Source organism: Pantherophis guttatus, chromosome 2 (genome assembly GCF_059756535.1).
Source record: "Pantherophis guttatus breed Tessera chromosome 2, ASM5975653v1, whole genome shotgun sequence".
NCBI classification, from domain to species: Eukaryota; Metazoa; Chordata; class Lepidosauria; order Squamata; family Colubridae; genus Pantherophis; species Pantherophis guttatus.
The window spans coordinates 134,643,219-134,712,508 of record NC_142064.1 but is presented as its reverse complement, the minus strand read 5'-3'; the positions used below and the strand labels follow the sequence as shown (position 1 = coordinate 134,712,508).

The 69,290-nt window shown below is 41.6% G+C and overlaps 2 protein-coding genes across 2 annotated transcripts; both read left to right on the top strand.

The window, feature by feature from the left end:
• The first annotated feature begins 716 nt into the window (after window positions 1-716).
• METTL1 (methyltransferase 1, tRNA methylguanosine) lies at window positions 717-18,550 on the top strand. Its single transcript, XM_034412205.3, has 6 exons — window positions 717-865; window positions 3,538-3,704; window positions 8,423-8,607; window positions 9,968-10,081; window positions 13,702-13,803; window positions 16,157-18,550. Exons 1-6 carry the CDS (start codon window positions 780-782, stop codon window positions 16,283-16,285), a joined length of 783 nt encoding a protein of 260 aa, XP_034268096.2. The 5' UTR covers window positions 717-779; the 3' UTR covers window positions 16,286-18,550.
• Window positions 18,551-34,418: 15,868 nt separating this feature from the next.
• CYP27B1 (cytochrome P450 family 27 subfamily B member 1) lies at window positions 34,419-50,303 on the top strand. The gene is made up of 9 exons (XM_034412204.3): window positions 34,419-34,655; window positions 38,565-38,755; window positions 40,970-41,166; window positions 42,180-42,380; window positions 43,072-43,235; window positions 44,391-44,557; window positions 45,858-45,939; window positions 46,834-47,031; window positions 48,990-50,303. The coding sequence occupies exons 1-9, from the start codon at window positions 34,452-34,454 to the stop codon at window positions 49,101-49,103; spliced, it is 1,518 nt and encodes a 505-aa protein (XP_034268095.2). The 5' UTR covers window positions 34,419-34,451; the 3' UTR covers window positions 49,104-50,303.
• The last annotated feature ends 18,987 nt before the right edge of the window (window positions 50,304-69,290 follow it).

Genomic DNA, 69,290 nt, shown 5'->3' with positions numbered 1-69,290 from the left:
GTTTATCCACCGACTTTGCTTGTCAAAGGTCACGAAAGGTTATCACGTGATACTGGGACACTGCAACTGTCATAAATGTGAGACAGTTGCCAACAGTCTAAATTTTGATCAGGTGACCATGGGGGGGATGCTGCAACGGTTGTTAAATATGGAAAATGGTCATAAGTTACTTTTTTCAGTGATGTTGTAACTTTGAATGGTCACTAAATGAACTGTTGTAAGTCAAAGGACTACCTGTAATGGTTTTTTATTTAAAGTTGGCTCCAAACAATCAACCAATGGAACAGAAATTGCCTTCAGAAGTTGTGGGAGTTTCATCACTTGAGTCTTTCAAGAAAAGATTGGACTGCCATTTGTCAGAAATGATATAGGGTCTCCTGCTTGAGTGAGGGATTGGACAAGATGACCTATAAGGTCCCTTCCAACTCTGTTAATCTGTTAAATACACCTTTCGATAACCATTTGCTAACTCCATAACCTGCAACTACTAGATACAGAATGAGGAAGGTAGAAAGGCAAGGATGTGGACGTTAAAAAATATCTTTTATTCGAATATGTTGGGGTTTTTGTTTTTTGTTTTTTCAGATTTTGCCAGAAATTCCCCATCCGTCGAAGGGAACCCATCAATTTTGATAGGCATACAACCAGCATTTTAAAAGAAAGGCGGGGCAAACTTCCTCCCGCGCTTGCGCTCTGCCGTGACGTTAATTATCCGCGACTTCTACTTACAGGCGAATCCACGTGTTTCGGCATTTCCGGGTCTCTGACTCTGGTTGGCTATGGAGGAGGCAACGGCGGTGCCCCAGAAGCGTTTCTACCGGCAGCGCGCTCATTCAAACCCGCTGGCGGATCACACCTTATTCTAGTGAGTGTAGACAGGGTTTGACCCTAAGCGGTTCCTTAGCTTCTCATTTTTCCCCCCGATAGTTTTCCTGCGAGTTCACAAACGTGTGTCCCCCCCCCGCCTCCCCCCGAAAAGGAACAGCGTCCAATTTCCAGCCAGTGCTTTTATTTCATGGGAATGCAAATTGCTCACGAGTCCCAGTGGTTTTGGGTTTTTTCCCGTTTTGGCTGTTCTGAATGCGCAAATGTTGATGCAGCCCTTTGGTACTGGTCGTATTGAGCTGTGGTTCAGAACATCTAGCAAGCGGGAAGTTCTTGCTGTTGACAAAGTCACCCTAATGTAAATTGAGCTATAGTCTGGAAAAAAAAAATCTAACGTGAGTCAGGCTTTATCTCTTTACCTAAGTGGTGGTGGTGGTGGGGAGCATGAAACTATCTTGTTTCATCCAAGTTATTGATTTTAAAGGACGTTCGTTCTAAAAGATAGCAAGACAACATATTTCTCACCAGCACACTATAATCATTGCTACAGAAGTGCAGATGGCAACAGGGAGATGGGAAAACTTCCAATTTCTGTGGCCACTTGCAATAATGTACAGTTTAACCAGGATTTACACTGGACGTGTATCTTATAATATTCTATAAACCAGGTTAGACTATTCTTGAGTTTAATGTACAGAAGAAAGGCTGTCTGAAGGCCGGTTGGACGTGGAACCGGCATCAAGCCTGTATTGAGAGATGGTAGAGTGTATGCATAGCCCAGTTTCTTGCACATTCTTATTTGCAAACCAGCTCAAAGAAAACCTGCGTGGCCATTGCTAAGAATTCTGGGAGCTGCAAATGCCAACCTATCTGAGAGTACCCAGGTCAGAAAAGATTGGCATATCCCTTTTTTATGAGAGCATGGCAGCGTGTGTTTATTCAGTGTCAGGAGTAAATTTTGTTTAATTCAGCCATTATTGCTTGAGTTGAATTTTGCTTAGAAATACTGTAATGTCCTTGGGACCTGATTTCAAAGTATCATTAACACTGCAGTCCTCTGCTTAATTGCTTAGAAGTAATCCTATGAATCAGAAATGGAGTGATATAGCAGTCAGTCAATTTTTGTTTTGATCGTTGACCAACATAAAATAACATTCAAAGATGGCACTTTGCAGCCATCTCAATATATTCAGTTTAGCTTGTAAGTTATGAAAAATAACACTTAGAATTACTATTACAGAAACATCACTTAAATTACTCATAGAAACTAATATAGTACAGTATATAATTATGTGAAATAAAAACTTTAGGAAATAAGGTAGATAAAACTATCTAGCTTAATCTATCTTTAGAAAACAGCTCAGATAATTTTATTCCCAAAGTGAGAATTAATTGAATTAGTGGGTTGATTGCAATCCTAAGAATCTATTGACATCATTGGAATTTATCGTGGTTAGTCTTAACATGAAAGTCCCTAAATTATTGTATTTGGGAAGTGTTTTGCTTCCAGATTAGTACCTCATTTGACTATAACACATGTCCTTGGAATGTCAGTAGAAGTATAAGTCATTTGAATATTCCTGTGTTTAAAATAGTCATCTCAGAAGCATCTTGGAAATAACCAACAGATTGTTATAACCACACAGTATCACCACAGTCCGCTAACCAACTAAATGCCTCCAAAACAATTTAAGTAAACTGAAAAAAACATGGTAGCCCAAGAAAAAACAAGAGTCATCTGCAACATGTAAGGACTGTAACAGCCACTATGTAGAACAAACAGGTAGAAAACTATCCGAGTGCATTTATGAACACCCAATTATTAGTTAGAAGACAGAATGAGAACTCCTTAATCTTACAACACATGGACAGATTCAACTATAGCTTTAACTAGAACACTGAGCATTCTACACTAAGCTAAATCCAAAAATGCTAGGGAATGCCTGGAAATTTGTCATTTAGACAATTTATATAGATATATAAAGACAAACCACATTTATGCACCATTCGAAAGATAATAAAAACTAAAAAGGAAACAAACAAAAATCCTCTCCAGCAGCCTACACCCAGATAAACATTGTTTAACAGCAAGCAAGCAGAGAACAATACCCTTATCAAGGAACTACCAGGGAGAAAACCACAGGGCAAGCTGCTATATGTAAATAGAGAACAAACCTGCATTCGTTAGCAATGCTACCTAGTCAGGTGCAAACAAGCTTGAAAAGCACCAAAAAAACTCCACATTAAATGATATTCCAGAATATAGGCTCAAAGATATTTTTTTCTAAATGTTGCCCTGTTTAAAGATGTTAGGATTCTTGTTTTCAGAATTCTCAAGAGAATGTAGAAAGTGATCTATATGTAGTTTCTAGGACTGAGTATTCGTTGAAAATGACTCAAAAGAAGGCCTTCAACTCACACAAGAGGAGTTCTGGTCATGAATGCAGCCAGACTTTTTTCAGCTTCTGCAAAAAGTGGGGGAGGGGGGAAATGATGCTTTAAAGAATCAATTTATTCAAATTAATGCAACTTTTAAAGCAGTGATCTCTTTTTTTTCAAGCCCAAAGAGCTGTATTGAATACTAGACAAGCTCTGCATTTATGTTTAGTCCGAAATAGATCTTTTGAATTTGTTTTTGAAGTGTGAATAGCCTTAAAAGTTTTCCTTCTGCAGTGTTTGTTTCATAAACCTCTGGTTTTTTCCCCCCATTAGTCCTTCCAGGCCTGAGGAAATGGACTGGTCTGCACTCTATCCAGAGTTTTTTGCTCCTTTAACCAATGATAATTGGCACGATGATCCAAAGGACATGGAAGAAAGAACCAAATCTAGATATCAAGTGGAATTTGCTGATATTGGTTGCGGTTACGGAGGATTGCTTGGTAATTTTTTTTCCCTTCCGTTGATTCATAAGAAGACTAAGCTTATTTCCAAATTTTAGTGATATGTGAATATTCATACCATTAGAAACCCTTTCTAGGTATTTTTTTTTCCTTTTGGGACAAGATCTGTGAAGGTTTTGTGATATAATAAGAAGGGAATTAGGCAGGGGTGAAATCCAGCAGGTTCTGACAGGTTCTGGAGAACCGGTAGTGGAAATTTTGAGTAGTTCGGAGAACCAGTAAATACCACCTCTGGCTGGCCCCAGAGTGGGGTGGGAATGGGGATTTTGCAATATCCTTCCCCTGGAATGGGGTGGGAATGGAGATTTTGCAGTATCCTTCTCCCAGGAATGGAGAGGGAATGGGGATTTTGCAGTATCCTTTCCCTGCCACGCCTGCCAAGCCACGCCCACAGAACTGGTAGTAAAAAAAATTAGATTTCACCGCTGGAGTAAGGTATATCTTTTTTTTTGCCATCTAAGCCTATGGTCTGATTTCCACTGAGGTGATTTTTAGTTATGATTGTGGCCACCATGTGTACAATCTGATTAAAATGACCTTGCTGTGCTAAGTATCACATAAATATAGTGAGTTTGTGCTCAGTTTTTCACGTGGTCAGTTGTTCCTGCATGAATCGATTCTATGAAGCTATTTTTCAAATCCAGGCAAGTGTGAATTCATAGGAAATAAAGTCTGGAGACTCTGCAAGGCTTCTGAGACTTAAAACTGTTTCTATCTGAAATACCACAGGTCAAAATTTAACTCCTTGCAGCATGTTCCACATTGAACATACAATTCAGTGAATTCTGTAATGGTTATAGCACATGAAAATGTGGGGTGGTGGTCTTATTGGCATGCCTCGCGCAGGTAGTCCTTGACTTAACAACCTTTCGTTTAGTGACCTTTCGAAGTTACAGTGTCACTGAAAAAAATAACTTATGACAGTTTTTCACATATATGAGCGTTGTAGCATCCCCATGGTCATGCGATCAAAATTTGGATGCTTGATAACTGGCATGTATTTATGACAGCTGCAGTGTCCCCCTGGGTCAGGTGATCACCTCTTGTGGGCTTCTGAGAAGCAGAATCAATGGGGAAGCCAGATTCAGTTAACAATCATCTGACCAACTTCAACAATTGCAGTGACTCACTTAACAACTCTGGCGAGGAAGGTCGTAAAATGGGCCAAAACTCACTCAACAGCTGTTTCACTCAGCAACAGAAATTTTGGGCTCAGTTGTGGTCGTATGTCAAGGGTTACCTGTAAATCTATCAAAGCTCCTACTCTTTGGTACAACTAAGGTTCCATGGAAGCAAACTCTATTCATTGTAGTTTGGTGTCGATAGGTGACAATATAAATATAAATATGGGTAAAGTCAAAGAAGCACATCTGTCCTGTTACTTACATATCCTATGGATAGATGTTTGTATTCAGTTCCAGGCATGCATCTTATGTTCACCTTTTGTTGACCTTGCTATCTCCTCTTCCCCACCCCCACAACTCCCCAGCCAACATGGATGATAGACACGTTTGGAGGTGATAGGAGGAAGAAGTGTATTTGTCAGTCTAGCGTGGTCTGTGCAGCCCACCAATTATATGCATCTTGCAAACAACGTTAGTTTGAGGTGGACCTTGCTCTACCATTTTGCCCTTAAGCAAGAGGATATAGTATCATATTCATAATATGTAAGCTGTTAACTATTAAGAGACTCCCAAGTCCGCATGCTTGTTTTGCAGATTTATAACATGCTGGTTGACAATGGGAATTGCAGCAAAAAAAAAAAGGCTTGTCTCTTGTCCTGGTTTTAAAGGTTTTTGGAGTAAATTGAATGATAGAGAGTTGCAGGGCTGTGTGTGCTGTGATCAGAGCTCAAGAATACAAAATATATACATGTTATAAATGTAGGATTACATAGGTTACCAATTCTGCAAAATGGCCCAGGATCCACAATGGGTATAAAACGTGACAGGTTGTTAAAAAATATTTCTGCTTCCCTCTGCTGCTTGAGGAAAGGACCAGCAGGATCCAGAAGCTTTAACCCATTGCAGGGCTGTATGTGCTGTGATCAGAGCTCAAGAATACAAAATATATACATGTTATAAACTCAGGATTATATAGGTTACCAATTCTGCAAAATGGCCCAGGATCCACAATGGGTATAAAATGTGACAGGTTGTTAAAAAATATTTCTGCTTCCCTCTGCTGCTTGAGGAAAGGACCAGCAGGATCCAGAAGCTTTAACCCATTGCAGGGCTGTATGTGCTGTGATCAGAGCTCAAGAATACAAAATATATACATGTTATAAACTCAGGATTATATAGGTTACCAATTCTGCAAAATGGCCCAGGATCCACAATGGGTATAAAATGTGACAGGTTGTTAAAAAATATTTCTGCTTCCCTCTGCTGCTTGAGGGAAGGACCAGCAGGATCCAGAAGCTTTAACCCATTGCCACCATGACCATGTTTGAGAGATTGTCGAGGCTTGTCATGCACTTCAGGGAGAACCTCTGTTGCCAGAAGCATTCGAAAATTTCTTTGAAAGAACAGCAAGAGGCAGCTCAGGCAGTTGAATATGGTGTTGAATTCCACAGTATCATAATCATGGGACATAATCTGAAGGAGTTATGGCAGCAGCCACTTTGCTGAAAGAAGGCAGGTGTAGATCAAATTAGTTCTCTGAATAAAAAGATGGTTTGGAAATCCTAAGCAAATTTAGCCTTGGCTTTTACGATACAAATGTGGAATTTAAATACAGAAAGAAATATTTTGTCTCACTCAATTTAAATCAGCTTTCCCAAGCTGTTTGCCTTTTAGGTGTGGACGCCACCCCTCCCCAAAATGCCAGCTAGGGTGACATTCAGGTTAGTAGATTAAGAATTTTGGAAATTGTAATTCTTTTATATCTGGAGGCCACCAGATTGATAGAACCTTCTACATTTGTTTGCTTGGAATATAACAAAAAAATGGATGAAAAAATTGAGACTGCAATCAAAGCTGGTGGCAATCCAGTTCATGTTAAGTGGATGTTTCCTCCTGATTTCAACAAGAGAACTATTTGTATACAGGTAGTTCTCGAGTTATGGCGGTTATGGAGCCTATCCATTACCCAGTTGTAAGTGTGATGGCCATAAAGCAGGTTATCACATGACTGATCCAAATTTTGACCTTATTTGCTTTGGTCATTAAACAAAATGTAAAGTGATTGCCTTGGTTGCTAAATGCACCAATTGTTTTACCATTAGGCTTTTTTGCAAAAAAAAAAATAAAAAAAAAAATATGGAAGTAAATGCCAGTTTTTTGTAAAAACATTGTAAGGGTGGCATATAATCGAACCAACCAACCAACCAACCAACCAACCAACCAACCAACCAATAAATAAATAAATAAATAAATAAATAAATAAATAAATAAATAATATATGTGACTGTGGGACACTGCAAACAGCCATAAATGTGGGCCATTGCTAAGCATCCAAAATGCAGGAGAGGGGCAGCTGTCAGAATTTAGGAAGTGGCTCATAAGTATCTAACTTCAAACGCTCACTAAGAGAGCAGTCATACGTTGAGGACTATCTGTAGTTACCTCTTATAATGTCACTTTAAGTAGCTTCACTTAAGTTTGATCACGTGAGCAGTTCAAGCAAAGAAGCCCATTTCTTAAATATGAAGGTCCTAACAGGGTTATAATATAAGTAGGTGACAACTGCTCCTGACCACCTTTAATCAAAAAAATGTTCCACTTATTTCAGCAGATTAAATAAGCATGAGACAAGATTGCGATTTTACAAAAAGCAATGACACCAATATGGTGGGAAAGGAGGGGGGGGAAGAGTCATATAAAAGTGTCCAAAATACATCTAACCTAAATATCCAAGGCACCTCTTTGAAATTACCTTAGGTAAAGGTAAAGGTTCCCCTCACACATATGTGCTAGTCGTTCCCAACTCTAGAGGGTGGTGCTCATCTCTGTTTCAAAGCCAAAGAGCCAGCGCTGTGCGAAGACGTCTCCGTGGTCATATGGCTGGCATGACTAAATGCCAAAGGCGCATGGAACGCTGTTACCTTCCCAACAAAGGTGGCCCCTATTTTTCTACTTGCATTTTTTTATTACATGCTTTCGAACTACTAGGTTGGCAGAAGTTGGACAAGTAACAGGCGCTCACTCCGTTATGTGGTACTAGAGGTTCGAACTGCTGAACTGCCGAAATTTCTGATCGACAAGCTCAGCATCTTAGCCACTGAGCCACCGTGTCCCTTTATGAAATTACCTTACCGCCCCTATAATTTTGTCTTCCAGTAGGTGCGATAGGCAGCCTTTCTGGGTTGGTTAGGAATGAATTTGTAAAGTGGGTCACAGATGCTCCCTTCTACCTACAGGGTTACTATAGGATTTTCCTGAATAGGAAAACTTCTGTGAGGATGAACCTGCCATTCATTTAGATTCCTCTTCATCAGCAGGCAAAGTGGGACAGTTGTTTCCCATCCTTGTCCCACTTTGGTGCCGGGGTGCGTTTTGCCACCCCAACTTAAAAAGAGAGGCGAGAGGTTGGCGTTTTGCCACACGTCAACTACTCCCTGCTCTTGAAATTAAAAGAAGGAAAGAAATATTCAGGTGGAGGGAGAAGATTTGGAGACTTCACTTAACCTGTAGGGCTTCGTGCAGGTGGAATATGGAAATGGGCTTAAAATTGCTGATTGCTGTTTTCTTTTGTAGTGGCCCTGTCCCCCTTGTTCCCAAATACACTAATGCTGGGCCTGGAGCTCCGTGTGAAAGTCTCCGATTATGTTTGTGACCGAATCCAGGCACTCAGAGCTTCTCAACCTGGGCAGTTCCAGAATATTTCCTGCGTTCGCAGCAACGCTATGAAGCACCTGCCTAACTTCTTCTGCAAGGGACAGGTGAGTCCCTTGAAAAGCATCGCTGGGGATCCTGCAGGAAGCAGAGCCGTCTCGGAGCCCTGAAAGAGAGTCTTCTCCCACCCTGTTTGGCTCTGGGAGAGTTTTGATTTTAGGGATCTTTGAGATGGCTCACGAGAAGGGATTATTATATTATTAAAAAAGACATTTTATGTACATCCTGCACTGACTTCCCAAAGCATCAAGTAGATGCTTCGGATACCTCTTGTTGCCTGAAGAATGTTTTAATCTAAAAAGCTAAGATTGACTCTAGAGCCCTGATGGCGAACCTATGGCCAGTTCTACCACGCATGTGCGTGTGCCTCCCACCGGCCAGCTGGTCATCTTGTCTCTGCCGCGCATGCACGAGGGATGGAGCACATGCAGAGGATGCATGTGCGGGGGTGGGGCGCATGTGCAGGTTGCCTGCACCAACCTGGATACCATGCGAGGCCCCCCTGCGCCCCAGTTTTGGCCTGGAAAGCCACCTCCACCAACCTGGAGGCCAAAATGGGGTGCAGGGGGCAGGGCGCATGCGTGGGGGGGGGCGCTTGCATTGCATTTGGGGGATTCAGGCACACACGCGTGCATTCACGCACGAGCGTGCTTTGAGCACACGGCACCAAAAAGGTTAACCATCACTATTCTAGAACGGGGGTGTTAAACTCGCATCATCACGTCAACACATGACTTATCGGGACTTTTCCCCCTTAAAACCGGGCGTGGGCGTGGCTGACGTGTGACGCATCCGGCCCACGGGCCACAAGTTTAACACTCCTGCTGTAGGGGAAGCTACTGTACATGATCCATATGTCCTGCCTGCTGAGGGGCAGCCTTCATTCAAAAGGGAGAGATGATTATAGGTAGTCCTCGACTTAGAACAGTTCATTTAGCGACTGTTCGAAGTTATAGCGGCACTGAAAAAACAGTGACTTACAACCATTTTTCCACACTTATGATCATCGCAGCCTCCCCATGGTCACGGGATTTACATTTGGGTTCTCGGCAACAGGTTGATATTTATGGTGGTTACAATGTCCCGGGGTCATACGGTGATCCCCTTTTGGGACCTTCCGACAAGTAAAGTCCATGGGTTCACTTAACCACCGTGTTACTAATTTAACAACTGCAGTGATCCGCTTAACCAATGTGGCAAGAAAAGTCGAAAAAATGGGGCAAAACTCATTTAACAAATTTCTCACTTAGCAATGCAAATGCTGGGCTCAATTGTGATCCTAAATCGAGGACTGCCTGTAATGCTCTTTAGCGACTGAATGTGGTCTGATTGTTGAGTAGGAGAGCTGGGTTGCTGAAAGGCCAGGCCAACCTCCTCCGTGCCTTTTATCTTTTCTTACCTCTCTAGCTCCTCAAAATGTTCTTCCTCTTCCCTGATCCTCATTTCAAGAAGACAAAACACAAATGGCGGATTATCAGCTCCACTTTGCTGGCAGAATATGCCTATATCTTGCGCGAACAGGTGAGCAGGGGATATTCTTGGTTAGCTAAGCAGCCTATGTTTATAATCCAATAAAATTACTCAGCAAAGATTTTAATTTAGTTCTTCCCCTGCTTGCCCATATTTCAGCTGCTCTTTTGATTTTGGCATAAAAGAAAAAATAAGTACAATATTAGGAAGATTCCTTATGGGAGAGCATCTTTCCCACCAAAGTAAGTTCAAGAGACTCGTCAGCAGGCAGATACCTTCAGATTACTGCTTTGCCTATTCCAGCAACAGTGCAAGCTACTTTTAAGTTGAAAAGTTGAAGTCGTTCTTCACAGTTTTGGGCACAAGATTTTCCCAATATTGATCTGAGATATTTAAATATGTCCCAACAATTGGAGTCTTTTCTAAATGCCAAATAGACATGTACAGTGGTGGGTTTCAAAAATTTTTACTACCGGTTCTGTGGGTGTGGCTTGGTGGGCGTGGCAGGGGAAGGATACTGTAAAATCTCCATTCCTACCCCCACTCCAGGGGAAGGATACTGCAAAATCCCCATTTCCTCCCGATCAGCTGGGACTTGGGAGGCAGAGAATAGATGGGGGCGGGGCCAGTCAGAATTTTTACTACCGGTTCTCCAAATTACTCAAAATTTCCGCTACCGGTTCTCTGGAACTGGTCAGAACCTGCTGAAACCCACCTCTGGACATGTATCATTGTGTTAGCCAGTTGCCATAAAAACTGCTGTGGACAATGGGTCCTTCTAGTGAAATACTATTTATTTTTGAGCAATTGCATCTGTTCAAGATACTGGGAAGTAGTGCTAGCTAGCTAGAATGGAAGGGATTGACTGTGAAGTTAATTTTGCATATGATTGTATATCATCATGGATTTGGGCATAAATATAGCCCCGTGATGGTGAACCTATGGCACGCATGCCCGAAGTGGCATGCGAAGCCATGTTGCCTGGCATGTGCGGTGTCGCCCGTTCCTCTTCCAGGTTTCTGGTGCGCATGCATGCATGACAATCAGCTGGCCTTTTTGCATGCAGCAGTGCCGGAAACTAGAAGAGCTGGTCTTCCATTTTCCTGTATGAGTATGGGTGCCGGCCAGCTGATTGTCATGTGTGCATGTGTGCCAGAAACATGGAAGAGTAGCTGGCTGAAACCGGAAGTTCAGTAGCTGAAACTGGAAGTTCATTTTTGGGGGGGCGCATTCGCCCTGGGCAGCTCCTCTTCCGGGTTGCGGCCCACTTGGTGCCGAAAAGATTCGCCATCACCGGTACAGCCAATAAATCGATCTAGATCAAGTGGCCAATTGTGACACATAGGGTAGTGTGGAGAAACCATGCCTCAGAGAAAGAGCATACATTTTTCTTTAGAGGATCCAAACAGTATTTTGTTATTGACAAAGAAGTGGGGTATATTTTTCAGATTCCACTGCACTTTTCATTCATTCATTCATTTTCATCATTTGGGAGAATTGGAGGACACGTGCTAGTGGGGATGTAAAAGTCAGTGGAATAGAAGGACTAGACTTTGGGGTTCTTTTTAAAACTTTTTGTTCGAGGCGATGTGACAAAATAGGTTTGTTTAAGCTTACCACTTTAAATCATCCAGACAGAAAAATTGCATTGCCCAAAATAGCCATTGTATATCCAGATGGTCAGCAGTGGAGTCCTAGAAGATTCTTGGACAGGCTTCCAACAACTCTTGACAAATTGAGGGAAGGAATTCCAGCTAAGTCCTTGGAGAGTCAGCCAACTCCCAAGCAGAGTTAAACAAAGGATGAGCAAATGATAGATCACAGGATGATTTGTCATTAAGTCAGTAAAAGTCCTGGATTCTCAATTATCTAATAAAAGTCCCTATTGAGATTTTTCCTGTTAAATCGGGTGACTGGAAAAAGGTAGGAGGAATATGACCATACATTTGTATTGACCATTCCTAAGTGTTTACAGTAATTGGAGATAGCCCTTAGCCAGTAACAGCCCAACCACACCACATTTTTGGCTTCACTAAATAAGTGAAGCGAGAGCCAGTTTGGTGTGGTTAAGGCATGGGGCCAAAGCAGAAGACGGTAGTATATATCCAACATTAGTCTAGAGCTGGGGTGGGGAACGATGGCCCCTTTATGACTGTGGACTTCAACTCCCAGAATTCTTGAGACAGCCATGCTGGGAGTTGAAGTCCACAGGTCATAAAGGGGCCATCGTTCCCCACCTCTGGTCTAGACAGTTTTATCTCTCCTTTGTGCTCTAAGAAAGGGTATGAATGGAAGATGCGTCTTCCCTTCGAGGATCAATTAATTCATGAGGGCAGATTTTAATTGGTGGCCTCCAGAGTGGACTTTGCCTTTAAATCACAAGGGCAATTCATTTCTTTATTGAAATCTGTCAACGTGTGCTGTCGTGTCAGCGTATCCCAAACCCTAAAGGCCCTGCTTACATTTGGGAATTTCTGATCTCTGAGTAGGGAAGAGTTCCAGTTGCTTGCCGGAGGAAAAGGATCAACTTTCCCCTACATCTCATAGGGAGCTGGTGCTGGCGGGAAACCTTGGAAGTCCTGATTTCTAGCTGCTTCCTGCAGGGCATTCTGGCTGACTCCACTTTCACCTGCCAGAGGAAAAAAGTAGGAAGTGCCTGTGTGCCATCCTTTTTTGGAGTTGAAACCAACAAAATCTTGTCTTTGGGATGAATGGCATCCGGCCTCACCCAGTTGGGATGAATCATATTCTCCCTTCGGCTTTTCCATGACTTCCCCAAAGTTAGCGCTCCCGAGGAAGAGGTTGGGGAAAGCCCAACTGAAGCGCTTCCTATAGGGATGACGGAACTAATGGTGGCCGCGGTACCCTCCCAACAACCCCAAGATTGCAAACATTTTGCCTCAGGTGGGGAGGGAGTCAGAGGTAGCTGAGAATTACTCACGAGTCTGACATTGGTCTTTCTACTGCACAGGGTAGTTTTTGCTCTTGAGATTTTCCTAGTGAACCTGAAATTTGCAGATGCGAATGTCTTTAAACTACTTTTTCCCTTGGTTAGCAGTCTGGTTATATGAGGGTCTGTCTCGCCCAGTGATGAAATGTAAAATTTGTTACTACCGGTTCTGTGGGCGTGGCTTGGGGGAGGGGTGTAATGTGACTGGGTGGGCGTGGCCATTTTTTTTTTTAACTTTTAAAACCATTTTTTCTACAACCTCTTCGGCGAAGAGATTGTAAAAAAAATGCTTTCAAAAGACTCTGACGATCCCAGCTGAGTTGCCTGATCGGCAGAGACTTTTTTTCTTTTAAATGCCTCTGACAATCAGGCAACTCAGCTTGGATCGTCAGAGGCATTTAAAAGAAAAAAAAGGTTTTTTTCTTTTAAAAGCCTTTGATGATACCAGCTGAGCTGCGCAATCATCAGAGGCTTTTTTTTTTTTACTTTTAAAAGCATTTTTTCGGCTGAAGAGGTTGTAGAAAAAATGCTTTTAAAAGTAAAAAAAAAGCTTCTGATGAGTGTGCTGCTTAGCTGGGGTTGGGGGGGGCAGGGATTTTTGCTACCGGTTCTCCAAACCACCCGCTTCCATCACTACCGGATCGGGCGATCCGGTTGAACCGAGAGCATTTCACCCCTGGTCTCGCTCCCTGTTTATATAACATAGCTTTCATTTGCCCAGGGCCTAGTATATACCATCACAGATGTGGAAGAGGTACACACATGGATGGTGAAGCATTTTCGAGAACACCCCCTTTTCGAGGAAGTGCCATTAAAAGAATTGGTAAGAGTGTGTGTGTGTGTGTGTGTGTGTGTGTGTGTGTGTATGTAGCTGGGCAGTTTCTGTCGTAACAGATTTTGCAATTTCAGCCATGATTGTGCATGGGTCTATGTGTCCCGGGGGTGGGGGGAGGGGATGGGGACTAACAAGTATGTTACTCCTTGCACGTTGCATTAAAGTTCCTGATTCCGGTTGCAGCTCATGGGACTTTCTCCGGGCGACCAAAATAGCAAACCCATGGAGCAATATAAAAAGAATAAAAGCAGTCTTTAACTCCAGGATCACAATTGAGCCCAAAATTTCCGTTGCTAAGCAAGTGATTTGTGCCTCCTTTTGCGACTTTTTTTTCTTTCTTTTTTTTGGGGTCCCAGCTGTTAAGCGAATCACTGCAGTTATTAAGTGAATCATGCGGTTGTTAAGTGAATCTGGCTTCCTCCATTGACTTTGCTTGTAAAAAAGCCACTGGGAAGGTTACAGATGGTAATCCCATAACCCTGGGACAGTGCAACTGTCATAAATGCAAGCCAGTTGCCAAGCCCCCCCCCCCCCCCATTTTGATCCTGTGACCGGGGGGATGCTGCAACAGTTATAAGTGTGAAAACTGGCCATAAGTCACTTTTTTCAATGCCGTTGTTGCTTTGGTCACTAAATGAATGGATGTAAGTCAAAAATTATGTGTATTCAGAACTTTTCTGTCTCACAAGCTTAGAAGCTTGTTAGTGAGAGCTTGAGGTGGTTCCGTTACCGTGGTTAATATCTATTCTCTCTTGTGCCTTGTGATTTTTAAAAAAACTTTTTAATTTTTTAAAATGACTGTTTTTATATTTTTATTGTTTTTTCAATTGTTCTATATCCCCCAGGATTACATTTGTGAGATGGATAGCCATAGAAATTTTGTCTGTCTGTCTGTCTATCTTATCTATCATCTATCTATCTATTTATCTATCTATCTATCTATCTATCTATCTATCTATCTATCTATCTATCATCTATCTATCTATCATCTATCTATCTATCTATCTATCTATCTATCTATCTATCTCTATCTACAGTATATAAATGAAAGAAAGAAGATAGGGTTGCAACTGCTTGAAAACCACAGGAAGTACTTCCACACTTCTCTAAAAGAGATTTCTATTCCTCTCCACCCACACCATCTTTCTTTATGTGACATATTGGGAGTTCACTGATAATCCAATAGTGTAACAGACATTTTAAATGGCTGTGTTTAGTAACTAATGAAAGCAAGGGATTTCAGTGAAGAAGAAGGTGCGTATGCCAGAATAGATTCATTTGGGGCAAATCCTGCTGTTCCACAAGACATCAAGAGGCTAAATTTAGATGCATTATGCATCCCTTACATCCTAGAGTTGAGGGGGGGAAAAGACTATTGGGGTCACTGAGGAATACAAATTAGGATAACCATGGCTTCAGTACCCATGATGTCTGGGTGTGGGAATTGTAGATCTCACCAGGTTGGGAAAGTTTGTTCTACAACACGAGTGTCCAACTCGCCACATCACATTACTGTCACGTGACATTTCATGACGTTTCCCCCATTCCTGGAGCAAGGGTGTGTGTGGCCTGTGCGTGACGCATCTGGCCTGCGGGCCGCCTGTTTGCCACCCCTGTTCCACAACCTTGGCATTAAGATCATAAAGTTGACTCCCTATTAAGAGTACCTAGGATTGAAAACCTAAGATTCAGAGCTGCAAGTAAAAGTTAATGAACAGATTTATTCACAAAAGCAGCTTGCTAACTTTTAGTCCATTTGGCAATGCCTAGAAATAGAATTAGAACAACTATGGCAAAAGGCAGCGAAGATAGTACCAATAGTAATGGGCACCTTGAGTGCAATCCCAAAGCAACTGGAGCAACACTTAAACACCATCAGCATTGTCAAAATCATCATTAGTCAATTGAAAAGGCAGTCTTATTTGGAACAGTTTAGATAATGTGATTATACCTTTAACACTATCTAACAACAACTCTGTGTTCCAGATCCTTGGGAACACCTCGATTGGTGAATAAAAATGCCAAATCCAGTCTAAACATGTGGATGATTGTCCGATGGACCATAATAATAATCATCATGATGATGATGATGATGATGATGATGATGATGATGATGATGATGGAGGGAGGGAGGGACAAAACTCTCCGAATGCTCACCTTTGGTATTTGCACTTTGCAGAAGTTGCAGGTGGTTGGACCGATTGTGTTTCCATCTTGGGATCACCATTTCGGCAAAAACTGTTTGAGGAGCTATATGATGCGACACGTCCTCATTGGATGTATTTGCTGATCTGGATGTTGTGACCATCCAGTAAACTAATACCGTTGTTTCTTTAAACAGGCCGCTGACCCCATTGTAAACCTCCTAGGGACCTCAACTGAAGAAGGGAAGAAGGTTCAGAGGAATGGAGGCAAAGTCTTCCCGGCTGTCTTCCGTCGGATCAGGGAACAAGAAATAGCAAGAACATGACTGGGAGTTTCCTAAATCCTTGTAGGCATTCATATCTGCAGCAAGAAGACTGGCGAAAGTGTAGGATTGGACGCTTCTGGCTGCACTGGAGTTGACCTTTCATAAATAGGGGTGGATAATCCTTTCTGGTGAAACATTTTCACTATTGCATAAGGATTTTCTTGGTTCACATGTTTGCTTTTTAATTTTGCCCCTAGAAGGAATGCATCCAACTGGCTTTCCTGATGATCACATAAAGGTCAGAAGTACACAGCAGGATCAAGAGTTAAGGATGGAGGCGAGGCTCTTTTAAGATAGTTTCATTTGTCACTTTATTTTGTTTATAATAAACTTGGACGGTTTCGTTAAAATAAGTGAATTGTGGGGGATCCAGCTTTCCTTGGTTTGAGAGCATGAATAGGACCCCTTTGGGACTTGGTTCATTCTGGTATTTCTTGTCATCCTCTTTTATCTCCCCCCCAAAGCTCACCTTCAGACCCATATCTTGCACCTCCAATAACTGGTATATGTTACAGGGCAAGTGCCATCCCCTCTTCCTCCAGATCTTTGCCAGTTCTAAAATCCTTTGGGGAATTACCGCAGCGACAAGTTGCCAGCCTGCTCCCCTCATAATGTCGTATGGAAAAAATAGCAATAGCACTTAGCACTTATATGCCGCTTCACAGTGCTTTACAGCCCTCTAAGCAGTTTATAGAGTCAGCATATTACCCCTCAACAATCTGGGTCCTCATTTTTACCAACTTCGGAAGGATGGAAGGCTGAGTCAACCTTGAGCCGGTCAGGATCGAACTGCTGGCAGTCGGCAGAATTAGCCTGCAATATTGCATTCTAACCACTGCGCCACCATGGCTCCTCTGCAGTGGGCCAGTGCAATTTGCACAGAAGCTGAGGTGCAGATGGGTGAAACGCCTTCTGCCCAAAGCCATCTGTTAGGATACTTTGATCTTTCGTGATTCATCCCTTCACTAGCTTCAGTTGCAGGAGAAACTATCCGTTGCTCACCCCCTTTTCTGTATGAAAGCCAGGCTCTTTGCTTAGTCGTTAAACGTTTCTCTGTCTAAAACGCACAGGAGGTAGAAGAAACTCCTGTCCTTCGAAAGCAGCAGACACATAACAGTTGTCATTTCCATGTCGACTGTAGAGCAGGTCCTTTGCTGAGGCGGCTTCCTTTGAGGTTGAAAAATGCTTGTTCTGGACAATGATGATCTATTGCAGCCGTGACAAATGACCTAGCGGATGACCCAATCCGTTGACTCACTTCTTTGTCCTGCCTACACCTTTCAGCCAGTCTTTCCACACCAAAGTTTTAGTCCTTTGCAGTGAGTGGGTGTCATTTTCTCTTCCCTTTTTGCCTTTTCGATATTTCACTTCCCCTCCAGGATGGAAATAAAAGTAAAACGGTGCAATCATAATCATGCTACTACAAATAGGCTGGGAGAGCTTACATAGCAATAAGCAACAGCACTTAAGACTTATATACTGCTTCACAGTGCTTTATGGCCTTCTCTAAGCAGTTAACAGAGTCGAAATATTGTCCCCAGTAATCTGGGTCCTCATTTTACTGACCTTGGAAGGATGGAAGTCTGAATCAATCTTGAGCCAGTCAGGATCGAACTGGCAGTGGGCAGATTTAGGCTGCAATACTGCATTCTAACCACTATGCCACCAAATTGATCTCTTCCATTTCTGACTGCAAGTGGGTAACCTGAAATGACCCAATAGGCACATTAGGCTCCATTTTTTAGACGGCCTCTTTTGGACTTTGCCTCCATTAAGAATATTTGTCGGGGGGGGAGGTAGTTCTACCCACAATATGAATGGGGGTAGTTTGTTTTATTTTGCATTATTTCTATTCTGCTTCGACTTACAGTTCTGAGTGGTTTAGAACAATTAAAAGACATGAAATCGTAGAACAAAATTGCAAAGGAGAGCTACAATTTAAGAACAGAAACCTTCCAATAGACCAAGATCTAAAAGGCCACGGAAAAGTATTATTAAATGTCAAGACTTAGAAATAACTCACTTGGATGGAAATAGTTCAGCCCCAAACAAAACTCGGGTCAGTTGATAGCCAAATCTAAACCTACCTGGATTAATTAGCTAGTTAAATTAACTTAAATTTGAGGAATTTGCATGACATGTTTATCATCCTTCCCACCCCTGTGCACACGATGTATATTTTAGCATAGGTACAAGATTATGCATGTAAAATACTACAAATATCCAAATTATTATTTGAATAATCATAAATTTTAATTACACAAAGATATGTACGCATTTTCTGTAATTTCCTTCGCCGCTACTAACCTCAAGGAAGAGCTGGGAGCATTGAAAATTCCCATAAATGTCTGTGCCGCCCCCAGCAAGAGCTTGAGAACTTGTTTTTAAAGGAAATTTAAAACGGTATTTCTTACACCACTTCAGCCTTTTCATTGCATCTGTTAAGGGTTAGAAATGTATTTTAAAACACTTAAAATGGAGGGGGGGAGGGGAATTAAAGATACTCTCTCTAGTAACTTCTGCTACCGTACTACCAGTGCCATCTTCTCAATTTGTGCAGAATTGGAATACACAGAATTGGCAATGTGTCATAAAAGCTCATCACTCATAGTGTTATCTTTCTTTGGAGACTTAATATGTTCTCATTCAGGATGAGTCACTGTCAAAGGGGAATGCAAGGTGATTGTTGTGCGCACAAACCTTGTAAACACTCCCCAAGTTATGAGTCACTTCTCAGTTGGGTTAGAAATGCTTGTTACGTTTATTGGGTTGTCGTTTCTAACCCTACCCCCACTCTGCAGCTTCCCCGCTGCTCCAGGCGGCCTCGTTACTTTCTGGTTGGCAGCCTGAACCCTGATGTGCATCAATGTTGAATTCTTGAGTAACAAGTACTCAGTGTAGCAAGCTGGGTAATTCCTAGGAAGCAAAGCTCAGGATGAGAATCTGGCTCAGGGTGAAGGCATGTCTCCCCCACAGTCCAGACACGAGAATTTGTAGACCTCAGAATGATTAAGACCACAGGTTGGGTTCCCTTTTTAAGGAAAATCTTAACTCCTCCCAAAGCTGGATCAGGCTAGATTTTTATGACTTTTGTTCCTTTGTATTGGATGGTCCTGCAAGTTATCAGTATTTGTATACTGGGGCCAAGAACCTACAACGAAAGTCCTGCCACTCTGCTCCTTTTCTCCAACCTGTAAAAAATGGTAGGGCACACATATATGGTGGTCCTGTCCTGAGGCTCGAAAATATTGGCTAAAAATTAAAGATTGGCTACAGGAAATTACTAATGAACAATTAGACTTAGAACTGGAACTCTTCCTATTGGGGATCTTCAAAAAAAAAAAAAAAAGTGAAGGGCACAAAATATCTAGTACTACACATATTAACCGCTGCCAGGATTGCCTACGCTCAATGTTGGAAACGGCCATGTACACCCGCAGAGAAACTGGTCATACAAAAGATCATGAACTGCGCAGAAATGGACAAATTAATGCTGAGTTTAAAAGATAAAGAGACATCGATATTTTACAATGTGTGGGAACAGTGGTATAACTGGATAGAACGGAGATAGATTGAAGATAGATAGTTATTAAGTACAAGTAATTGATAAAATAATGTAAATGCGCACAATTTAATTTTTGTAAATAATGCACGAATTATTGTCACAAGAAAAACACAATTAGCTGTTGTTGAGTGAAATAATTTTTTATGTTTTTAATGTAATGAAAGCTTAATAAAGTGTTTATTTAAAAAAATGGTAGGACACTGCCTAATTTGGATGCCCTACCATACGTGGCAGATCAATTCCAGATGGGTCTGTTTTTATATCATGAAAAAGCTTTTGTAATAATCAGCTATTTCCCCCCCCCCCACCCCCGAACCTTCTGTGACAGCCCAAAGATGAATATACATAAATTATGGAAGGTGCCTTCAGTTTGAAAGAGGATGCTTTAAAAATACCTGTTGAGCAGAAGGCAAAAACCTTTGTCTGAAAGAAGCCATCTAAGCAGTTTAGGGCTAAAAAGCACCCACCCTTTGGGTGCATATTTCATTTCAAAGCCAGTTGTGTTTTGATCTTTATGATTACTCAATCACTTGGTACATACATTCCAACCAGAGTGTTCAGCAATTTTAAAGGCAGATCCCACAGAGCCAGGATCCTTAATATGCCCCCCTCCCGACTGTTTTTAATTTTTAAAAAATGGATGGGAAGCTACTCACTAGTAAGTTGCAAAGCAAAACTATGTCCCCCCAGCAGAGTCTGGTTTAAATTCTTTTGTGGTTGTCTAAACCAAAATCCTCTTGGTCTAAGAGGAGAAATATATAATGGCGGCTGATTTCTTTTTGCAGTTTGGTTTGCCTTCTGGACATACGATGCTTGGTCTCGGCCACCAAGACAGCTATTTCATGTGTGAATGCTCATATCAGTGCACTCAGAATTCCAAAGGGATCTTCCAAAAAAACAAAAATTTTAAATTGAGGATTCTACTCCAGAGCCATTTCTTGGGTTTAGGAAAGAAGTGGTAAAGTGCAGGTGGGAAGGTCATCAAATTTCTACCTTGCATTTTCTGATGAGCTGCCATCTGTTTTTCAACCACAACAATATACTAGCACACAATAGATACAAACTTAAAGTGAACCGCTCCAAACTCGAAAATATGACTTGAACAACAGAGTGGTCAATGCCTGGAATGCACTACCTAACTGTGGTTTCATCCCAAAACCCCCCAAAATTTTAACCTAAGACTGACTACTGTTTATTTATTTATTTATTTTTCAAAATTTATATGCCACCCTTCTCCCGTAGGACTCGGGGCGGCTCACAAGATAAAAACAATACAACAATGCAATACTAAAATTAATCCATTTAAAAATCCCCAAACGATTAAAAGTCTCGCAACAGATCAGGGAATTTGCTGAAAAAGCCATATCTTCAGCTCGGTGCGGAAAGTGTGGAGGTCAGGGGCCATCCGGAGCCCGGTGGGTAACACATTCCAGAGGGTCAGTGCGGCCACAGAACGCCCTCATCTTGGGGATCGCCAGCCGACATTGTCTGGCTGATGGCAGCCAGAGGAGTACTGTTGAATACTGTTGACCTCACCCCATTCCTAAGAGGTCTGTAAGGGGCGTGCATAAGAGCACCAGCGTGCCTACCATCCCTGTCCTAATGTTTCCTCTATTTGTATCTATTTTATGTATTCAATTCATCCTTATACTTATATATATTACCTAATACGTTCTTGACAAATAAAATAAAAATAAATAAATCTGTCACTTGGGGTTGAATGTTTTTTCATGGAAAAAAAGTGCAAAGATCAAATTCCTCCCATCATATTTATCCTGCTCTTTGATAGGGCCACTGTATTTGGACTACAAAACTCCAGTCGTCTGGATTTTTCCTGCCAAGATTTTGTTTGCTTACCTTTGATTAAAATAAGTCAACAAACTACTGAATAGAAGAGAGTAAGAATAAGAATAGAGTAGAATAGAATTAGAATAGAGAATAGAAATAGAAATAGAAATAGAATAGAATAGAATAGAATAGAATAGAATAGAATAGAATAGAATAGAATAGAATAGAATAGAATAGAATAGAATAGAATAACAGAGTTGGAAGGGACCTTGGAGATCTTCTAGTCCAACCCCCTGCTTAGGCAAGAAGCCCTACACCACTTCAGACAAATGGTTATCCAACATCTTAAAAACTTCCAGAGTTGGAGCATTCACAACTTCTGGAGGCAAGCTGTTCCAGTGATTAATTGTTTTAACTGTTAGGAAGTTTCTCCTTAGTTCTACGTTGCTTGTCTCCTTGATTAGTTTCCACCCATTGCTTCTTGTCCTACCCTCAGGTGCTTTGGAGAATAGTTTGACTCCCTCTTCTTTATGGCAGCCCCTGAGATATAGGAACACTGCTATCATGTCTCCCCTACTTGAAGTGTACTTTGTTTATGCACCATACACAAAGCCAGTCTGCATCCTGGAAGGTTCCCAGAGTGGTTTACAGACCAGATGTTTTCTTTCTCTGTCCAAACTGTATATGTGTAGTTGGTGCATTCTGAGTAACTTTCTTGTAAATAAGCAGAAATTGCAACTTAAGCCAATTATTCAGCAACGAAATAGGAGAGACAAGGAATAACAAGTCACATCGACAGCGTCTATCCAAGCATACAGTATAGGTAGTCCTTAACTTACAGCTATTAATTTATTGACCATTCAAAGTTACAACAGTGACTTACAACCGATACTCCCACTTAACAACTGTTACAGCCTCGCCACAGTCATAAGATCAAAATTTGGGTGCTTGGCAATTTGCATGTATTGATGACAGTGTCCCAGGGTCATGTGATTGCCATTTGGGACCTTCTCAGCCGGCTTCCGACAAGGAAAGTCAGTGGGGAAAGCCAGATTTGCTTAATAATCATGTTATTAATGACTGCAAGTGATTCACTTAACAGCCATGGCAGAAAGGTCATAAAATTAGATGTGACTCACTTAAGAACTGCCTTACTTAACAGTGGAGATTCTGGTCTCAGTTGTGGTCATAAGTCGAGGACCACCTGTATTTGCGCAGGAAATCCATTCTTCCCAAATGAGTCGTGGAACTTACAAATAAGCAAACAAAAAAAAACAAAAAAACAAAAACAAAAACCATGTGTTGCAACTCAGTGGCTGGAAATAAGACAATAAATTACAGCTTTACCTAAAATGCCCCAAAGTAGGAAAAAGGATTGAATTTGAATCTCTTCAGAGTTGCAACACTCTCAATGTGGTCCCTGCTGAAAAGCCCCAGTGGCCAATTACAATCCACCAAAGCAGAAGAACACAGAACTATGGAAGAAGGAGCTATCTGATGTATCCTGAGCCCAAACAGTTCAAGCAAAGGACCACAGGTCATTCTTACAGTTGTCTTACAAGCGGAAAAAGATGTTAAGAGAGGAGTTCTTGATTTTACAGTTTTAATTTTCTTATTTAAATGCCGTTTAAGATTAAAAAAAACATGTAGGCAGACCTGAAGGAGGTACATCAAAGTGGCCCACTTCCAAATAACATCTGAACAGCAGATGGAGGAGATATTTGGGTTACCTGGTCATCCTTTTTTATTGTGCAGATGATGATAATGATGATAGCAATAGTACTTAGACTTATATACCGCTTCACAGTGCTTTATAGCCCTCTCTAAGTAATTTACAGAATCAGCATGTTGCCCCCAACAATCTGGGTCCTCATTTTATCCACCTCGGAAGGATGGAAGGCTGAGTCAACCTTGAGCCTGGTGAGAATCGAACTGCCAAACTGCAGTCAGCCAGCCGTCAGCAGAAGTAGCTGCAGTACTGTGCCACCACGGCTCTTGTGATGATGATGGTGATGACTATGACCCATTCAGTCTTGTCCAACTCTTGGCAATTCTATGGGCCAAGATCTCCACATCTTCCAATCTTGCACTACTTCACTGAGCTGTTCCATCCTCTGATTTGGATGGTGGTGCAGATTACATGTCATCTTTTTTCACTGAAATCACATCCATTATTTCCACATTTCCATTTCTGCTTCAAACTGACACATGCCAATTTTGGAAAGCCAGGCTCCTTTGCCTCTTTTTTGGGGGGACAGCCCACAAGGGGTTGCTTAATCTTATCTGCAAACGGTCCTGCATTTTATTCCTTAGCACCCTTAGTTCAAATCATCCCAGGAAGTTGGTGGTAGAAAAGACTTCCCTTTTCTGGAGAGCTCGATTGTAATCAGGAAGACTAGATGGATAAGCAGGTAAGGCAGCTGTCTCCAAGTCTTCTATTTACAAAATGAAACGTAAACACTGTGAACATTGTAGAAATGGGCAGGACCAATATGTAATTCCCCGGTTTTGGGAAATGACTAGAATCGTGATACCGAGAGAGCACTAAAAACTACAGAATGGTACCACGTACAATATATTTGCCGAACATACAGTATTAGACATTCATATTTTAAGCAACATTGTATTTTTACCCGTTATAATTGCAAAGGTCTGCAGTTTACAAGCCGTGGATCCAAAATATTATCCAAGATAAACGGTTAAGGTGACCGATTTAATTAAAATTCTAACAATTTCATCTTACTTTATTGGTAATGCATGTATGCAACTAATGATTTAGAAGCAACTCATCCATCATTTAAATAAAGACAGTGACCTCAGTGCATTATTGATCAAATGATACAACCCTTTGCTGCAATGTTTTTTTTTTTAAATGTGAAGCTTATAGGATTTTTTTTAAGAAGTTATATTACTAATGGATTTTAGTCATGCATTTTTTTTTACTTCCAATACCAAAGGGGACTTCTTTGATTATAAAACTAGATAAAAATTGCTCAGATGAATAAACTTTCCTATTTCCACATTTCAGTAACCTAATCTGAAGTCAAAATGGTACCTTCAGGTCACAAATGCCTTAAGAAAAAAAAGAAGGAAAGAAAAGATTCGGCTAATGATGCCAGAACTGCATGATAGCATGCAACCAGTATCTCCTGGTGTTTTATTTATTTGGAGAAATAACTCATGGCAATTAAAATAAACTGTGAGATCAATTGTACAATTTCACTTACCCACAACCGTTGTTAACCTAAACCCAGAATTTTTAAGATTTGACCTTTATGTTGTTGAGTGATAATTCAATAAACACAGCTGGTGGTTAAGGCAACAACTGTCTTCTGTCTGCAGCAAGGTTTTTGAATGGAATATTTCACGCACACACAAACACACACTTTTTTTTAAGGAAAGTTCAAAAGTTCCCTCTTACTAGTATTACTCCAGTGCTCAATGGAAAATAAGTGAGCTGGGCTATCATATGGCCTTTCCCTATTATTAGCCCACAGGATTTTTCCCCCTCCATCCAGCTCCATGTTGCTGAGATCCTACGTTAAAAGAAGTTTGTAGCGTTACGATTGGAGGAATTATATTCACACACTGCTGCCTTTCTTTCATTCGGTGACCAATCCCTTGCTGTTGTAGATTTGGCACACATGAGAGGAGGATCCAGTTGGAGAGGATCTATATGGAGTGTAAGTAGAGATCCTCTCTGCCAAAATTCCAAAATTCTCCATCGTAAATAGGATCTCTTCGTATGTATATCGAGACTCATGTTAAGTCCCCTGGCTGAATGTGGAGCTGGAAGGATACAGTTTCTTCCCCCATCTGCACACGGGGACATACCTAGGAATCCACACCACCATCCAGAGAAAGAAAAGAGGCGCACAGATATTGTGGCTCCTTCTTTTTGTCCTCCATCTTGCTTGCTCAGAGATCCCAACCACTGATGAGGGGATGATAAAGGGGACACAAGCAAGCAATAGCAACAGCAATACCTACTTAGACTTATATACCGCTTCATAGTGCTTTACAGCCTTCTCTAAGCGGTTTACAGAGTCAGCATATTGCATATTGCCCCCAACAATCTGGCTCCTCATTTTGCCAACCTTGGAAAGATGGAAAGCTGAATCAACCTTGAGCCGGTCAGGATTGAACTGCTGGCTGTGGGCAGAATTAGCCTCCAATACTGCATTCTAACCACTGCGCCACTACTTATTTTATTTATTTATTTTGTCAAGCACGTATAAGATAACAGATATAAGTATAAACATGATTATGAATACATTAAATGGATACGAATAAATGGGGACATTAGGATAGGGATGGTAGGCACGTTGGTGCGCTTATGCATGTCCCTTACAGACCTCTTAGGAATGGAGTGAGGTCAACAGTAGACAGTCTAAGGTTAAAGTTGTGGGGGTCTGGGGAAGAAACCACAGAGTCAGGTAGTGCATTCTAGGCATTGACCACTCTGTTGTTGAAGTCGTATTTTCTGCAATTGAGTTTGGAGCAGTTTACTTAAGTTTGTATCTATTGTGCAGTTGTATATTGTTGTGGTTGAAGCTGAAGTAGTCATTGACAGGTAGGACATTGTAGCAGATGATTTTATGTACTACACTTAGGTCAGACCAAAGGCAGTGTAGTTCTAAGTTGTCTAAGCCCAAAATTTCTACTACTACTATTACTACGCCCTCTTACTGATGGCACTGCTTTTTTCTAACTAGATGAATGAACATCTTAAAATAATGTGAACACCTATACTGATATAATTGCTTTTTTTTATATACAAAAAGCATTGGGACAAAGGAATGACCTAAAAGTCTGTAGCATAAAATTAATGAGAACTAGCTGAGAAAGATTTGAAAGGGTCATCAAGAGCAGAGATGGGTTTCAGCAGGTTCTGACCAGTTCTGGAGAACCGGTAGTGGAAATTTTAAGTAGTTCGGAGAACCGGTAGTAAAAATTCTGACTGGCCCCGCCTCCATCTATTCTCTGCCTTCCAAGTCCCAGCTGATCGGGAGGAAATGGGGATTTTGCAGTATCCTTCCCCTGGAGTGGGGTGGGAATGGAGATTTTACACTATCCTTCCCCTGCCATGCCCACCAAGCCATGCCCACCAAGCCATGCCCACAAATCCGGTAGTAAAAAAAATTGGATTTCACCACTGATCAAGAGATGCCAGGGATGAGATTGACAGCTGGACACACGATTGCTGATGGAATGACACTTGCTGTTTCAGAGCTCAAGGCACCACACACAGCTCTTCCTCTTCTTATCCCCTTCTCCTCCACAAGCAATCCTGTAAGGTAGATTGGCTTCTGGGGTTGAGAATGGATGAAAACATGGATGCCAGTCTAATGCCTTAACCACTATATCAGACTAGGACCTACATTGAAAGAAAGTGACTGGCCCATGGTTATCTAGGGAGCTTCTAGAGCTGAAGGTAGATTAGAACCTATGTCTTCTATTTCTACTCCAACACCTTAACCAGTGCCTTAAATAGACAGCCAGTATAGGTAGTCCTCGACTTATGACCACAATTGAGCCCCAAAATTTCTGTTGCTAGGTGAGACTTTTGTTAAGTGAGTTTTGCCCCATTCTACGATCTTTCTTGCCACAGTGGTCAAGTGAATCACTGCAGTTGATAAGTCAGTAACCCAGTTGTTATGTGAATCTGGCTTCCCCATTGACTTTGCTTGTCGGAAGGTCGCCAAAGGGGATCACATGACCTCAGGACACTGCAACCGTCATAAATATGAACCAGTTGCCAAGCAGCTCAATTCTGATCATATGATCATGGGGATGCTACAAAGGTCGTAACTGTGAAAAATGGCCATAAGTCACTTTTTCCAGTACCGTTGTAACTTTGAACGGTCACTAAATGAACTGTTGTAAGTCGAGGACTACCTGTAATGGTTGATATAAAATTTGGGCAAAACTAATGGCGGAATCCCACTTAAGCCCTTCAGGTCTGCTTACTAATGACATGTGTGCAATTCGTTGGAAATGGCTCCCTCCTCTCACAATGTGTGTACTAGCTCTGAGTTCCCAATGATTAAAGGTTGGGGTTAGGGAATTTTAGAGATCTTACATGCTGTGCCAATTCTCCTGGACATTTGCCCGCAAGTGCTGTCCTGACAATACCAGTGCTCCTCATAGTTTGGCAGACTGTACTCTGTTTACTTTTGGAAGGGAACTAAAACCAACTAACTTTCATCATGGTACCAGTCAAATGCCTTAACCACTAAAGCAATCTCAGAAGATACAGTTAAACAATTTACTCCTTAATTATTTGAATATAATTCCCGAAGACAGGGGGAAAAAAAACCTCTTAAATTTCAAATGCTGGATATTGAGAAGTAATGCAAGGGAAAAGACAGGATGTCCACAGAGGTTTAAAAAAATATAAAAGTGAGACAGAGAAGTAATAAACCTTTTCTAGCCAAATGCCACCTGCTTTGCAGATTACCCCTTCTGCAATCAAGTCACTTGCTAGTCCCAAGTAAAAAAAAAATCAATACTGAAATTACAGAAAAAATTGCTACATATTCCCTAGGATCAGGGAAAGATCCTAGGAAAAACTCTACAAAGCAGTGTTTTGGCAGTTAGATGCATTGATTTTCTTGAGAAAAATCTGGAGGAGAAAATAATTTTCCGTACATTCTGGGAACATGCTTCTCAGGATACCCTTATGTGGGTATGTACCACTAACCCAGCCTTCCCAGAAGTGCAAAATTGATGGTTTGCATAAATCTTGTTGGAAGAAAAAAATCAAGGAGATTTTGATGTGTAACAGGCTTCACAAACCACACATACATACAAACAAACAAACAAACAAATAAACCTGTTCAACAGAAATACATATTATTTCCCTATAATCCTTGTTGGTCACCAAAATACAGTAACCCAGATTGTGTAAGGACTAAGCAGATACAGATGCCCAAGATGTTCGGCTTGGAATAATATCCTTGTGGCTCAACTGTGGGTATGAATTCAATTATTTTGCCTGGTTCATGGTTCAATTTACTGAAAATTCCAGAGCTGGGTTAATTTGGTAACTGGATTAAAGGTATGTGAATGAAGCCACTAAGGGGCACAGTTTCTCTTGTACTTTTTCTTTTAGTCAGAGAATCATAAGATATAAAAGGGCTGCACAGAACATCTGATAACTGTTACAGCTGCCCATTTATTTTCTTCTTAGCAATTTGTACCAGATATGGTACCCCGAACCAGTTGTGGATAATTTCAGCCAGGAAAAAAGACCAACTTCATCCAACTTTGATTTGCTGGCCCTCTTCCCATTTGCTGCCTTAGAAGTTTTTTGCTGCTTCCACTGGACATTTTCAGAGTTTCATCTGGCTGTATTTTTACTATTTTTGAGGATGCACAACCAAAAGTCTCCCTTGTTGGTCCTCCCAGTCCAAAGACCTGGCACCTGCATCCTGCAACTGCACTTCCATTGTCTGTAGAGATTTTCAGTCATCCAGGTCATGGTTGTCCCAAAGGTGCTTTTTCAGGAGGCAACTGGACTTTCTTGTTTTTGCTTTTGAAGACGTTTCGCTTCTCATCCAAGAAGCTTCTTCAGCTTTGACAGGATAGTGGGGAATGGAAGGCTTTATATTCCTTGCAGACAGCTGATCATTTGCATCCTTTTAGAGCAGAGGTCTTCAAACTTGGCAGCTTTAAGACTTGTGGACTTCAACTCCCAGAATTCTCTGGGAGAATTCTCTGGCTGGAGAATTCTGGGAGTTGAAGTCCACAAGTCTTAAAGCTGCCAAGTTTGAAGACCTCTGTTTTAGAGGGTCGTTGAAGCACTTGGAGGTTTAACTGTGTCCTCAGGTTCACCTGAGTAATGCTCCTGGTTCCTGTAGTCTGCAATTTTTCTTCTGGAAATACAGACTTTTTCCTTTGGAAATACAGTCTACAGGAACCAGAAGCACTACTCAGATGACCCCAAGGATACAGATAAGCCTCCAAGTGCTTCAACGACCCTCTAAAAGGATGAAAATAACCAGCTGTCTCCAAGGAATATAAATCCTTCCATTCCCCACTATCCTGTCAGAGCTGAAGAAGCTTCTTGGATGAGAAGCGAAAAGTCTTCAGAGAAAAACCAAGGAAGCCCAGTTGCCTCCTGAAAAAGCACTTTTGGTGCACTTTCATTGGATTTTAGAACAATGACCCATATGACTGTCAATGGAGGGCAGTGGTAGCATGGGGTTTATTGATTCTGGTTTTGGCTGTTCCAGGGGCCAGGATTCTTAGACCAATCTCAATTAGCTCTGGGACAGATCTTTCTGCTCTTCTTGGTCATCTGGTTAGGATTGGATACTTTGCCACTCGTGTTAGTATAATCAGTGCTTACAATCCTTGAAAAGAATAGACTTGTAGAGTTAGTCTCTCACATAACTCCTCCTATGCCTTCCAGACAGATTATTTTTGAACGTGGGTTTAGCGGTTTTGCAGAGATTGCAAGAAGCATCTGAAGATGTCCCTCCCTCTTCATCCTTCCGTCATCCCACTCCTGCCAGCATGTTTTGCCGTCTTTGCCAAACCCACCGCTCTCTGCAAGTGTCTAAATATGCCCCCACCCACATCGAGGAGAGCATTTATGGTTGCTTGTCCCATCCCTCAGCATATGCTCAGTGCACCTAGAAATGGAGAAGGTACCATAGAGTTTCCCCCCTCCCCAGCTATCCTGCCCTTAAACTTTTCACTGCCCCACTCAGCTTTAATCAACCTGTTTGCAATTCTCCTTATCTGCTGTGTTCACCTTTAATTTGGCACCCACAAAGACACGGAGAGGTGGTTGCAAACTTTACTGGGAAGTTCGCAAAGTGAATAAACAAGCGGCAAAGGAAATGTGAGTGCAAATCAGGGGTGAAATCCAGCAGGTTCTGGAGAACCGGTAGCGGAAATTTTGAGCAGTTCGGAGAACCGGCAAATACCACCTCTGGCTGGCCTCAGAGTGGGGTGGGAATGGAGGTTTTGCAATATCCTTTCCCCCAGGAGTGGGGAGGGACTATGGATTTTGCAGTATCCTTCCCCTGGAGTGGGGTGGGAATGGAGGTTTTGCAATATCCTTTCCCCCAGGAGTGGGGAGGGACTATGGATTTTGCAGTATCCTTCCCCTGGAGTGGGGTGGGAATGGGGATTTTGCAGTATCCTTCCCCTGCCACGCCCACCAAGCCACACCATGTCCGCCAAGCCACGCCCAGCCCAGAACCGGTAGTAAAAAACATTTGGATTTCACCACTGGTGCAAATGCGCGCGTGCGCACACACAGGAGAAACCAAGTCCCTCAAAGTCCTGCAAATTTGCCTCCAGAGAGTGCCAAATCCAAAACAGAAGGAACAAGCGTGGTCAAGCGAGGTTCCAAGTGTCTAACAACGTTGTAGCAGAGCTATCCAGAGTCACGGTCAACGAGGCTTTAAGCCGGGACACTTAAAGGCACACGGAGTCTGGATAAACGGACGGTTGCTGCTAACGGTGGGACTGACTTGAGCTCGCTGCTTTTCTTAAACGGAAGCGGCTCTGATGTCGCCCGTCTGGAAGTGCGAGATTCCCTTCTTGCGAGGAGTCCTCCTCAGGCAGAGGTTCGTCGGAACAGAACTGTTTGCAGATTGTCGAATTTCTCATCCAGAGTCCAAACTGGCCGTGACTCACAGCTTTCCGGGTCTGGCTAGCATTTAACTCATCAGTTGGCTCATATAAAGGATCCTTAAGCTTTTTCTTTAGTATTTCTTTTACTGCTATTTCTTTGTATCTATATATTTTATTTTGTGCCTGTTCACCGCCCTGAGTCCTTCGGGAGTAGGGCGGTGTATAAATTTAATAAAAAAAGAAGAAGAAAAAAGACTTATTTATTATTATTTTTTAGTGCTAGTTTTTTTTTAAATTCGCACCAAGGAGCCTTGGTGGCGCAGCAGACTAAAGTGCTATTAAGTAGCACCAGCTGCCTGCAATTACTACAAGTTCAAATCTCACCAGGCTCAAGATTGACTCAGCCTTCCATCCTTCCGAGGGAGGTAAAATGAGGACCCGGATTGTGGGGGCAATAAGCTGACTTTGTATAAAAAAGAACACCGCTTGGGGGGGCCCCGAAAGCCCTACTAAGCAGGTATATACAAAAGTATGAAGGCATATTGCTTAACGCATTGTAAGCCCCCCTGAGTCTCCGGAGAAGAGCGGCATATAAATCAAACCAATAAATAAATAAATTTAATATAGATGTGGGGTCTGGCCTGGGGAGGGGGAAATCTGAATTTTTCATCTCTTATTTCACCTTCAGCACTTACTGAGTCTTCATGTCTTGTCAACTAAGCAATGGAAGGGCATTGCCTGGGCTTTGCTTAGGCATCAGTTGGCCTTAATTTGACCCTGAGTATATGATGCTTAAGAGACAGTTTGGTGTAGTGGTTAAAGACTCTGGACTAGAAACCAAGATACTTTGAGTTCTTGTCCTGCCTTGGATACAAAGTCGTCTGGGTGACCTTGGGCCGGTCACTCTCTCTCAGCCCCAGAGAGAAGGCAAGGGCAAACCACTTCCAGAAAAATCTTGCCTTGCAGTGACTTACCTAGCCATTTGCCAGAAGTCAGCTTTGACTCATAGGTGCACATGTGTGTGCGCACACACAGGCAGGCAGGCAGATAAAGACAGTGCTTGGTGGGAGGAAAAGGAAGCTGGGAATTCCACTGATCCCTTTTGGTAACTTGGCCCACAAGAAATAAACCCAGATAGACTTCTTTACCAGCCTTACTGTGGCAGAATACAAATTGGCAATGAGCACATTGCAACTTCCACATCAAGGACTGGAGGGCAGCACTTTGACCTGACCATCTGTAAAAGCCATGAGATAGTGTTTCCATTTTATGGATAAATATTTTTGGGGAAAGCTAGTCTTCATTCCAGATTTTTTTTTTTTTTTTTAAATGAAAGCATTCTGGACTCAGAGCACACTTTGTTTTGCAACTTCATAATTCTTTTACATAACTCTACAACTAATTAACTCAAGCTTTCTGAATTTCAGCATTATAATGTGGGAGACAGTAATGTTATCATTAGTATTTAAAACAATGAAATTTGAAAATTTGCCAATTTCTGAGTCACGCAGTGATCTATTACAGACTCATAATTGCCTTCTTAATTCCATCCCTAATTTATGTGCAACACTTAGCATGTTTCTGCTTTTTTTTGTCCTAAATGTACTCAGCAGTTTAGTTTTTCCTCATATGAAGTGCTTTTTTTTTATGATTGGTTTTGTTGCCCTCCTCTGGATACATTTCCCAGACATACACAACTCCATTCATTCCAATGCTATGATGTTGTCAACTTCAGTCATTGAATGAAAATACCAAGAAGATTTTTTAAAAAGGACTTCATTATGATTATATAACAAGTATAACTCATTGCTATCATTGATGCGATATTTTTTCTCTACTAAGTACTTAAGACTTTAAATTTTCATAAGATTTAAAGATTTTGGAGAAAAAGGGAGGAGAAGGGGAAGTGAGAAGGGGGTGAAGGAAGAAGGGAGAAAGAAGGGGAAAAGGAGAAAGGGAGGGAGAAGAAGGGGGAAAGAGAGGGAGAAATGAGAAAGGGAGAAATGGAGAATTGAGAAAGGGAGAAGGGAGAATTGAGAAAGGGAGAAAGGGAGAATTGAGAAAGGGAGAAAGGGAGAATTGAGAAAAGGAGAAAGGAGAAAGGGAAAAGGAGAAAGGGAAGGGGAAGAAGGGAGAATGGAGAAAGGGAGAAAGGGAGAATTGAGAAAGAGAGAAAGGGAGAATTGAGAAAGGGAGAATTGAGAAAGGGAGAAAGGGAGAAGGAAAAAGGGAAGGAAGGAAAAAGGGGAAGAAGGGAGAAAGAGAAAGGGAGAAGGGAGAGAAGAGAAAGAGAGAAGGGAGAATTCAGAAATGGAGAATTAAGAAAGGGAGAATTTAGAAAGGGAGAAAGAAAGGAGAAAGGGAAAAGGAGAAAGGGAAGGGGAAGAAGGGAGAACGGGAGAATGGAGAAAGGGAGAAATGGAGAATTGAGAAAGGGAGAAGGGAGAAAGGGAAGAAGGGAGAAAGGGAGAATTGAGAAAGGGAGAAAGGGAGAAGGAAAAAGGGAAGGAAGGAAAAAGGGGAAGAAGGGAGAAAGAGAAAGGGAGAAGGGAGAGAAGAGAAAGAGAGAAGGGAGAATTCAGAAAGGGAGAATTAAGAAAGGGAGAATTTAGAAAGGGAGAAAGAGAGAAAGGAGAAAGGGAAAAGGAGAAAGGGAAGGGGAAGAAGGGAGAACGGGAGAATGGAGAAAGGGAGAAATGGAGAATTGAGAAAGGGAGAAGGGAGAAAGGGAAGAAGGGAGAAAGGGAGAATTGAGAAAGGGAGAAAGGGAGAAGGAAAAAGGGAGGGAGAAGGAAAAAGGGAAGGGGAAGAAGGGAGAAAGAGAGAAAGGGAGAATTGAGAAAGGGAGAAGGAAAAAGGGAGGGAGAAGGAAAAAGGGAAGGGGAAGAAGGGAGAAAGGAGAAAGGGAGAATTGAGAAAGGGAGAAAGGGAGAAGGAAAAAGGGAAAGGGAGGAGGAAGACGAGACGAGACGAGACGAGTGGAGAGGAGAGGAGAGGAGAGATACTATGATTGAAGCTTCGAAGAAAGACTTGGCTGCCTCCCAACGCGCACGAGACGGTGGATGCCCTTCTCTGATTGGACGGGTGACGCATCGCGGTGGGGCGGGGCCCTGCCTGACAGCTTATTCAACCGAGCTCTTGAGATAAATACAGGTGGTCCAAGATGCTGCGGCGGCACAGCTTTCCGACGCTCTCGCCGGCTTCAGACTTCTCCGCGCAAAGATGTCTCAGACGCTCAAGCTGGCCACCAAGGCATCCTTGCTCGCGAAGCTCTTTCCTGAGCTGTGGGTGGAATCTGTCCTCGGGGCGCGATCGAAAGTTATCAAAAGCCATAAAACTCTGGAGGAGATGCCGGGACCCAGCGCTCTCAGCTTCTTCAACGACCTTTTCTGCAAAAGAGGGCTCTCGCGATTGCACGAACTCCAGGTAAGAGTCGCCTTGAGATGATAGATGACAGACAGACAGACAGACAGACAGACAGACCAATATCATCCCTACACCCTCATCACCACCATGATAATATCTCTCTCTCTGCCTCTCTCTGTCTGTCTTGTCTCTGTCTGTCTCTGTCTCTCTCTTCCCCCTCTCTCCCTCCCCTTTAAGGCTTGAAACTAGTGAGTCTTTTCCTTAATTCCCCATCAAAAAAAGGGATTACGCAGTGTTTTTAATCTCAAAACCCTTTTTGTCTTGCGAGGGCTTATGTAAAACCAATCTAGTCTAAAAAAAAAAAAAAAACCCTGATCCTATGGACACTTCCCCACTTTTCTATCCATCCAAGATACTTGATAAGCAAAAAACTTTCTGGGATTACCAATCAAAAGATGTGCGGCATTCTAGGCTTTCCTTTTGCAAGGTGTGGTATGTCTATGTGCGTAAGGAATTGGTGTGTGTGTGTGTGTGTGTGTGTGTCTTTTTAAAGAAAGGATCACAGATGGGAGATAACCAAGGCTGACTCCCCTGTAAAATATCTGTGAATGAAGCAAGGTAGTTGCACCATCCAAACTTCATCTAAGAGTTCTTTTTCTTAATTACAGTTCCTTCCTTTTTTGGAAGGGGACAGTGGACAGCAGGCATAGAGCACCTTTTGGGAACAGAAGTCATATACAATACAATGAATTTTGCTCCCTCCTCCCCAGTTGTTTATCCAGGGGTGTCCCCAAGGGTCTCTTACTGGGTAAAAAAAAAAAAAAAAGGATGCTTGGAAAAGGGGGAGCTCCAGAAAAGAAAAAATGGCAACAGCCAATGGATGAGCAAACTTCTTCTGAATGGATGGCTCTTGACCCATGATTTCTCAAATTGCCCTTTGAATCTTTCATTCGTGGGTTTTTGGGGTTTTTTACTTCATGGATGGTGCCTTGGCTATTTCTTTTTTAAGCTTCTGCCCACAATTCCAATTATCCAAATGAATTATCCCCTTGTAACAATGTGGGGAAGAGATTGGCATCCTTGGCATCCTTAAAGCAGTGTGGAAATGAACCCTCCAAGTTAAGGACATGGCATAAAATACACCCTCATAAGCAATATTTGAGCTATTCTCCAAAGCTTTGCTTAAAAATCTCTGTTGCTCCCCAGGAATCAATGGGAGAGGAATCACAGACATTTAATGACAATTCAGTACAGTTAAGGCAAGACATCCCTGAGCCCAACCACCCCTGGTTTATGATGGCATATTTATAAAAACAGGAGCAGGTATCCTACAAAGGTGCAAACGTGTTGTCAAGATCCTCACTTGCATTTATGGAAACCTTGCAGTGCGCACTTCTTGTTGCCAGCCAAGAGGCTATTTCAGGGATGCCAGTTCAGCGCATTCTTTCCTACCTTGCTTGTCTACTGTGCTGTGTTAGATGGGCAGCAGCTTTCATTGAAAAACCTAAGCCACTGAGCTGAGCAAAACCATTTTGACCTTGTGGCCATCTATGGCATTAAACTGTACTTGCGTGTGTGTATGAGACACATTGTGCAATTTTTAAATCACTGATGGCTCTGTGAGGTGTGTACGGATGGGAGTGCCCTAGCCCATTCTTGTTTTAACATAACATGTTCCATGAGTATGTTCAATAGTTGTCTCAATAAAACAGTGTTTTACTATAATTGTGGAGGTTATCTCCTTCTGCATGCTCTAAAAAAGAGAATATTTTATTTTACTTCCAAAGTCTCTTTGCCATTCATCAATTCTTGTGTTTCCTCTAGCTTTAGCACAGTGGACATGATTTTTTTTAAAAATTGAAGTGTCCTTGGTGCTGTCAGAGCTTGGTTGTTTTCCTGCTGACTTTTTAAATTGCCTTTATTTAAATTTGCAATGATCCTATTATATAGAATATTTTTCTATTGCAATCCAATTCTTCCTTCCAAAGGTATCTGGAATATATTTTGATATTTCCTAAGGGCAAAAAATATACTGAGTTACATTAATGAAACAGAGTAGTGCAAGCTGCTACCCTATATTGTCAAAATAGGTTTGTAGGATTAGCAGTACATCATTAGATAGGCAGAGAAAAATATTCACAATACTTATCTTGTAAAATGCCCTTGCTGGCATCTCAGGGTGGATTTGATTTAAATTGAGTTGATTTAAATCACAATTTAAATCATGATTTAAATCACTAGTAAAAAGGCTTGATTTAAATCAACTCAATTTAAATCATAATTTTTAAAGAGCAACTGTCATCTCTGCTATTCCTTTGACCCACTGTTGACTCACCGATAGTCCCAGTGTTGCAGAATATACAGCCTCATGCTACATAACTAAGCTCCATTTCATGCTGAATAAACTAAATTATTTATGTATCTTAAATAAAAAACTATCTTACGATAGATTTTTACCCCAAAAGTTTTTTATTAAAATAAATTCGATAAAAATCAAAAAAATCTGATTTAAATCAAAAAAATCCGATTTAAATTTAAAAAATCTGATTTTTTTTTTGATTTTTTAAAAAAAATTCATTGATTTTTATCCACCCTGTCTGTAATATCATTATCCTGATTATCTCTGGAAAGAATCTGAGGGGTGAAGAGCAGGCAGTTTTGGAATATCATATCAGTGTTAAATTTGTTGAATGTTATACTGGTAATCTAATGTCAATTATATTCATAAAGGTAAAAAGACCCCCACAAAGGTTTTAGGGTGGGCGAGGCTGTTTGATTTATGCATCACTACTATCTTTGGATAGTGTGGGAAGTATTGAGATTAAACATATATCCTCTCTTTGCATGCGTAACCTCTAAGAACAATTGTATATATCAGGGGTGTCAAACTCACGGACCACGGGCCAGATGCGTCACATACTGGACACACCCACCCCCATTGTAGCAAAGGGGGGAAAGTCACGATATGTCATGTGATGACAATGTGACGATGCGCGTTTGACACCCCTGCTATATATGCATTGTCGTGATCCTCTTTTGCTATTTTATTATTGTTGATATACTATAGTATTCCCCAAAGAGGGAAAAGCAAATGTACCATTGAAAAATGCTGACACTTAAGTTAAGAACTCAATTTGGTTTTACTTAGAGTTCTTTCACTTTTCTACTTTATCAAAGAGACACAGAACCATGAGGAGTCAGCAACTTAACAGAAAATGAGACTAAATAATGAAAGCTACTCAAGAGTCTGAAGAACGCTCTAGTCTAGTCTAACCAAATGAATGAAAAGCACAATCCTACACATATTTCGAGAGCCAACAACCCTTTTGTCCCACTTTTAAGAGTCTACATCACAGAGAATCAATCCAAAGAAGGCAAAACCTATTTTTCAGTCCTAGTGATTGCAGTAGAAAAAGCCACCGACTTAATTTTGTCGTGTAAGCTTCAGGACTAAAACTGCCCTTTCTTGTCCAATAAGCCACTGTCCTTGCACTGGCAATTTCTAAGCGCTTCTTTAGATACTCAATCCGAGTTAATCCCTTTTCACATATGTGAAGATGCTTGCATTATAGAGGTTCTAGGATGTACCGCCAACGTATTTAGGTATTCATTTTGGACAATGGATGCTTATCCTTTTTGACCTGGAGGTTACCAGTAAGGGAGAAAAATTCTGCAATCGTTTTTCCCCGCAGCAAGAAAATGTAACTATTGAGAAACTTGACACATGAAGCGTTTCTTCCATGGGTTCAGTATATTTCTACCTGGAGTGGACTGGATTTGAGATTAACAGCCTTTCTAGATACTTTCTTATTTAGCAATCATTTCAGTGATTATGCAGAATTTGGGGTTAATCGAACAAAAGAGATGGGGGGGGGGGAGTGGATATGATTGTGTTTCCTGACTGGATCTTCTTCCCTGAGTGGATCGTTATGGGATGTTTCACCAGCTTCTCTCCTGCTCTCCTCCTAGATCGAAGGCAAGGCGAAATATGGTCCGGTTTGGAAGGCGAGTTTTGGGCCCATCCTCACAGTCCATGTGGCTGATCCCAGTCTGATTGAACAGGTGCTAAGACAGGAAGGCAAGCATCCCATTCGCTCTGACCTCTCCTCCTGGAAGGATTATCGAGTGTGCCGAGGCCATGCATATGGGCTGCTGACAGCGTAAGTATTCGCTGCCTTTTGTTTTCCAGGCAGGTCGGCAGGAGTTCATATTGCAGTAGAGTTCCCCTGAAGGCTGTCCTTGCAGAGGTTATTCCATTCTCATTATTTCCCACCCTGCAAATCATTTCATACATTGATTAGCTATGGAGTAGCTCCCTCTAGTGATTTCCCGGAGGCTTTCAAGAAGGTTTTATGCATCTGAAGATGTGGCTCTGATGGTCATTTAGGCAGCAATTTTAAAAGCCTGTTGCCATTCGTCCCTCAGTTTTATATAAGGAGTTTCTGCTCTTGTGGCAGCTAACTATCAGAACTAGAAAATAAAGAATCAAAGCCCAATATAATACAGTTAAAACTTTGATCGACGCAACTTATAAATCCCAACTGAAAGGAGGAAGAATTACATGCCTCTCCAGGAAGCAAAAAGTTGGGGAAATTGTTGACTCTCTAAAGTTGGCAAGTTGAGAGGGCTGCAGGAACTTAGAAGGACCGAGATAGGACAGGACAAGCCTCACAGTTAGATCAAGGGAATCAGTATCAGTTACTTCGGGCAGCCAAAGCAGGTGAGGTGGGTGGGGGACACAGAGAGCTAAAGGACAGAGTTGTGTGTAGTTGCCCTGAACCATGTCAACTATCTGCTGCCCTCAATTCCAGTGATGTTTCAATCAGTGCCCAAATAAGATCTGACTGCCAGTTCACTTGGGTTTTGGGTGGGGAATGGGGAGAGCTGCTGCCATCTTGCCTCTCACATGAGGCAACATATTATCCTGAAAAAATCCTGTTCCCGAACAATGTGGAGATCAACAGTATCATCTGTTCCCATGACACAAAAAAACATCTTAAGACACCAGAGACTGTAGACAATTGTGTAATTTACCACTACTACCTACACATACTCACAAAACATATGTGTAGGTGGTAGTGGTGAGTTACACAATTGACTACAGTCTCCGATGTCTTAAAATATGTTTTCATGTCATGGGATAAGATGTTTCCTGCCCTCTATATTTCTCATGCAAAATCAGCAGAATTAGGTAGTAATGGAAACTTTAGTGCAAAGACCTCAGATAGTCCTACATGAAGTTCCTACTGTGAACTATTTCACAGTTGGGTTATGTAGTGGGAGGGACACACCTTATTTATCGATTTTTATGTATTACTGGGGTTTATATGCCACTCTAACCCATGGACCCTCCAAAACTACAGCACACAACATCTCCCATCATCGGCCAGACTGGCTGAAGCTGTTGGCCACCATATTTTATTCACAGCTTGCCTATTTCAAATGCTAAGCTGATATACTTCTCTTTTCTTCTGGCACCTCACCTTTGTGGCTCTGGAAAGGAAGCTGAAATCCTTAAGTAACAGGCCAAGCTTTCTCCCTTACTCTGAGAGCATGAATGGAGACAGTTTGAAACCATAATTACTGGCCCTTTCCTGCCTCAAGGTGTTTTAGCACATCCTCTCTCTGAAGCACCTGCTTCATTTTGTGTTTCTTCCTTTGGAGGACTGCTCACTAGAGCTGATCTGTGGAAGACAAGAGGAAAGAAGTCCCTCATGTTTTCTGGGAATGCGTTACATGAGAACAGCAGAATCTTGCTGAGGCTTCTGCAAGCCTACAGGCCGGGAAGTGAGAAATCACTGAGGGCCACACGAAGCCGTAGATGACTCAGGCTCCCTTACTAGGGGTTCTCCCATCTGCTTGGCTGGTGGCTTCCACAGCCTGGACCAAGGCAGGATATGAGTAACAAGAAAAGGAAATGTAACCAAGAGATAAGCACTCAGCTCCATTTGGAGGGGCTTTGGGTGGTTTGTTCCCAGATTATTAGTGGACTATCTATCCCAGTGTGGTGTAATGGTTAAGGCATCAGGGCTAGAAACCAGGAAACTGTGTTCTAATCTTGCCTGGAGCACAAAGCCAGCTGGGTGACCTTGGCCCAGTCACTTTCTCTCAGCCCTAGGAATGTTGCAATGGTAAACCAGTATTGAAAAACCTTGTCAGGAAAACCTGTAGGGACTTGTCCAATCAGAATCAGACATAATTGAGTGGGGGGGGGAGTCTCTTTTACGAGGTTGGAGGTGTAGGTCCACCAAGCTAATATTTACCCCTCTTTGGAAAAGGGAGAACGTTCTTACTTGTTTCTAGTTTTGTCTCTGTAGAGCTTTGGGCTTCCCTTCTGTCCAGCAGACTAACGGAGGCTGTTTTCTACCATGCAGGGAAGGTGAGGAGTGGCAGCAAATTCGCAGTATCCTAGGAAAACACATGCTGAAGCCCAAGGAGGTGGAATCTTACACTGGCACCCTGAACGAGGTGGTCAGTGATCTGATCGGCCGGCTGCAGCACCAGAGAAATAGCCACGAGCGACACGTGGTCAAGAATGTGGCCGATGAATTCTACAAGTTTGGATTAGAAGGTACCTTACAGCTTTATGCCCGTTTTATAAAATTGCCCCACAACATTTCATCTGTATCCAAGTTAACACTTCAACATTCACAAGTAGAGAAATTTTCGGATAACGGTATAATATAGTGTAATGGATATAATGGAGCCAGGCTGAGTTTATCTGAGATAAACTACAATTAGTCCTCAACTTAAAACCATTTGTTTAGCGACAGTTTGAAGTTGTGATAGCACTGAAAAAAAGCGACTTACAACTGGTCCTCACACTTAACAACTGTTGCAGCATCCCACAGTCATGTGAGCTAAATTTTGATGCTTGCCAACCAGCACGTATTTACAAAGGTTGCAGTGTCCCAGGTCACATGATTGCCAGAGTCATTTCGATACGAGATGGGCAGCAAATAAATAAATTTTATTTTAAATAAATAATTTTTTTAAAAAAAATTACAAATCTTTCCACCCAGCTTCTCACAAGCAAAGTCAATGGGAGAAGCCAGAATTGCTTAATGACCTCATGATTCACTTAATAACTGCAGTGACAAGTGTGGCAAAAAAAAAGGTCATAAAATTGGGCATGACTCAACCACCCTGCTTAGCAAAGGAAATTCTGGTCCCAATTGTGGTCGTAAGCACTATTTTTATAGCGTTAATAATACAAGCACATGAGAATATCTAATTTATACTTTTCTCCCCATAAGTCTTTCTTTACTACTTCAGCACAATTATACCATCCCTTAATGAGTCCTCAATAATTTTCATGTTCCAGGTTTCTTGTAAACCAGAGTTTTAGGCATTTAAAAAATGGCAACTTATGTTGAATTCTACAAAGTGAAAACCTCTAACTTCAATATTTAAATTTAATTGTTCAATTACAATTTTAATGGTTGCAGAGAAGGATTTGAAAGTGTGTTGCCAGTGCTTGTTAAAAAAAACAAAACAAAACTCAGATACTAAGGAATGAGGTTTGATGGAGAAAGTTTCTGTTGTAATGATTGAAGTGACCATTCATTTAATTCCCTTCCCTAGGTATTTCTTCGGTCCTCTTTGAATCCCGCATTGGCTGCCTGGAACCCAAAGTTCCAGAAGAAACAGAGAAGTTCATTAGCTCCATCAACACCATGTTCGTCATGACTCTGCTCACAATGGCCATGCCCAAATTTTTGCACCAAATCTTTCCTAAACCCTGGCAGAAGTTCTGTGAATCTTGGGACTATATGTTTGAGTTTGGTGAGTGTTTGTGCCACTAAAGTTACCTACTTTAAGTAATTTTTAAACTAATCTTCAATTGGGAGCTGCCCAGAATTGGTGAAAGATGGGTGGCTATATAAATGTTAGAAAGAGATGATGATAGATAGATAGATAGATAGATAGATAGATAGATAGATAGATGATAGATAGATAAGTAGATAGATAAATGATAGATAGATGGATAGGTTAGAGATAGATTAGAGATTAGAGATAGAGAGATATAGATTCCTGCTTTGATGTGATTATCAATATTGCCTTTGTTATTATTTATTATAAAGAATGGTTTTGTAAGGACCAGAAATGTGCTATTTCTCATTTCATTTGCTGTTACAATTTTCTTTTTCTCCTTTCTTCTAAGGGATAGATTATTCAGGAATTTCCCCAAATGCTAAGTCTAGATAGCAGTACTTTGAGGATTTGATTGAAGGATAGTGTGTAAATACCTAAAACAGATAGATACCTATTGCTGACATGTTACAGAGAGCCAGGGCTGGCCTATTTAAAAGGTGATATTCTCCTGTTTGCTTAAAGTCATATTAAAACATATTGAAGCTTGGTTTGAAAGAAGAAACTTTCAGACCTGACTGATATGTCGCAAAGATTGTTAAATATTTATTGGATGGCTCCAACAGGGAGACAAAGAATAATTTTTTGCCCATTTCTTTTCCAGCCAAAGGACACATTGATAAGCGGATGGCTGAAGTTTCAGAAAAAATCACCCAGGGGGAGAAAGTCGAAGGAAAATACCTCACTTATTATTTGGCACAAGAAAAACTGTCCATGAAATCCATCTATGGAAATGTGACCGAGCTTTTGCTGGCTGGTGTGGATACGGTAAGCACTTGGGGATGCTGTAAAATTGAATATTTTCTGTACTCGCAAGCATTATTTCTCTCTACCTTTGGAAGCCACGTTCAATCCAACTTCAGCTGAAACTAGTTCATACAATGGGGGGGGGGGATTGATAGATGTTGGGGACAATAGGTTAGATGGATGATGTCATCTTCTTAAAGTGGAGTCAACTGTTCTGCAGGCCACAATAACCTTTTATTGAATAAATAGTCAAAAGGACCATATTCCCTTCTGTAGCTGTTCTTTAGAGGAGGACAAGGATGTAGGTGTAATGGGATTTGGCTTGAACCTGAAATTTATTTCCTTGCTTAAAGCAAGGACATTTTTCCCCAATCAGAAACTTTCCAGTTGTATTAGATTACATTTCCCATCATTTCCAGTTAGAATAGAATAGAATAGAATTTTTTATTGGCCAAATGTGATTGGACACACAAGGAATTTGTCTTGGTGCATACACTCTCAGTGTGCATAAAATAAAAGGTAAGTTCATCAAGAATCATAAGGTACAACATTTAATGATAGTCATAGGGTACAAATAAGCAATCAGGAAACAATATCAATATAAATCGTAAGGATACAAGCAACAAAGTTACAGTCCTACAGTCATAAGTGGAAGGAGATGGGTGGTGGGAACGATGAGAAGATTAATACTAGTGCAGGCTTAGTAAATAGTTTGACAGTGTTGAGGCAATTATTTGTTTAGGAGAGTGATGGCGTTCAGGAAAAAACTGTTCTTGTGTCTAGTTGTTCTGGTGTGCAGTGCAGTTAAGGATGGACGTAGTCCAGCATATACACAAGGCATTTAAAATATGTAAAGTTGATGACTCTTAGCTTTTTTTTTTTTTTTTAATGCTTTAAATAATTTTCTGCACTGTGGACTCTTCAGCTCTGTTTAGAATGCAGTTCGCAATATTATCTGATCCACTCTTGATCTGACATAATCTGACGAAAGGACGTGGATTCCATCCACGATTCTTAGCTTTTGTTCTTTGGCTGTACGAAAGAAGAATGCCCTAGACAGCTAGCACAAAAACAGCACCTACTACTTAGCAACGATGCTTCCAACCTTGTAGGGGGATTATTCTCTGCACTGCTTAGGCTAGTTCTGAATCCATCTCTCTTTCTCTATCCCTGCAGATCTCAAGCACTTTGTCCTGGAGTTTGTATGAGCTGTCTCGTCACTCTCAGATACAAGCGGCCCTCCATGAGGAAATTACCACTGTGATGCAGGACGGCCTCATTCCAACTGCTGCCGATGTAGCTCAGATGCCTCTGTTGAAAGCAGTGGTGAAGGAGGTCCTGAGGTGAGTCTTATTTCAGGAGCAGATGGGAAGCCGGTATGTGGAAGGTAGAAATACAGAAATGTCCTATGCTGATCTTGCGAGGGGAAGCTTAAAAGATGGTCAGGTTTCTTCTTGCCTGAAAGCCTGTTAGCTTTGCTGTCTGGGGAATTCTGGGAGTTGAAGTCCACCAGGCTTAAAGTTGCCAAGGTTGGAGACCCCTTTGCTAGGGGGCTTTTCAGGGCAGAAGCTGAATGGTAGCAGTTCAAGATCACCTGTTTCCCCCCCCCCCCCCCACTGCACTGATCATAAGATCAGTCTTAAGATCAGCTTTTTATTCTTGTCTGCCTTTGGCATTCAGAGATGCTAATTTTTATCATCCACGACTTATTTGTCCACGTAAAAATCCATTTGAGTACAGGTAGTCCTTGACTTACACTGTTTGCTTGGTGACCACTCAAAGTTACGATGGACCCATCACAAGTTACTTATGACCCTATTTTGAAGTTACAGTATAATAGCCATAACACACATATCCCCTCATGGTCATGATATCACATTTTGGACACTTTGCAAAAGGTTCTCCTTTATGGCTGTTTGCAGAGTCCTTTGTTCACATGATAACAATTTTTGATGGTTTGGGGGATTTATTTCCAGTTTGAGTCAAAAAAAAAAAATGCCCATTGGGTAAAATGGATCATCTTAATGACCATGGTGATTCCCTTAAACAACCGCCACAAAAATGTCATAAAATTGGGTCCAATCACATAGTGAGCTGCTTAATGACTGCAATGACTTACAACTGTAATTCCTGGTTCAATAACAGCCTTAAGAAGAGGACTACCTGAACCAATGTGGATTTTAAAATCTACTAAAGCTCTTTGCTTTGCTTTTGCATGGCTCAGTAGCAATAGCACGTAGACTTATATACCGCTTCACAGTGCTTTATAGCCCTCTCTAAGCGGTTTACAGAGTCAGCATATTGCCCCCAACAATCTGGGTCCTCATTTTACTGGCTTCGGAAGGATGGAAGGCTGAGTCAACCTTGAGCTGGTCAGAATCGAACTGCTGGCAGTCGGCAGAATTAGGCTGCAATATTGCATTCTAATCACTGCGCCATCAGGGCTCTTAGTAGGTGCTTGGCTTTCCTGCTTAGTTTTTTGCTGTGGAGCATCCATTTGGAGGTGAATTTAGCTTCCTAGCTAGTTAACTTTATTTCTATCAATGTGCTTTGCACTGAGTATCTATAGATCTGGACAGCTGGGCAAGCAGTGAAATCTGTGATTCCTTTAAAATAACTTTTGCTTTTGTTTGCTCTTTACAGATTGTACCCAGTGATTCCTGGTAATGCGCGTGTCATCTCAGACAGGGACATCCACGTGGGAGACTATATCATCCCTAAGAAGGTGAGCAAGAGCAGAGATGATGCAAATGGAAATGGAAAGAAAGCACAGTAACCGTTAGTCTGCAGTATATTGCCACAAACCATTCATGTGTCATTTGGATGCAACGATTAGAAGCAACTGCTGAGTTAAACTACGGACCTACACAAGACAAGGCTGATAATCTAGACACAATGTGATCTCAACCACATGTGTTCATCTAGGATTGCAGTTACCAGCTGCCCATGATGTGCTACTGACACTCTCCTTAGTTGTATCTAATGTGCAACTGATTTTTAACATCAACAAAGTTATAAGTTGTGAAGGAATAAATTAACAACATATAACAGGGGGTGGGTGGGTTCAAATTCAATTTCATTGAGGGGCGCATCAGGGTTGTGTTTGACCTCGGGGAGCGGGCAGGTGGGCATGGCCCGCTTGACGTCACTCGTATCGGAGGCGCCTGTGGTGGCCCGAGGGCTCTGCCAGAGAAAACGGAGGTTGGGAGGGTCCCTCCATTTTCACTGGCAGAGGCACTGCAGGCCAATCCTTTGCTGTTTCCAGGGTGGCCCCGTGAGTCAGATCTAAGCACCCTGCAAGCTGAATCCAGCCCACGGGCCTTGGATTTGACACTCCTGACATATAATAAATGGGAAGAAAGAGTAAAATCAATACAACTATTCACCATAGGACACCAGGGAGATCCAAAACATGCCTGTTACTCTTTGTCCCCAAGTCTCTGGAAATGTATAAATAGTTTAGGATAAGCATACAGGAATTCTTATTAGATTGGAACTCAAGGAAAGGATTCCTTAATGGAAATACTGTCTTAAGGGCCAAATGAAGACAGGGGACCAATGAAGGTTTGGATCTTGAAATGGGAACTAAGATTTTTTTTTCTCTTCCTCTTTTCTTTAGACCCTGATAACCCTTTGCCATTATGCTACCTCTCGAGATGAGAAGTACTTCTCCGACCCTAACTCATTCCAGCCTGAGCGATGGCTGCAGAAGAATGCTTCACACCACCCCTATGCCTCCATTCCCTTCGGCTTTGGCAAACGCAGTTGCATTGGCCGACGTATTGCGGAGCTTGAAGTATATCTGGCGCTGGCTAGGGTACGGTATACTGATGGTTTATGGTTTATGGTTTATTTGATTTGTATACCGCCCTACTCCCGAAGGACTCAGGGCGGTGAACAGCCAAGCAATAAAATACATAAATACAAAAAATTAAAAAAACCAGTTAAAATCAAATTAAATCATTTTGGCCCAGACAAATTAAAACACCCCAATAATTTAAGAACAGATTAAAATTTACATATTAAAAGAGGGAGGAGATTAGGCCAAGCCTGCTTGATGGAATAAAAGAGTCTTCACAGCGCGGCGGAAGGTGCGCAGATCCGGGATCCTCCGTATCTCTGGGGGGAGCTCATTCCAGACGGTAGGTGCCCCCACAGAGAAGGGTCTCCCCCTAGGGGTCGCCAGCCGACATTGTTTGGCTGACGGCACCCGGAGGAGTCCCTCTCTATGAGAGCGTACTGGCCGGTGGGAGGCTATTGGTGGTAGTAGGCGGTCCCGTAGATAACCAGGTCCTAAGCCATGGAGCGCTTTAAAGGTGGTAACCAAACCTTGAAGCGCACCCGGAAGACCACCGGGAGCCAGTGCAGCTCGCACAGGAGAGGTGTCACATGGGAGCGCCATGACGCTCCCATTACCACCCGCGCGGCCGCACTCTGCGCCAGTTGGAGCCTCCGGGTGCTCCTCAAGGGGAGCCCCATGTAGAGAGCATTACAATAGTCCAGGCGGGAGGTGACGAGGGCATGAGTGACCGTGCGTAACGAGTCCTGATCCAGAAAGGGACGCAACTGGCGAATCAGGCGAACCTGATAAAAAATCCTCCCGGTCACGGCCGTCAAGTGCTCTTCTAAAGACAGCCGTGAATCCAGGAGGATGCCCAAGTTGCGAGCCCTCTCCGTGGGGGCCAGTGATTCGCCCCCAATAGTCAGAGATGGCGTCAACTGACTATATCGGGACGTCGGAAACCACAGCCACTCGGTCTTGGATGGGTTGAGCCTGAGCCTGTTCCTCCCCATCCAGATCCGTACGGCCTCCAGGCACCGGGACATCACTTCAAGGGCATCGTTGGGGTGATCCGGTTCTGATGATGATATCTTCCAGATAAGCTCTTGCTCTACAACTGGCATGCTTGAAAACTTGGAATTCTGTTTGTTTGCGGGGGAAGGCACAGTAACAAAACATTGTCATCTGTCTTCCTTCCTTCCTTCCTTCCTTCCTTCCTTCCTTCCTTCCTTCCTTCCTTCCTTCCTCCCTCCCTCCCTCCCTCCCTCCCTCCCTCCCTCTTTCTTTCTTTCTTTCTTTCTTTCTTTCTTTCTTTCTTTCGCTCTCTCTCTCTTCTTCTTTTCTCTCTCTCTCTTTCTCCTTCCTTCCTTCTTTCCTCCCTCCCTCCCTCCCTCCCTCCCCCCTCCCCCTTTATTTCTTTCTTTCTTTCTTTCTCTCTCTTCTTCTTTTCTCTCTCTTTCTCCTTCCTTCCTTCTTTCCTTCCTCCCTCCCTTCCTCCCTCCCTCCCCCTCCCCCTTTCTTTCTTTCTTTCTTTCTTTCTTTCTTTCTTTCTTTCTTTCTTTCTTTCTTTCTTTCTCTCTCTTCTTCTTTTCTCTCTCTTTCTCCTTCCTTCCCTTCCTTCCTTCCTTCCTTCCTTCCTTCCTTCCTTCCTTTATTAGATTTATATGCCACCCATCTCACCATTGAAGCAACTCTGAGTGGTTATCTTCCATTTTTAAATCTCCCATGTTTCCCATCAATTATTCCACTTTTTTCCCTTTTTTCTGCAAAAATATCATTAAGAGGAAGAGATGGAATAGTTACATGAGGATTTTGGATCGGTCAAGTTATTACTGCCCTTTCTGAATGCACCCCCACCCCCCCCGCAATAGTTAAACTTTGTACTATAATTTGAGAGGACAACATTAAGATTGAGAATTGTCTTACTGAGTTAAAATTAGCCTGGTCTCAAATAATGCTAAGAGGTTTCTTTCTCTCCTTTTAAAAACAAATAGATCCTGATGCATTTTGAAGTGAAACCTGAAGAGGAGGGACAAATCGTAAGCCCCATGACAAGGACCTTGCTTGTGCCAGAGAAGGACATCAATTTGCAGTTTCTGAGTCGTTAAAACTGGACAAAACAAGGAAAAACCATTGACTTAGGCTTCCTGTTGATGGGCAACCGGCACTTAAGAGCCTTACTGTATAGAATCCAGTAGCTGCAAGTGAAGCTACCTGTCTGAATTCTTGATCTCAGTTTGAAAGGAAAAAAGAGGGAGAAGGCCCATGTTGCTGAGCAAGTTAGCTCCAGAGAAATCCCCTTTGCAGTTCTGGGACATGGACACTTCAAAATGACTCCTCCACCAAGAATGTTTCCCGTCTCCATCTAGGCTATGAAAATGACCACAGAAACAATCCAAACCCCATTTCAAATCTCAGCCACAACGATAACACAAATTGCTAAAAGGCAATAGAGAGTATGGTTTCCTTAACTCAGGGTTTTGAATGAAAAGACTTTTCTGGGATTTGTAGCTGCAATCAGAACTCCTCTAAAACTCCCTTTTACAACCCTGTAATCCCTTAATTTGGGGTAGAGTCGGGGAGACTGGTTGGAGCTGAGCATTTGCTGGCTGGATGCCCTTCCTGATGCCATGTGGAGTTCGCAGCTTTTTCTTTGCGTCCTAGGAAAGAAACATCTGCTGCTACCTAGGATTGAACTCTCAACCTTCTGAGTGGGAGGCATTAGGCTATCACGCCGTAATCAGAATTTCTCTATTGCTGTGAAACACAGTGGATGTATCAGTAGTGGATTTCAAATCCCGGCGCTACCGGTTCGCTATTGGTAGCGTGCGGGCGCGCTCACTCGCTTCATGAGTGTGCAGTGCTTCTGCGCATATGCAGAGCGTTTTTGATGACATCTGGGAGAGTGGGCGGAGCCTCCCGCCACTGCCACTACCGGTTCGCCCAAACTAGGGTGAACCGGGAGCAATCCACCACTTGGATGTATCATATTTAGAACTTTGGGAATGGAACAATTATGTATCTAGGTGCCTTATTGTTGTTGTTATTATTGCCATGCTAATTTTTAATATTTAATGCATTTCTCAACATATTTATATTTTTCTAGCTTTTAATTTATAAATAGAAAAATATTGGTATCAGAAGCTGTCAGAAAGAAAGAACCTTTATCTTTAAAAATGAAGTATTGTTTTCTGTATTTTGAAATGGTTGTACTGAAGCCTTTTCTGTAATCAAAATGGATCGAGTCCATTTGGTGCTATATTTATTTTTATCTTTGAATTAAATAATGAACTATGTTTTTTAAAATACGATACTGACTCTGCCTGTGCTTTAAGGTCAAAATAAATCTAAATTGGGTTGAGGGACAAATCGGTGATTATCTACTCCAGTGCTACATATTTAAAGTTGCAACTAACGGAGTTGTGTGATTCTGACTCTTCGAAGATTATAAAACGTTATATACACTCAGGATCATCAAAAGAAAGCACTTGCCACTACTCAAGTTGTAACTCCCACTATTCTGGAGAGAAGCGAAGCTACATACACTGATTATAAATCAGATAAAGGCTTGAAATGATAAGCATCCCTTTTAAAACATTTAAATTAGGGTGCCCAACCTTGGCAATTTTAAAACTCGTGGACTTCATTTTCCAGAATCCCCCAGCCAGCTATGCTATAACACCACCTGAAGGGTTGATGGAGAATATCCAAGGGATGAGTAGACAACCTGAGTTACTGTCTTCGGATGGAAGTCACTAGAAAGCCAGGTTGTTCCAACGTCATTGGGACAGGGCAGAAAATGATCCACTGCCTTTGAAAATTGTAGGATTTTGGCTTTCTCTTTCTCTCTTCTGCCTGCTGGCAATTCCTTTCAATCTTTCGACTGAACCTCAATGGGAGAACAGCCAACTGTGTCTCTACAGTAAACTTTAATCAACTGTCACAAGCTATCTATGCGGTCTTACCTCTTTTTCATCCCTGGGGCCAGACGGAGAGAGAGAGAGAAACAGACAGACAGAGAGCTGCCTCCTATTCCAAGCCTCCTTTCTTGAACGGTGAGCTTCTCATTGGGGACCACAAGTACCGAAGCTGTGTCTATGTTTGAAGCTGCTCCAATGCTAAAGGCCCCAAGGAGATAGATAGAAGCCGGCAGCATTTTTACAGGGAGTTCTATGCCCTTTCACACCATTGTAGTTTCGACACAAAGAAGATGCAAAGAACGTTTCTTTGCTCACAGTTTTCAGCCCATAATTTTTGAACCCCGGAAAGGTAATTTGAGCAGTGACTCACCACTTCTGAACATTGAGAGTCTATCAGGTTATGAAAGATAAGCTGCTGCTTTTGGAAGCTAATGCACAGCAACACACACTTGTGCACATCTTCTCATCTTCAACTACCTAGCACAGAGGTAGTTTCTTCCCAGATCTTTTCATAGGATTTTGGTTGCGAAGGCTTTCAAAAGCTATAAAGAATAATTGCAAACGTCGTGTCAGAAGGATTCCTTCAGCTGGGTCCCATCCCAGCAGCCTATTAGGAAGGAAATATCCTGCCGTTCCTGACAAGAAAGCAGGGAAAGGATTGTAGGACTTTCCAACTGAAAGAGAAGCCATAATAGCAACTCTGCATATTGATTCTATGCAATGAAATCTGAGGTAAAATAGGTCACATAAGCGTTGGCACATAAATCAAGGCAGGAGAAAAGCCCAATTAAAATGGCTTACGATTATAAAAATGGCCCTACCTGTTAATGTGGCGGAATATAATTTCATAATATTTAAATAGAATTGAATTTAGCATATGTTTTTAAATAATTTGCCTGTTCTTCTGTATAGGTTTGATGAAGAGAACAAATTAGAGTTGTATGTATGGTGCAATTCTGTGCATAAGGACCAACTGCAATAGATTGATTGACTTCTAGGTCTGTGTAAACCAAGCCATGCAAAATGAAAGAAAAGTGATATATACCGTGTTTCCCCAAAAACCAGACCTATCCTGAAAATAAGACCTATTTTGATTTTTACATGTGCCCAATATAAGCCCTACCCCCCCCCAAAATAAGCCCTAGTTAAGACCCCACTCATACTGTTGCACCTGGTTGCATGACGTGGGGCGAGGCGCACAGGTAAATATCAACCTTCCCAGCACCCACTTACCTTAGGACAGTTGCAGCCAGGCCTCCCACACCCTGACACCTGCCTCGCCTTGCCAGCCCACTTCTTCTGCAACTGCTTGCTGCTGCTTGCACGTGTTACCCCCGGCCTCCATTTCACAGTCAGAAGCCTTCAGGAAAGGTCTCTGTGGAGAAGATAAAATAGCTCCGGATTGACATGCTCAGCGCCCCCCCCCCCACCTCCTACCCGGCCTCTGTTTCACTGTCAGAGGCCTTTCTGGAGCTCGTTTCTTGGCTGCAGAGGCCTTTCCTGAAGGCCTCTGATGGCAAAACGGAGGCCGGGTGGTGCCATGCGCAAACAGTGGCAAGCAACTGCAGAAGAAGTGGGCCGGCAGCGGCCACACAGGTTCCTGCTGGGCAGGGCTGTCAGTGCCTCCTCCACGAAGTGAGACAGTGGAAGGCATCCCCCCCACCAAATAAAACCTAATGCCTCTTTTGGCGGTAAAATAAAATAAGACTGGGTCTTATTTGCAGGGAAAGACAGTAGATAACCCTTCAGTTAAGAATTGGGCAACTCTAAGGACTCATGTATTCAGCTGGCATTTTGAGAGCATCTTTTGGACACTCTCACAAAGTGACTGTTGCGATATTTTAGGATCAGACTCAATAATATTATTAAGAGTTGAAGGTTTAAACATATAACCTTTTATTTACAATAGGCATTCTATATTCACTGAATATTCACAGATAGAAGCAGGGAAAAAGGGGAAGGTGGCTCCTTATATATACAATGGGTGGAGCTATAAGTGGGAGTGGTGAATCATGAATACATTAAGGATTAAAGAATAAGTTAACCCCTGATATCCCATTTACATACTATTTACACATTAGAGAATAAGGCATTTACATCTAACAAATCCCCCTCTAAATGCCGATTAGTTATACAACACCAATTACATTCAGATTCGGGACAATACAATACATGTAGTTTGGAAGTTAAATATTTGTGCTGTTTAGAAGGTAAAGGTTTTGTCAATATGTCAGCTACTTGTTCCGAAGTATCACAATGCACTGCTTTAATAAACCCATCCTGAGACAATTGTCTCACATGTTTAAACTTTATATCTATGTGCCTGGACCTTTGTCCAATAGCATCGGATCTAGATATTTCAATAGCTGCTTTGTTGTCCTCATTCATAACAAAAGGTAAAGCAGGTTTTTTCCACACATCTGAAATTAAATCATTAAACCATACAAGGTTTTTTGCAGCTTTGGATAAACAAACGTATTCCGCTTCTGTCGTAGAAGTGGCTACTAGTTCTTGTTTACCGGTATACCAGTAAACTGGACAGTCATTTAGGAAAAAAATATAACCTGATGTACTTTTTCTGCAAGATGTGTCTCCGGCCCAATCCGCATCTGCGTAACATATAAGTCTTGGTTCCTTATTATCACTAGGTTCTAATATTAGACAGAAATCTAATGTGCTTTTTAGATATCTTAAAATTCTTTTGACAGCTTCCCAGTGATATATTGTTGGTTTGCTGACGTATCTGGATAGTAAATTAAGTGGTAATGCTATATCTGGTCTAGTCCAATTAGATATATAAAGAAGTGAACCTATGATTGATCTGTAAAATGTGTTATCCTTAAATTCAGGAGAAGATTCATCAGTATTTCTGAGAAAATCAGTTTGCATAGGAGTATCACAGGGTTTAGCATTGATTAAATTACATTTGTTCAAAAGCTCTATAATCTTATCTTTTTGAGTAAGTTTGAATCCTTTTCTAGTCTTATTAATTTGTACACCAAGATATTTGTTTACTTTACCTAGTGATTTCAGTGAGAAGTGTTCATTTAACTTGTTTACAAAGATTTCTCTTCTTTCTTTGTGTTTTCTAATATATAAAATGTCATCTACATAAATTAATACAAATTCAATATGATCATTACTCTTTTTGACAAAAAAACAGTTATCAGCAGAGGTAGCATTGAAATCCATGGTCTTAAGTACTTTTACTAGACAATCATACCATCTTTTACCGGATTGTTTTAATCCATATAAGCTTTTGTTCAACAACCAAATTTCATTTTTGTTGGTGTATTGACTGTGAGGAGCCCTTACATATATTTCCTTGTCTAGCTTTGCGTGTAAGTACGCAGTCTGTATGTCATATTGGAATACATCAAGATTGAGTGCTGATGCTACCACTAGAGCTGTTTTGACACTCTCTGTCCTTACAGTGGGGGAATATGTGTCAGTATAGTCCTCTGGATATTTTTGTGCATAACCTTGAGCAACTAATCTAGCTTTGTATAGGGTATTACCTTCTTCTAAGTTCTTAATTTTATATATCCACCTGGTACCAATAATTGTTTTATCCTTAGGTGCAGTTGCAGGTGTAAATACATTTAATCCTTGCAAACTTTCCATTTCTTTTTTCATGGCTAGTTCCCATTTTTCCTTTTCTTCACGAGGAAGTTTTAATACTTCTTCGTATGTATTAGGTGTTATTGGTTCACCATCCATATGCATTACGTAATCTCTATATTTATTTGGCATTTTATTCCTGTTGTTTCTAATAATTCTCTCAGGTTTGCTATTGTTATCATGCATATATCTTGCCTCCTTTTTTGTTAGTGTGTCAGTCTTTATTTTGTGTTGGCTATTTGTCCAGGTTTTGTTTTTGTTTTTGTGTTTGTTGATATTTTGTTTATCTACAGTCCCTTCCTCATGAGATTTTGTTTCTTTGTGTTTATTTGGAAATATTTCATTAAGATGTAATTTGGATCAGTTGGCCTGTTCATGGAACACGGCAGTTCTGGAAACTATAAATTTATTGTTGCTATCAATGAATCTATATCCTTTAGTACCAGTTTCATATCCCATGAATCTGAGTCTTCTGGATACATTTTCTCCCTTTCTTCTCAACTGTTTAGGTATGTGTACGTCTGCAGTGACTCCAAAAATGTGCATATGTGCCAATTTTGGTTTTCTATTATACATAACTTCGTATGGTGTCTTATTTATAACACTGGACCAGGTCCTATTTTGTGTGTAATTTGAATAATGTAAGGCTTCTGACCAAAATTGTTTGCTTAAGCCGGCATCCTCTAATGTGCATCTAATCATGGTTTGTAACGTGGAATTCTTTCTCTCTGCAATTCCGTTTTGGAACGCAGAAAATGGACTGGACGTGTAATGTAGCATTCCCCTATCTTTTAACCATTGGGAGAATTCTTTGGACATGAATTCACATCCCCTATCTGTCATAATTTGTTTTATTCTGATATTATGTTGCGTTTCTATGCGTTTATAAAATTCCTTAAATTTTTGAAAAGTTTCATCTTTATGTTTCAATGTGTAAACAAACCCATAACGACTATAATCATCTACTATTGTCAGAAAATAACGTTTCCTATAATTGATTGATGGAGTTAGTGGGCCTACTAAGTCCATGTGTACTAAATCAAAAATTTTGTTAGTTGATCTGGTAGATTTTTTTGGCCTGGGACTAGTTTTCAGTTTTGTAGATTTACATACTGAGCATTCCAAATAGTTCTCACAATTTTTTATTTTGACACCTTCTGCGTGTTCAGTCATTTTTTGTACTACAGGAAAGCTGGCATGTCCTAACTTCCTATGTAAGATGTGAGCACACTCATCATGGATTGGCTTACCTATTTTTGGTTTTTCTATATTGTGTGCATCAGTATGATCATGAGATATTTTACATTCATCATTGTCACTGTTGCTAACATTTTCATCATCTACTTCTATACAGTCTTCTGCATTTGAATCAATGTTATGCAACCATTCTTCCTTTGTTATTAGGTAAGGTAGGCCTCCTTTAATCATTACAGTACCTATATTACTTTTATTTTTCTCCAAAGTCGCTTTTCCTTTTGAGAAAATTATGTTAATGTCAGAGTCTCTACTTAGTTTTATGGCACTTAATATGTTATGAGGTATTTCAGGTATTAACAATACCCCCTCTATTTTTCCTAGACCAGGCAAAGTTACATTCCCTCTGCCTAATACTTGAACTTTTTCTTGGTTAGCTACCTTTATTACAAAATTATCTTCTGCAAAAGAAGACAGTATATTTTTGTTATTAGTGGTGTGATTTGTTGCTCCAGAATCAATAAGCCAATTATTGTACTCATTTTGTTGTAATTTTGTGTTGTCTTGTTTATTTAGTCCATTCAGTGAACCAGATTTTCTATCTCTTGAATTTTCTCTGCCCCCTCTATTTTCTCTATAATTTGGTGGGCTTCTATATCTATGTCTATCTATGGAAGACTGTCTATAATTGTGTTTGTTCATGTATTCTGATCTATGTTTTTCTCTTGAGAATTTGGGGCAATCTCTTCTATTGTGTTCCTTGGATCCACAATTATGACATTTATATGTTTCATTATATTTTTCTTGGAAAGCTACTTTCCTAAAAGGTTTGTGTTCTGTGTGGTTGCTAGAACGATTTTTTCTTGAATTGTCTTCTGCTATCAATTTGTTGGATAGACTTTCTATGGATAAATATCCTAGATTAATAGTGTCTAAATGTGACATAAAATTGTCCCATGATGAATCAAGTGAGTTGATAATAACACTTTTCATTGTTTGGTCTGAAATCACTTCCCCCCTCAAATGCAGTTCAGCTCTTATTTTGTTTAAAGATATTAAATGCTCACTTATAGAAACCCCTGGTTTTACTCTAGATGAAAAGAAATCCTTAGACATTCTTGTGGTGGTAGCTACACTGTCGCTGTGAAACAAATTAAACATGCATTGAATAATTTCTGAAACAGTCAGATTTGGTTTGATGCTATAATACATTGCAGGAGACATACTAGCTATTATTAAGAAAAAAGCTCTATGATGTAAACAATCTATTTTTAAAGTCCAAGGTCTTCTTGGGGGACTAGTGATAAAGAATAGTAAGTTTTCTTTCATAAAGATAACCTGGAGCTGCTGGTACCATTCTTGCAAATTAATGCCATCAACCCTTAGCTTTGGGAAGTCACTGGGTAAGTTTCCCACATTATTTTGTCCGTTACTTACAACCTGAGGCAGTCCGTGATCTCGCAAGTGTAGGAAATTGCAAAACGGCATGGGGATGTTCGCAACGAGTCTGCGCGGTTCTCTCATTAGTTCAGATCTTCCCGGATCGTCTGCGTAGCTTCGCGCATGCACGTTGTCCATTTCTTCTTTGGCGTCGTCGTGGAAGGTTCTCTCCATCGCGGCTCGCTCGTTCTGCTCCTCTTCAGACGAGTCGGTCTCTGGCTCGGTTTGCTCGCTTGCTTCTTTGGTGACTCTTTGGTAATTTTTAGTTTTGGCCCAAATGCAGCAAAAAGTGTTTTCATCGCTGATTTTATTTGAGACTTTGTTGAGTCATCTTCACTTTCTGATTCTGACCCTTCCGAGGATTTTGAATCTTCCTTTTCATTTTCGTTGTCTGATAACGTATTTCGCGCCAGAAATTTTGAACTGAGCATTTTGATTGGCTCTGCTTCGCTCACCTTGGAGGCCTGTTGAAACCAAGATGGCTGCCATTCAAAATTTCGCGCGGGATCACATTTTTTCTTCTTTTTAACGACTTTTTCTGTAGTCATATTACTCACTATTTTTGGTTCTTTAGACTTCTCATTAGTGATGTTTTTTTCTCTCGCTGCTCCGCTGTTCTTCAGCATTTCTTGGAGGTTCGCGATGAGGTTTTCATCATTCTTTTGGCTTTTTAATAGTTTTAATATTTCTGACCTGAGTTCGTTATTCTCTATTTCGATTTCCTCCTGGTCATCATTTTCATCTATTATTTCTTCATCTTCAGTGGTGTATTCTTCGGATTCTCTTGAGATTGCGTTTGTCGATTCGTTGATTATTTCTTGTTCTGTTTCCATTTCTTTGCTGTAGGCCCTGGTGTTGGGTCTATCCTTCTTGGACATTTTTAAGTTTTTTCTTTTATTGAGTCAATTAACCATCCTCTGCTACCAGATTGTTGCGATATTTTAGGATCAGACTCAATAATATTATTAAGAGTTGAAGGTTTAAACATATAACCTTTTATTTACAATAGGCATTCTATATTCACTGAATATTCACAGATAGAAGCAGGGAAAAAGGGGAAGGTGGCTCCTTATATATACAATGGGTGGAGCTATAAGTGGGAGTGGTGAATCATGAATACATTAAGGATTAAAGAATAAGTTAACCCCTGATATCCCATTTACATACTATTTACACATTAGAGAATAAGGCATTTACATCTAACAGTGACTAACCTTGTAGAAGCCAGATCCATCAGATAGCAAGCACCAATTTCTCTCTTCGGAACCCACAGTCTACCCTTTTCTATTCTTTTGTGTGTGGGGAAAATACTGGGACAGAACCATTACCATACAAGAATATCTTTGTGGTTTGAAGAATGGATCTAAGGGATCAATTTGGTGTCATGGAGCCAGTTTGGTTTAGTGGTTCAGGTGCTGGGCTAGAAACCAGGGGATGGTGGGTAAAAGTCCCACCTTAGGTATGGAACCTGGCTGGGTAGCTTTGGGCCAGCCCAACAACTGGGGAAAAGAGGGGGCAAGATTATTAGGTATGTTTGCCACCATGAGTTGACTGGAATATATAAAAAGACAGGATAAAAAAAATTAACAAGGGAAATAATTAGGGTCCAGGGACATTCATAAAACAATTTTGATTCACCCTTTCTTGATTTCTGGAAAGTAAAAACAAGGGAGGGGAGAAGTGCTTTCAGGCTTGTACAATTCTTTTGTTATACAGTAACTTTACCGTAAAAGTTGTTTTCATGGAATTGTTAATTGTTTCCTGTGTGGACTACTAAGATGGGCTGTGTCACGGCCCAGACTCAGGATTCAAATTCCAAGTCTAATTCCTGACACTGAAGAAATTGTTCCAGCTCTGACTCTGGAATGTCAGCCTCAGGAAGGACAAAGCCAGATATTAGCTAAAGCTGATTAATTATAGACACCACTGAAAAATCAGAATGAGGATGATGTAAGGCCTTGAGGAAAGGGATGAAGCAAGTTCCCGCACCAGACAAGCAGAAAAGACAGCAGAACAGCAAACTTCTATTAGGCTCCTCGCCAGGCAAACTTCAAATTATTGACAGCTGGCTGCAGCCTTATTTAAGAAGCAGTTCTGAATCAAGCTCTCTTTGCTAGAAACATCTGATTGTCTGATTTCTGGCTTGCGTGTGAGACATGCATGGATTCTACTCTTGAATCTCTGACTTTGGATTGGCTGACAAACCTTGACCTGGCTCTAAAACTTGGACTGACTTTAAACAAGTCTTCTCTGTGCTCCTATTTCAAAACAAACTTTGCAGCCTTTGTTTTCATTTCTTTGCTTCATTGTTAGCTCTTCAGCCTTGAAGTAAAACTGATAATCTCCTGAGAAACTGTGAGTGTATGTGTGTGGCTGAAACCTGGAGCAGGACAGGCTGACATCAATGCTTTTACTAGGGAGGGTCTCTTCTGACTTCCTTTCTCCATCCCTATTTCTTCTGTAGCTGAGATTTCTTTTGTCTGACCATTGCCCTGGCTGTGGCTCTTCCTCCTGTCTCCCTTGGGGGTCTACGATAGCTCACCATGGCCAACTCGCCGCAGCCAATTTGCTGCAGGACAACTCATCGTGGGACAACAGTTACACTAATATTGAAGACATAGTGGTATAGAATCATTAAAGAAAAGTTGCCAAAGGAGGGACATAATGAAATGTGAATGTCAAACATTAAAATAAAATTTAAATTATTTTAAATAACTGAATTGTTGAATTGTCCTGCAGCGAGTTGACTGTGGCAAGTTGTCCCATTCCACTTCCAGGGATACTTTCTCAGCCCAATGCAGAAGAGTCCTTATGATGGGACCTCCGTGTGCGAGTCCCTTTCCTGTGGGATAGCCTGGAGGACCATCCACCCCCATGGGCCTCCAGAAGTTGGAAAAACCCAGTTCTTCTAGAAGGCATTTGAATATCAACCTGAGGTTTGATGCCAGTATTAGTTTTAATGATTTGAAGCAACTTTTGTACTTACCATGATTTTGTATTATTTACTATGTTTGTCTTATTTAGTACTAGTATCTGCAAACTGCCTATGGTCCATTAAAGATTGAGGCGAGAGCAATCTCATGAATAAAATAATACATAAATCATCAGAAAAAAAGCAAAGACAGTAATGTCAGCAATTCAAACCCAGATTTCATTGGGGTGGGGGGTGGAAGCTAAAATGTAAAAATAGGTCTCCACTTCTCGAGGAACTGAAACAAATAGATTGAGGCAGGGAATTCCAAAGTGCTGGAAATGAAGATAACATAATCATGAAAGAAAGGGGGGGAGGGGGGAAGATGGAGGTAAAGACAGAGGCCTTCTAGAAGCCAGAATCAAGAAGCCACAAATAAGGACCAAATAACAAAACAAGAGAAACACAGTGAAGCTCAAAAAGAACTTGAATCTGTGAAGTTCAATAGAACATTCTTTAGAAAAGTGAAATGGATACTAAAGTCCATCCAGAACCTGGACTACTTGACTGAGAAAAGGCTGATTTAGTGAACAGGCCAATCACAATCACAGTGAATAGAAGTACTATTAAAGGTAAACATTCATATTGGAACAACTTGCCTCCAGAAGTTATGAATGCTCCAACACTGGAAGTTTTTAAGAAGAGATTGGACAACCATTTATCTGAAATGGTATAGGGTTTCTTGCCTAAGCAGGGGGTTGGACTAGAAGACCTCTAAGGTCACTTCCAACTCTGTTATTCTATTCTGCCCATCACCCTGATTTTGAATTTCTCTTGATTGTCTCTGTCGTTCTCACAAACAAGTGGGATCCAGGCAGCAAATGTCCAAGAGGCAATGCAGCAGAGGCCTCCTGGGAGAAAAAAAAAGAGTCCAGACCACAACTACTGTATGTGATTGAACATCTTTTTATGTGATTCTTCTCAATCCAATTTACCTCACAGAGTGGTTTTTGTAGGTAAAAATAGGTCTTGTGCTGTGCTTAGTATATTTAAGCACGACCTGAATGTTAAAAAAAAAAAAACGATATAAAACTTGTCGATCAAAAGGTGGGCAGTTCAGTGGTTTGAATCCCTAGTGCCGCATAATGGCGTGAGCTCCAGTTACTTGTCCTAGCTTCTGCCAACCTAGCAGTTCGAAAGCATGTAAAAAATGCAAGTAGAAAAATAGGAACCACCTTTGGTGGGAAGGTAACAGCGTTCTGTGCACCTTTGGCGTTTAGTCATGCCGGCCACATGACCACGGAGACATCTTTGGACAGCGCTGGGTCTTCGGCTTTGAAATGGAGATGAGCACCGCCCCCTAGAGTCAGGAATGACTAGCACATATGTGCAAGGGGAACCTTTCCCTTTACCTATATAAAATCACTGTTTACGATGGAATGAGAGGTGGGTTTCACATATTTTTACCACCCGTTCGCTGTGCATGCACATGCTTACTTCATACGTGCAACTTCCACACATGTGCCCGGCCTTCTGCACATGCGTTTTGCTCGTGCCTGTGCCTTCCGTGCATGCGCCCGGCCTAGAAAATGTGGCTAAATAGGATGGCATAGCACAGGGCGGGTGGGCAGGCTCACCCATGATCTCCGCTACCGGTTTGCCCGAACTGGTCCGAACTAGCTGAATACCACCACTGGGTAGAATCCCCTTGATGGTGGCAAAACTAGAAGGGAGCCATTATCTGTTACTAGCTTGTAAAGGTTAAGGAGCACTAGATAAACCAGCATGCCTGTATTTGCCCACATTACATCAAACGTCACATTTTTCAGCTGAGGCAGTTTGCACATGCAGCCATCCGTCACCAAATTGTGAGTAATCGAACAGCAACTTAATTAGTGATGCATCATGCATGTGAGGCAGCCCATCAGTGCCAAAGAAGAAATTTCTTCCCAAACTTCCTGAGGTAAATCCTAGAGACACAAAACCAGACATACACATATCAGTTAATTAAAACCTGGCTTGACATGTACTTTTCTAAATTTCTTCATATGGAAATACAGAACCTCCTTGGAAAGAACGTAAGAACAATTTCCCTGAATGGAGGCTTTGTTCTCGTCTCTTGAAGGTTTCTCCAAAGGTTGCCATATAGAGGAGTCCTGCTTTAAAGAGTCTTCTGAGGTCAAACTGAATACAGGTAGTCCTTGACAATTGAGCCCAAAATTTCTGTTGCTAAGTGAGACAATTGTTAAATGAATTTTGCCTCATTTTACAACCTTTCTTGCCACAGTGGTTGTGAATTACTGAAGTTGTTAAGTTAGAAACATGGTTGTTAGGTGAATTTGACTTCCTTATTGATTTTGCTTGATTGCATATTTATGACATAAATATGTATCAGTTACCAAGCATCTGAATTTTGATCACATGAGTATGGGGATGCTGCAATGATCCTACGTGTAAAATGGTCATAAGTTACTTTTTTTTAGTACTGTTGTAACTTCAAACTGTCACTAAATGAAATATTGTAAGTCGAGGCTACCAGTGTGCAGGAGGTCTCTGTTTGGGATCTTCCATAATTTAGTGGGGGGGGGGCAGAGTTCCTTGATGAAAATGATTTCTTCCTTCCAGAAATTTCTATTTGTTGCATGCAATAAAATGCACCCATAGGTAGACCAACTAATGTCCGTAGTCACCAAAAAATAAACTCCAGTTGCCTTTTGAAAAAAAAAACAGCTTTGGGACAACACACAAAACATGTAATATAAAACACCAGAGCAGTGAATTGTTTTAAAAACACACAGATGAATAAAATCATGATAAAATTAAATTATTCATGAGCAATTACTAGAGCGACTATGGCTGGCTAACTAGATGTAGATGTAGATCTATCCTTAACAATCATCCTTATTTATAAGAAAGCTGCTGAGTATCATAGACATAAAGTAAGTGAGTGGTTGTTGCCGATGACTTTGGGGTGAAAAGAGGATATTCCCCACCAGTGGTGAAATATGCATTTTTTTACTACCGGTTCTGTGGGCGTGGCTTGGTGGGCGTGGCTTGGTGGGCATGGCAGGGGAAGAATACTGCAAAATCCCCAAACAAAATGTTGAAGAATCTTCCATATAACTACAAAGGTTGTAGGTACTGGATGAGTCCCGATAATGATGAACCCAGTCATACACTGTTCCGTGATGGTCAAATAACATGCCAAATGTTGAAGATTTCTACCATCCTTGGCAGGTGGACACCCTTCCTAGTGAACCCTTAGCCGTGATCTCTGAATGTCTCAGAGGTACTCTTGGAAATAGTGAGAACGCTGAAGCTGGACATTTTTCTTTGTACCATTTGAACTCACCAGATCAAATTAAAACCAATAACATCTGGGGAAGGGGAAGGAAACCCGAATGAGTGGACTTCAGTTCCCATCAGCATCAGCTCCGCAACGGATGACAAAGCATTGCAGAAGTTCTGTAGTCCAAAACTTCTTAAGAGCTCCAAGTTGTCTCATAGGTAGGAGGTGCAGGTCATGTGTATATTAGCAGCTGCAGGAACTATATTAGGATTTTCAGGATTTAAGGATGAGGATGATTCCCGCCCACCCTCCCCCCAGCTTTGCTCATTATAGCCCTTTATGTGTGAAATGTTATTGCATAGCTCTGCCTCTAGATGGTATGAAACTTTTCCGACTATAGGGTCAAAGGCATTTTCTGTTCCTGTTTCAGCAGAGGTTTCCTGGCTGTGGTGTCTTCAGAAGGCTTTCACGATGCTGGTGAAGCTAGCAGAGAAGGAGGCTTCTGTGGGCATGTCTTCGTGGGCATGGTGTGGCTTGGTGGGAGTGGCTTGGTGGGCATGGCAGGGGAAGGATACTACAAAATCCCCATTCCCACCCCACTCCAGGGGAAGGATACTGCAAAATCCCCATTCCCTCCCTACTCCTGGGGGAAGGATATTGCAAAATCTCCATTCCCACCCCACTCTGGGGCCAGCCAGAGGTGGTATTTGCCAATTCTCCAAACTGCTCAAAATTTCCGCTACCTGTTCTCCAGAACCTGTCAGAACCTGCTGGATTTCACCCCTGGAAGGAGGTGATGCTAAATTACAGGTTACTCTTGAGAACAAGAGACCAGTATCTACTAATAGTTTACAGATACCGTTGAAAGAAAGAAAGAAAAAAAGCTTTTGCCAATGTGTGTCTTCATGAAGAAGGAAATGAATGAATGAGTTGACCCATTCTCCAAACATTACCCCAAAGAATCCTTGGTGTCATGGATGTAGCCAACACGATGTTTCTGTCAAGGGTTATGACTTTTCCTACCGTAGGTATTACGGTAATACTCTATTGCTTGAGGAAGGGATGAAGCAATTTGCTGGCTCATCTGAGTGTGAAAGCCAACACAGCTTGGCTCTGATGTCCTATGAGCTGTTAATCTTGAGATCTGGCAGGAGCTATTAGAAGATCTGAAGATATGGGGTAAGGCTAGGGCTAACCCTGGTGTGCTCATTCAGTTAAAATGGTGGGCTCTCCAGAACAATTTTCTGTGTCATAGAGAGTCATAGCTATGCAGATAGTGTTGGCATCAGGTGAATAGCTCTGGGATATACCTGGCAAGTATCCTATCTTGATCTGCCTTGGGCAACTTTCATCTTTATTACTGCCACTCCTCAACGGATATGACTTTTACACATATCCTGGGAGGTGAACAGCAAGCCTCTACATGGATGGCAGGGAAAAAATGCAGTCCAGGCAAAATTCCCAAATTTTAAATGATCAGAATAATTTCCTCAGGGCCTTCAACTCAAAAAAATATCCATAAGATTTATTGGAATGTAACGCTGAAGTTTCTGCGAATAGTAGAAGCTGCATAAGATGTATAGTGATACCTTGGTATTCAATGGTTTTGAAACTCATCAAATTTGGTATTCAATGCATTCTGATGCAAAATTGTTGTCCCGGTACTCACCGTTTGTTTGGTACACAATGCACAAGCTAGAATTTGTTGGGTACCTTGTGACTCACTACATTTCTTATGGGAAATAATTGTTTGGTACTCATCATTTTTGGTACTCATTACACATCCCAGAACCAATTAACCATGAGAAGTAAGGTATCCCTGTCTATGCAACAACTAGCCTCAAGTATTTTCTGCATTTTAAGTGTGATTTGATTGCTTTATTGCTTGTGTTCCACCCTGAAAACTATTGATATAGGAGCAACTATAAATATTTAATTATTAAGAATTGGTAAACCTTATATTTAATGGGAACAATTCTTTTTAGTTTTTATTTTATTAGAATATTTAAAAAGAGAGAAACATACATACCACATATTAAATCTTCAAATATCATTCTTTTCATTTCAGGAATTGGGGAAAAAAAGTCCCAAACTACATTATTTTTGTACAAGTTAATCTTTAAATGATCTTTTTCTGCTTTATACAAGCAGTGCATTATGAAAGCGATAACTCCAGGTTTTGGCAGCCTCTGATTAATACCATTCACAGCCAAGAACATTTCCCATTTTCCAAAATGCTGCATTTCCAACGTCGTTCTGGAATTGGATGGCCTAGATATTTGATGAAATAAACAAACGGGGACAGAGTGACAGAAAGCTTGAGGCTTGCAGATGTTCTAAAGATGATGTCCAGCCAAGACATTTTTGGTTAAAGTGAAGCCCCAAAGCCATTCTTCTGCTCCATCTCAGGCTCCAAAAAACTTGCTCCAACTTTCAGTATGCCACCCCTGAAGTAGATGCCTCCCATTCTGGTGCATGGCAATATTGATCCCTATGTTTAATATTTGTATAGTTTTTCACTTCAAAGTACAATATTGTTTTAAATGGCATGTAGCTAATTTTTTACCCATCTATTAGCTGACATCCAATTCTCTGTTCAATAATTTGTAGTTTAGTGGTAAGGAGCAGGAGCAGACATGGATTTCAGCAGTTGAAAGTTTGACCAGTTCTGGAGAACCGGTAGCGGAAATTTTGAGTAGTTCGGAGAACCAGTAAATACCACCTCTGACTGCCCCCACCCCCATCTATTTTCTGCCTCTCAACTCCCAGCTGATCGGGAGGAAATGGGGATTTTGCAGTAACCTTCCCCTGGAGTGGGATGGAAAGGGGGATTTTACAGTATCCTTCCTCTGCCATACCCACCATGACACGCCCACCAAGCCACACCCACAGAACCGGTAGTAAACATTTATGAAACCCAACACTGAGTAGGAGGAAAGGTTTTTTTCCACGAGGAAGCCCTGAAGAGACATTGGACATGGCACACTGATGTGATGCAGTAAGCACTTACCTGTATCTTTGGCCCAGCAACTATTTCAAGGGGATGCAGTGACACGCTATAAATTTTCTCAGCAAATTGACTTTATGCAAGCTGATTTATTGTTTATTATTATTATTATTGCAATAATGTGCAAAATAATGTGGCTGAGCAGGACCAGGTTGCTGGGATTTGACTGCTGGCTCACAAACTGTTTTTTAAAATATAATTTTTATTGAAAACAAATCTGAGATAAAAGATAAACATGAAATAATATAAAGTGAGATTACAGAAAAGAAGAAAGTAGAGTGAAGTGAAAAAGTAAGAAATGTGGGAAAATAAAAACAAACAGAAAAAAGAAAAGATCTATAAAGAAATGACTCCCAATGTCTTTACAGCAATTACAAACAAACTTACCTTCTCGCCTACCTCACTAAAGTTACATCATTACTGTCACACCTCTGTTGCGTGTCTGCGATGAAGTGGGATAATAACGTACCAACAGCTCTCGTTTGCTTCAGCAGTTTAATTTACTCCTCTCAAACAGCTCCGTCAACAGCAAATGGAACATATGCGGAAAGCACAAAGTCGGCGTTGGGAGCGGCTGCTTCCCAACGCCTTTTAAATATTCGCGCTGCTTTAATACACGCCCTTCCGGGTTCAGCGCTTGTAGCGCATGCGCGAAACGTTTCTCCCATCTCGGCAGCGACTGAAGGGCGTCAGAGGGATCTCCTACCTATGCCGGCCGCTGCGTGACCGACCGCCTAGGATTAATAAGCACCCCCATCACCGGTATAAGCGTGAAACCCAACCACCCCCTTCACAAGCCCCTCGAGGTTGCAGGTTGTCAGCCAGGGTTCATTGGTGCCGCTACAGACCACGGTGTCGAGGGGTCTCGACAGGCGGCTCCCCCTACCAAGGCTGCTCCTGAAAGATAGAAATGGATATGTTAACAACAACGGATTATGGTGTGAGACACATACCCCAGGGACCAGGTTTCTGTGGATAGTGTTTATGGAACTGCTTCAGCAGTCGGTTGGCCTGTATGTCTCTAGCCGCCACCCAGGATGCCTCCTCGAAAGGGTATCCTTTCCATTTAAGTAGATATTGTACTTTACCCCTACGGATTCGTGAATCTAACACCTCTTCTATTTCGTAGTGATTTCCTTCCACAGGACCAGGCCTATCTAGTTGTTCTCTAACACTGTCCACTGGTTTCAACAGACTACTATGAAACACAGGATGAACCTTACCTAATAATGGTGGTAGTTTTAACTCCACCGTCACGGGATTAATTACTCACACAACAGGGAATGGTCCCATGTATTTGGGTCCTAGCTTACGGCTAGGCGTTCGCAATTTCAAGTATTTCGTAGAGAGATAGACCCGATCTCCTATAGCAAATGGTTTATGGTCCGCCCTTTTTTTATCTGATTGGTGTTTATATGCATCAGTTGCTTTATCTAAAGCCTCTTTTATCTGTGGCCACTGTTTTCCATACGTGTAGCCCATACGTCAGGGGATGAGTGGTCCTGATTGTGTATGTCTAGTTCAGGGATGGCAGAGAATTCTTTTCCTGACACAACCTGAAAGGGGGTAACCCCTGTACTACTATGAACAGCATTATTGTACGCTATTTCAGCAAATGGGAGTAGGTCCGACCAATCGGACTGTTGGTATGATACGTAACAGCGTAGGTACCGCTCTACCATGGCATTAGCCCTCTCAGCAGCCCCATTAGTACTGGGATGAAATCCTGAACTCAGCCCCTGTGAGGAACCTATCATCTTTATGAAATCTTGCCAAAACTTTGCGGTAAATTGAACACCCCTGTCGGAAATAATACGTTGAGGCGCTCCATGCAAACACTATATATGCCAAACGAAGAGTTTCGCCAATCTCCGAGCTGATGGTAGTCCACGGCATGGAATGAAATGGGCCTGCTTGGAGAAGAGGTCAATCACAGTCCATATCACAGTATTACCATTACTTTCTGGGAGGTCTACAATAAAATCCATGCCGATCTCATCCCAGGGTTGTGTAGGTTCTGCTACAGTTTGTAGAAGGCCGAGGGGTTTTCCCGGCCGAGGTTTCGCCATGGCACATGTTTTACAACTCTTCACATATTGTTCAATCTCCTTTCTCATGCGCGGCCACCAAAATTGCCTTCGCACTAAGTGTAACATCTTCAAGAAGCCAAAGTGACCGGCCGTTTTGGTATCGTGACACCGGCGTAGGACTAACTGTCGTAACGACTCGGGCATGTATAATTTGTCCCCTACCCAGGCAAAGCCATTCCGATATGTTACTAATGTTCCATGCTCCAATAGCCACGCATCAGTAGCCAATGCTCGTTGTAGGTCATCCTTCCACGTGGAGGTCGGTTCAGTGTGAGACGTTCGGCCCACCTGTTGCTTTCCTGGTAGCATTGCTTGTACCACTTCCTCCCGTTTACTGGCAAATTGCGGCAATCGTGAGAGCGCATCCGCCAAAAAGTTTTTTCCTCCCGGAACGTATTTCAATTCAAAATTGAAACGTTGGAAATATTGTGCCCATCGTACCTGTTTAGGTGATAGTCGCCTAGGGTTTTGAAGGGCTTTTAAATTTTTGTGGTCTATCCAAACCTCAAACCGGACACCACTGCCTTCCAGCAGGTGTCGCCACGTCAGCAAGGCCCAGCGTACCGCAAAGGCCTCTTTCTCCCATATAGCCCAGCGTCTCTCAGTGACAGTGAATTTGCGAGACGTGTAAGCGCATGGATGCAGGTCTCCATCAGGGGTTCTTTGTAACAATACCGCACCCACAGCGACATCGCTAGCATCTGCTTGCACAATAAACGGTAATGTTGGGTCGGGATGTCGTAATATAGGGGCTTGAGAGAACATGATTTTCAATCCATCGAATGCCTTCTGACACTCCGGAGTCCAGAGCAATACCTGGCCT

Coding starts and splice junctions, on each gene's coding strand:
- METTL1 (XM_034412205.3), top strand. CDS start 780: ATGGAGGAGGCAACGGCGGTGCCCCAGAAGCGTTTCTACCGGCAGCGC. Junction 10,082..13,701: donor CCTATATCTTGCGCGAACAG/GTGAGCAGGGGA, acceptor TCATTTGCCCAG/GGCCTAGTATATACCATCAC. Junction 13,804..16,156: donor AAGTGCCATTAAAAGAATTG/GTAAGAGTGTGT, acceptor TTCTTTAAACAG/GCCGCTGACCCCATTGTAAA.
- CYP27B1 (XM_034412204.3), top strand. CDS start 34,452: ATGTCTCAGACGCTCAAGCTGGCCACCAAGGCATCCTTGCTCGCGAAG. Junction 41,167..42,179: donor CTACAAGTTTGGATTAGAAG/GTACCTTACAGC, acceptor TCCCTTCCCTAG/GTATTTCTTCGGTCCTCTTT. Junction 47,032..48,989: donor TATATCTGGCGCTGGCTAGG/GTACGGTATACT, acceptor AAAAACAAATAG/ATCCTGATGCATTTTGAAGT.